This window comes from Pan troglodytes, chromosome X (assembly GCF_028858775.2).
Source record: "Pan troglodytes isolate AG18354 chromosome X, NHGRI_mPanTro3-v2.0_pri, whole genome shotgun sequence".
Lineage (NCBI taxonomy): Eukaryota > Metazoa > Chordata > Mammalia > Primates > Hominidae > Pan > Pan troglodytes.
The window spans coordinates 97,305,229-97,377,317 of record NC_072421.2 but is presented as its reverse complement, the minus strand read 5'-3'; the positions used below and the strand labels follow the sequence as shown (position 1 = coordinate 97,377,317).

At 37.3% G+C, this 72,089-nt stretch overlaps 1 pseudogene; it reads left to right on the top strand.

Moving 5' to 3' along the window:
• The first annotated feature begins 38,362 nt into the window (after positions 1-38,362).
• On the top strand, positions 38,363-40,132 carry LOC100613936 (X-ray repair cross-complementing protein 6-like; annotated as a pseudogene).
• Positions 40,133-72,089: the final 31,957 nt, after the last annotated feature.

Here is a 72,089-nt window from a genome sequence, read left to right as displayed (position 1 = left end):
ACAGATCTCTAGGGCAGGGGAAAATGCTGCTAGTCTCCTTGCTAAAACATAGCCAGAGTCACCTTTATTCCAGTTCCAACAAGTTTCTCATCTCCATCTGATACCACCTCAACCTGGAATTCATTGTCCATATTACCATCAGCATTTTGGTCAAAGCCATTCAAGAAGTCTCTAGGAAGTTCTAAACTGTTCCACATCTTCCTGTCTTCTTAGCCCTCCAAACTGTTCCAAACTTTTCCTGTTACTCAGTTTCAAAGTTGCTTCCAAATTTTTGCATATCTGTACAGCAGCACCCCACTAGCCAGTACCAATTTACTGTATTAGTCCATTCTCATGCTGTTATAAAGAACTGTTCAAGACTAGGTGATTTATAAAGGAAAGAAGTTTAATTGACTCACAATTCTGCATGTCTGGGGGAGGCCTTGGAAACTTACAATCATGGCAGAAGGGGGAGCAATTATGTCCTTCATATTATGGCAGGACGAAGTGCCAAGCACAGAGGGAAAAGCCCCTAATAAAACCATCAGATCACATAAGAACTCACTCACTATCACAAGAACAGCAGCATGGGGGTAACTGCCCCCATGATTCAATTACCTCCCTCTAGGTCTCTCCCACAACATGTGGGGATTATGGGAACTACAAGTCAAGATGAGATTTTGGTGGGTCCACAGCCAAACCATATCACCATTCAAGAGTCAAGTTTTAGAATCAGGGACCCAAAGATCCCACTTGGTTCTTTATCACCCTGTGGCTGTGCTGGTACCTAAGATACAAGACCAAGTCCCTTTTGCTTTTCTCTCTGCTTTCCTCAGTCTGAAGGAGTTTTGCCTTGTAGCTACCACAGTTGGAAATATCCCAAGTCTCACCTGAATCCAGCGAGTCTCAGAGATTCACCTAAGGGCCTCGGTGTAATACCTATATATCACTGCTGTTTATTCAGGGACAAAGCTCTCTTCAGTTAGCAGGTGATGAATGCTGCCAGGACTGGGTTCGTTCTTAAAAGGCATCAGTTTTTCTTCTGGCCCAGGATGTTTCTAGAAATTTCATCTGGGAGCTAGGGCTTGGAATGGGGACCTCACGGTTGACCAGTGCCCTATCTTGCTGTGGCTGGGCTGGGATCCTAGAGGTGAACCACATTCTTCCCCATTCTTCCCTCTCTCCTCCTGGAGCAGAAGGAAGGGGTGTCTTTTGGAGCTGTGATTTGTGCAGCCTGGGCTTAGGGGAGGGGTGATGCCAGCGCTCCCTTGAATACCCTAGCTGGTGTCTCATTATGTCATGTGCTCCCATATTCCACTATCTCTGCACCTACTTGAGTACTAGGAATCACCTAAGACTTGCAGTCCTTATGGTTTAGACTGCCTTTATATTTTACTTTTAGGCACATAGTGCCATAGCCCTTGGTGGCAAGGTTGGCAGGCACCCAAGTTCAGATGACTGGGATCAGTAATTCCCCTCAGGCGAGGGCTGGTTTAAGTGTTTACTCCATGGGTGAGCATCAGCTGAATTTGGTCCAGTTTATTTTTCTGCTCTAACAGGACAGTGCTGAATTCATTGCATCACAATTGCTGTGCTCTCCCTCCCCCAGCACCCGGGTATGCTCTCTGCACCATGCTGCCACTGCTGCCAGGTACAGGGGAGAGATGGCGTTGGTGATTCATAACTGTTGTTTTTTATTTTTATCTGTTCAGTGCCACATCTTCCAATGAGAATAATATCAGTACAAATTTTTAAAGATTAGGAAAAGAAACGGATAAATTCCTGGACACATACGCCCTCCCAAGATTGAACCAGGAAGAAATTGAATTTCTGAACACACCAATAACGAGTTGTGAAATTGAGGCAGTAATAAATAGCCCATCAACCAAAAAAATCCCAGGACCAGATGGATTCACAACTGAATTCTACCAGCTGTATAAAGAACAGCTGGTACCATTCCTACTGAAACAATTCCAAAAAATCGAGGAGGAGGATTCCTCCCTAACTCATTCTATGAAGCCAGCATCAGCCTGATACCAAAACCTGGCAGAGATACAACAAACAACAACAACAACAACAACAACAACAACAACAACAACAAAACTTCAGGCTAATACCTTGATGAAGATCGATGCAAAAATCCTCAACATAATACTGGCAAACTAAATCCAGCAGCACGTCAAAAAGCTTACCCACCACAATCAAGAGGGCCTAGTCCCCAAGATGCAAGGTTGGTTCAACATATGCATATCAGGAAATATGATTCATCATAGAAACAGAAATAAAGAAAAAAAAAACACATTATTATCTGAATAGATGCAGAAAAAGCTTTCAAAAAATTCAACATCCCTCCATGTTAAAAACTCTCAATAAACTGGGTACTGAAGGAACATACCTCAAAATAATAAGAGCCATACGTGACAAACCCACAGCCAACATCATACCGAATGGGGAAAAGCTGGAAGCATTTTTCCTGAAAACCAACACAAGACAAGAATGCCCTCTGTTACCACTCCTATTCAACATAATATTGAAAGTTCTGGCCAGGGCAATCAGGCAAGAGAAAAAAAAAAAGACATTTAAATAAGAGAGGAAGGACATTTAAATAAGAGAGGAAGTCAAGCTTTGTTTTTTTCTGGATGACATGAATATACAATATATATATACACATATGTATTAGCCACAAACTTCTTAAGCTGATAAACAACTTCAGCAAAATCTCAGGATACAAAATCAATGTTCAAAAATTGTTAACATTCCTACATACCAACAATACTCAAACCAAGGACCAAATCATGAACAAACTCCCATCACAATTGCCAGAAAAAAGAAAAAAATACCTAGGAAGATGGCTAATAATGAAGGTGAAAGATCTCTACAATGAGATCTACAAACCACTGCTCAAAGAAATCAGAGATAATACAAACAAATGGAAAAACATTTCATGCTCATGGATAGGAAGAATCAACATTGTTAGAATGGCCATAGTGCCCAAAGGAATTTATAGATTCAATGCTATTCCCAACAAACTACTATTGGCATTCTTCACAGAACTACAGAAAACTATTTTGAAATTCATATGCAACCAAAAAAGAGCCTGAATAGCCAAAGTTATTTTATTAACTTCCGAAACATGACCACAATCCCCAAGATATTTAGAATTACTGCTCAAGGTATTGTGTCAATGTCTTCTTGCTTCTTGTATGAGGAATGTTCTTCATGTTACTGATTTGATTTTATCCTGTGTCTATTCTGTTCATATTGCATCTATTTGCTACCTATAATACGAATTTTAAAATTTCTATTATAATTTGCACTTCCCTGTATTATTTTACTATTTTAGTCAAATTTCTTTGCCTTTCTACTTTAATGTTGATCTATTCTCTTCTTAAATCTCTCTAAGAAACTCTATTTTATTGTCTACCACTGAGGATAATAAGCATATATATTCTAAAACATTCATGCACTTCTTATCACAAAAATAATATTTCGAGATCTATGTTTTCTTCTGAGTTATTATGGTAAAGTTTCCTTTCTCTCTTGCTTCCAGATCTTTTCAGAAGCACCATATCAGTTTTTAAAAATTCAAGCTTGGTTCAGTAGATGTGAATCTAAGCATGATGTTTATTAGAAGATATGATAAATGTGGTTTCTCTAATTTCCTTTACTGTCTATTTAGGGGCTGGCATCTTTCTCATTTCACAGCTAGACAAGAAATTCAGTTCATTCAGGCCATAGATCAATTTGCAATTTATTTATTTATTTGGATCATATTCAAATAAATTTGGATAGTATCTAGTTACAGCTCTCATTTTTTTTTACTAAACTTGAGAATAAGATGTCATTTTAAATTGAACAGTGTTTGCAAATCTTCATCCACAATACAAAGTCTCCCAGTGTTCTTCCAATCTTCTTCCTTGTTTACAATATTCTCCTTGTAATCACATTCCAGTATGCACTTACGTTAATCCATTTCTCCTGTACTTCCCCAAACAACATTCCTGTATATGCGGGTTCTGAATGAAAGTAGAAACTAACTGGGGCATGGCACAAGTGAACTCTAGCTCTGATTAGCTTAAAATATACTTTCCATACAACTGGAAAATAACTACCTGCATTTCTGGTCAGTTTAGTACTTCTGCCCCAGAGTTAGGTGAAATAATAAAGGTGAGTCAAATTTCTCTCTTTCTCTCTCTCTGTGTGTGTGTGTGTGTGTGTGAGATCTCCAATGGTCTGTTTCAGGTGGTTGAGAGTAAGGTATTGTTTACTTTTAGCTCATTCCCATTAATAACATAGTTAATTGAAACTATGTCTAGACTGTGACCAAGGCTCTTGTATTTCTCTTTATCATTTGGTTTTCTTCCATTTGTGTTAATAATGTTTTGATGGTGTAACTAGGCATAATTACCTTATTGCTATGCAAACATAAAACTTTTCCTGAAATGTCTCTGATTATCATTCCATTTATGTTATTTAATTTGTATCTGTCATTTTGTTTTGAATGTATATATGTTAAGCCTCAAGTCTTTAAGTTGGAGATCAATTTAGCCATTAATGCTGTACTGCAGTTTGTAAAATCTCTTAATTTTTTATCTTCTTAAATCTTGTCATTAATTTCTTGAGATATTTCAGATTATTTATGTTTCCATGTGAAATAACACGTTACAATTAGTTCTCCGTTTTTCTGGAATTCCCACAACCTTGTTTTTGACAACTTTCAGAATGACTTATTTGTGTATACATCATTAGCTGATTTATTGGTCCATGAGGACTACTCCAACCCACTCCAAAACATAAAAACAGAAATAAAACCTACAAAACAACCATAAAATAATAACGACAAAATGCCAAATTGGGTGATACTAAAAATGTGATAAAAGCAACTTAGAGAGCATCTGCCTCTTGCCAAATAATAGACCTTATTTGATCATCATAGGCAATGTATAAGGTAGGCACTATTATTGAGTGCTTTACAGCCAAAGGGAGGTGTAACAATATTAAGTACCCTTCCTTAGTTTATGCAGCAAGTAAATGACAGAACTATGATTCAAACTCAGATTGTGTGGTTCTTGAATCTACACTCTTAACCACTACAGTACACAGAGTCTCATTACATTTTATTTCTTCTCACTTTTCTGAGACTAAAAGTCTTAAATTTATAAAACAGCTACATAGAATATTATTGTATATAAGTTTTCCTTAGATATTTCGTACACATAGATATGTGACGTGATATATGTAGTTGCTGCTGTGTGGTGGCATGGGGCAGGGCTGACATTGACTTGGATTTAAATAAATATGTAGTTCATTTTTGGAGTCCTATGGTATTTATATGAAATAGACCAATTAAAATGATATCAGACATTGTGCTAGGCGTTGGAGATTCACTTGTTTACCAAAAATGTATATTCCCTGATATTATGAAGCTTTTAGTCTTATAAAGTAGACATTGAGCAAACTGTTTTAAATATTTTATAAAGTGAGTTCAAGGGCACAAAGTTATTATAAGTACTGGGTCTATACTTGTAAGTACTGGGTCTAAAGAAACCATATAAAAAGGAAGACTACCTATCTGAGGGCTCAGGAAGATTTTCATCATGAAATGATGTCACTCATGAAAAGTGAGCAAGAGTTAATCAGGAGAATGTTGTGGAAGTTCCAAGTAAAGAGAACAGAATGTTCACAGTTCATGTGGCTGGAAAAAGCATGATATATTCCAAAAACCATACAAAGATCACTATGGCCTGAGTGGAGAAAGCAAGATACAGAGAGGCCTAAAATACACTTCCAAAGATAGGAATTGTAATGTTTTGGGTCTTGCATGCCATGTTAAAAAATTTGACTTTATCCAGAGGGCAATGAGAAACCTAGGCTGTAGGGAGAGAAATGGGGAAATGATGCGTTAACATTTGTCTTTCGGAAAAACGGTCCTATGAGATACTACAACTGTCACTAGTGAGAAGGAAGAAAGAGAAGTACCACAGGAACTGTTTGGGTCCTAGAAATAAAACAAAGGTTATACAACCATGGTTCAATTTTAGAGAACACAGAGAAAAATTTTTATGCCATCCGAAACTATTCTAGTAAAATTGTAATTCTGCCCATGGATTTCAGGTAACATGCCGGTATCATGTGTAAATAATAAGCTACCGATATCCTTCTAGGAATGTAAGTAAACAGATATCATGTTACTGTCCATAGTGAAGATATAACTATAGCATTGCCAAGTGAATAGTGAGGAGAAAATATGCTATAACTTTATGTAATCACTTACACATCATTTATTTGGATGCAGTGGAGTTAAAAGTCAAAATTAAAATGTTGGTTACTAGGAGTTGACTGCACCCAGAACACACGTAGATCTTGTTAGCCTTCCACGTTTTTATTCCTGTACTCACCAAGCCAGAAGGTCAGTGGCCTAAAATCAGTTTTCTGTGTCAGCAATCCAGTCACATCTTGAGCAGTGAAACCTTAAATCTTCAAATGCTGCCTTCTACAGGTTCTCGAGGGACTTCATTACTTAGAATGATGCAATCATTCAGTCAAGCCCTTAGGGCCTGAGAGTGACGGGGAAAAAATACCCAACTAACCTACTGAGTCCTTCAGCTGCCATTCTTAGACTGGCACCATGAAATATTCCAGTAGAATAACTGTCCTACTACCACAGAAACTTTACCACATTAACATTGTGAACTCAGCTGATATGAGGGCTAAAGGAAGTGGCTGTGCTTAATGTGTGGCAGCCAAAACTTTTAGATTCCCTCCTGAGAGTCCTTGATAATAGTAATAATTATAATGAAACTAACAACTATACATATAAATTCCTTCTGAGAAAAACTATAGATTTGTGTAAAATTATTCCTAGACATTTAACCATGTATGAGATAGAAATGTCTGACTATAATGATTTCTTATAGACATGATTGTAACTTTCAGCTAAGCAGTTAAGACTATATATTTCCCCAATGGCTTTTCTACCTACTGTATATTGAAATGTACATTAAAAGTCAATCTTAGTTTGTCAACATCAGCAAAGAGGAATTGGCTGTATTAAAAACCTGGTATCTTTCAGAGTTTATACTATGTTGAGTATAAGTCTCATTAAAATATGCATTGCCAATAACCTGATTGGGTACAGGCAGATACACATATTAAATACTAAGTACAGGAGGTCTGAAGTTGCCTGAGCAGTGCTTACATTTTTAAAAAAATTTTCTTTGTATTTTTAGTACTTAGCATAGAGTCAGACAAATAGAAGACATTCAACAAGTTTTGATGGACAGTACATGCATAATTGAACAAATAAATAAATGGACAAATAAAGAAAGGATTGAACTGCCTGAAATGATTTTCTGCATTCTCAAATGTCATTTTTAAACAAAATATAAGGAAAGATGTTGGAAGTTCAGTCCAGCTGGGCTGAGTCTAATAGATATGTTTTTCCTTTTTTTCTGTTTGGTATCTTCTAATGTAAGAGATAATGGATGCAGCATAAATTGATATGGAGGCTGGGAATTTGTTTGGGCTGACAGAGAACAGGGAAGGAGGGCCTTAGTAATATTTTTATGCCTTTTGACATTATGTGACCACAGCAATATTTGAATCAATTCTAATTTTAAGTAAATCAGCCAGAGCATGTTTTGGGGAATTAGAAAGCAGCACAAGTTCTCTCCCCTCCAATAAATCTACTTAGCGATGTGGGATGATCTCAGTGTCACTTCTATAAACTTGTTTTTATTATAAGTGAGGCTTTCCAAACTCATTTTTAGACAGGGATTCCCTTTTGGATTAGAAGAAAATTTTTAGCAGTCACCTCTGAAGCCTTTAACGTTACTTGATCTAGTACATCTATCTGACATCAACAAGGATAATAGAAAAAGCTTAAAAGATTCGCAGGTTATTATGGAACACATTCTTAAAGTGTGACTTCTAAGGCAAAACTTATTATATGGATTGCATTGCCTTTTACCATATTTTACACACATGGAAGGCATTAATAAATATTTGTGATTTAAAATGTTGGTGTTTTCTGTTCATCATATGGTAAGATAGTACTTATGAAAGACACAGAGTTTTAGGCTTTAGAAGATAATTGAATTGTGGCTACCTCAAAGTGAGTATGGTTCAAAGCATCCACACATTTGCTATCTAGGAAATAGATGGGCTCTCTTCTCCCAATTTTGTCAGTTGATCCATGGATTAACCTTGTAGGGTCCACAAATAATATATCTTGGTGACTGTTAACCACATAGGACTTGAAGATGATCACAAATCTAGTCAGAGAACTCCCTGAGGAAACAGATTACATTTTTTGAGATTTCATGTATTCAATCAGATGCAAAGTAGAGGCCATGGATTGGGATCTGCAACCCTCATTTCCCACAGAATATTTTTAATTCATGAACTTATAAATTCAGGGACCATGAGCAGTATCTGAGGCCCTTTGATCTGAGGCTGGAGCCAGAGCAGCTGGGATGTGGTAAGCAGTGTCCCAAGGCTGCACAGGACAGTTAGACCCTGGGCCTGGCCCATGAAACCTTATTTCCCTCCTAGGCCTCTGGTCCTGTAATGGGAGGGGCTGTCTCAACAGTCTCTAAAATGCCTTGAGGTCTTTCCCATTGTCTTGGATATTAGTACTTGGCTCCCTTTTAGTTACGCAAATATATCTAGCAAGTGGTTGCTGGGGAGCTTGCTTTAATTCCTCTTCAAAAAAGTCTTTCTCTTATTCTGCCACATGGCCAGACTGCAAATTCTCCAAACTTTTATACTCTGCTTCCCTTTTAAATATAAGTTCAAAGTTTAAGTCATTCCTTTGCTCTGGCATCTGAGCATAGATTCTTAAAAGCAGGCAAGCCATATCTTGAACACTTTGCTGCTTAGAAATTTTTTCTGCCAGATACCCTAAATTATTACTATGGAGTTCAAACTTCCACAGATCCCTAGGGCATGAACAGAATGCAGCTATAACACATGTGAGCTTTGCTCCAATTCCCAGTAAGTTCCTCATTTCCATCTGAGAGCTTGGCAGCCTGGACTTCACTGTCGATATCACTATCAGCATTTTGGTCACTACCATTGAACCAGTCTCTAAGAAGTTCTGAACTTAACTTCATCTTCCTGTGTTCTTCTGAGTCCACCAACCTCTGCACATTACCCAGTTCCAAAGTTGCCTTCACATCATCAGGTACCTTTACTGCAATTCCCTACTCCTCAGTACCAATTTTCTATATTAGGTTGTTCTTGCACTGCTGTAAAGGTGTATTAGTCCATTTTCACACTGCGATAAAGACATACACAAGACTGGGAAGAAAAAGAGGTTTAACTGGACTTATAGTTCCACATGGCTGGGGAGGCCTCAGTGTCAGGCCTCTGAGCCCAAGCCTGCATGTATACATCCAGATGGCCTGAAGTAACTGAAGAATCACAAAAGAAGGGAAAATGGCCAGTTCCTGCCTTAACTGATGACATTACCTTGTGAAATTCCTTCTCCTGGCTCAGAAGCTTCCCGACTGAGCACCTTGTGACCCTCGCCCCTGCCTGCCAGAGAAAAACCTCCTTTGACTGTAATTTTCCACTACCTACCCAAATCCTATAAAATGGCCCCACCCCTATCTCCCTGCACTGACTCTCTTTTCAGACTCAGCCCGCCTGCACCCAGGTGATTAAAAAGCTTTATTGCTCACACAAAGCCTGTTTGGTGGTCTCTTCACACAGACGTGCGTGACACTCAGAATCATGGTGGGGGGCGAAAGGCACTTCTTACATGGCAGTGGCAAGAGAAAAATGAGGAAAAAGCAAAAGCAGAAGCCCCTGATAAACCCATGAGATCTTGTGAGACTTAATTCACTATCACAAGAATAGCACAGGAAAGACCAGCCCCCATGATGCAATTATGTCCCCTTGGGTCCCTCATCCAACATGTGGTAATTTTCGGAGATACAATTCAAGTTGAGATTTGGGTGGGGACACAGCCAAACCATATCAAAAGGAATACCTGTGACTGGGTAATTTATAAAGAAAAGAGGATAAATTGGCTTATGGTTCTGCAGGCTTTATAGGAAACATCGTGCTGGCATTGGCTTGGAATCTGGGGAGGCGTCAGGAAGCTTACAATTATGGTGGAAGGCAAGTGGGGAGCAAGCATATCACATGGCCAGAACAGAAGCAAGAGAGTGAAGAGGGAGGTGCCACACACTTTTAAATGACCAGTTGTTGTATAAACTCAGAGCAAGAGCTCACTTATCATCAAGAGGATGGCCCAAGCCATTCATGAGATATCCACCCCCATGATCAAAATACCTCTTGCTAGGCTCCATCTCCAACTCTGGGGATTACATTTCAACATGAGATTTGGGCAGGGACAAATATTCAAACTATATCACCCAGCTGATTTTTAAAATTATTTTTTTGTAGAGATGGTGTCTCACTATGTTGCCCAGGCTTGTCTTGACCTCCATATGTATGAGGCTCAAGTGATCCTCTCACCTTGGTGTCCCAATGTCCTGGCATTACAGGCATGTGCCACCGCATCTGGCAGCCCTACATCCTAAGTGATGCTACAGGATGTTGTTTTCAATGTTTTTATGTCTGGTCCATGCTGAAGGTAGATAATGGTGAGAAGAATCTTATGTGCATGGATATGTATTTGTGTGTAGGTGTATGTAAAGCAAACCATTGCATAAAACTATTTTGAACCTGAAAAGTATTATTATAAACATTGAAAATACAGAAATCCAAAGGAGAAAACTTGTACAAGCACACAGAGATTTTTGTTGTCATCGTAGCATGCAGAACTTCTATCTATTTAGAAATAGTTGTTTTCAAAAAAATCCTTTAGAAATATGAATTCTGGACAGCTGCTCTATAGCAATGATGGTGCTAAATTAAAATGACAGTCTGAACACCCATTCACAAGACCCAGACCAAAATAGCATTGCAATGCAGAAACAGGAATGACTAAATGTTAGGAAAGACAAATTTTCACATTTTGAGGAAAAAAAAATTCATTATTTAGGAGCTGGTTTCTCTTTCCAGACTATGCCTCCTGAATCTTGTCTCTGAGGAGCATCTACAGAATCTGTGAAAGGTATATTGGGGCTTATTTTTGGTAGAGTGATAGAAAATTCAAAGGAATGTAAGGAATATGAATAAGGAAAAGCTGGATTGGAATACATATTGAAATATATGAACCTGAGTATAGGATACTCATAGATATCAGCTGAACGAAGGCAAAAGGAAAAGGATAGATGTAATACAAAAATGGCTGGATACTACAAGTCACCAGGCCAGATGAAGAAAATGCATAGCACATACATAATGAGGATGAGAAAACTAGCAGCAAGACATATTAGAGCCGTAAGGGGGTGCAAGAATTGTCTGCATCTAATGGAAGCTGTCTTCACTAAAATTAGAATGTGGCAAGATATGCCAGAGTTTTCAAAAATGAAAATCTGAACTCTTCAGTTTTCATTAGTCTACCCAGAAGTGGGCATGATCACACACCCACCCAGGAATATTTATATGTTGAGGCAAATGGAACAACACACTCAACTATGAATTTCAATAAAATACATTTAGTAGTCACAACAAGCTGAAGTGGAAGGGCTAACTCAGAGGTGCAATGAGAATGCAAGCAAAGGTAGTGAATTGGAGGTGCCTTCTGACTTCTTTTGTTATTAAGGAGTGAAGCTGGTGTGGGAGACTCCTAATGCTCAGATAGAGGTTGTGCTATCTAAAATTCCTCCTATCATGCAGAGGCTGAGTGAGTCTTCTTATCTAGGTTGTTGGGGAGGCAAGACAGAGGAGTGGGGATCTAAAAGTCCTCAGTGGCCAAACGTAAAAAATAGAGCAAGTCTTTGGCCCACTTTTTAGTAAGGTTTTTTATTTTTGATTGTTGAATTGTTTAAGTTCCTTATAGGCCCTGAATATTAGATCTTTATTAGTTGCATAGTTTGTGAATATTTTCTCCAAGTCTCTAGGTTTTGTTTGCTGTTGACAGTTTCCTTTACTGTGCAGAATCTCTTTAATTTAATTAAGTCCTGTTTGTCAATTTTTGTTTTCATTGCAATTGCTTTTGAGGACTTATTATAAATTATTTCCCAATACTGATGTTCAGAATGATGTTTCTTAGGTTTTTTTCTAGGATTCTTATAGTTTGAGGTCTTATATTTAAATCTTTATTCCATCTTGAGTTAATTTTTGTATATGGTGAAAAGTAGGGGTCCAGTTTCTTTCTTTTGCATATGGCTAGCCAGTTATCTCAGTACCATTTATTTATAGGGAGTTCTTTCCTCATTGCTTATTTGTGTCAACTTTGTCAAAGATCAGATGGCTGTAGGCATGAGGCTTTATTTCTGAGTTTTCTGTCCTGTTCCATTGGTCTACATTTTCATTTTTGTACCAATATCACGCTGTTTTGGTTACTGTAGCCTTATAGTATAGTTTGAAGTCAGGTAATGTGATGCCTCTGGCTTTGTTCTTTTTGTTTAGGATGGCTTTGACTCTTAAGGCACTTTTCTGGTTCCATATGAATTTTAGAATAGCTTTTTCTAGTTCTTTAAAAAGTGACATTGGTAGTTGGGTAGAAATAGTGCTGAAACTGTAGATTGCTTTGGGCAGTAGGGCCCTTTTAATTTAATTTAACATTGATTCTTCCAATTCATAAGCATGGAATGTTTTGCATTTTTGTTTGGGTCATATATTATTTCTTTCAGCAGAGCTTTATAGTTCTTCTTGTAGAGATCTTTCACTTCTCAAAAGAAGACAGATAAGAGGCCATCAAATGTGTGAAATAAAATGCTCCACATCACTAATCATCAGAGAAATGTAAATCAAAAGCATAATAAGATACCATCTCACCCCAGTCAGAATGGCTATTATTAAAAAGTCAAAAAACAACAGATGCTGGCCAGGCTGCAGAGAAAAGGGAATGCTTATACACTGTTTGTGGGAATGTAAATTAGTTCAAACACTGTGTAAAGCTGTGTAATAGTTTGGAGATATCTCAAAGAATGTAATACAGACCTACAATTTGACACAGCAGTCTCATTACTGGTTATTTATCCAAAAGAAAACAAATCATTCTACTAAAAAGACGCTTGCACTCGTATGTTCACTGCAGCACTATTCACAATAGCAAAGACATATAATTAACCTAAGTGCTAATCAGTGGTGTATCAGATAAAGAAAATGTGACACATATACACCATGGAATACTACACAGCAATACAAAGGAATGAAATCATGTCCTTTGCAGCAACATGGGTGGAGCTGGAGGACATTATCCTAAGCAAATTAACACAGAAACAGAAAACCAAAAAACTCATATGCTCACTCATAAGTAACAGTTAAACATTAAGAACTCATGAACATAAAGACAGCAACAATAGGTACTAGGAACTATTAGAGGGAGAAGGAAGGGAAGGCGAAAACAATTGAAATACTAACTCTTGGGTATTATACTCACTACCTCGGTGATGGAATCATTGATAGGCCAAATCTCATCATCACACAATGTACTCACGTGGCACACCTGCACCTGTACTCCTGAATCTAAAATAAAAATTGAAATTGTTAAAAAATAGAAAAATAAAAGTCACTCTGAAAATTTTTAAAACAAGAAATCTCAAATTTTCTTTTAAGTGTTTTGAGTATAACCTAAATATTAAAACAGACGAATGTGTGTACAAGTTAATGCATTTTAATATTGCTTTAATGAAGTAAAACTTACATGTAATAAAATGCATCACTTTTGAAAAATGTGTACATCCAAGTAATTACTCTGTTCAAAATATAAAATATATTCATCACCTGAGAAAGCTCCCTCTTGTTCTTTCCAATTAATTATTTTCACCTAAGCAACTGCTATTTTAATTTCTATCACCATCTATGGTTTTGCTTGTTCCTGAACTTAATATGAATATAAGCAAACATTGAATACTCTTTTGTGTCCAAATCCTATTGCTTTACATAATGCTTTTGAGATTAACCTGATATTGTTGCATATATGAAGAGTTTGCTACTTTTTACTGGGGAATAGTATTCCTTGTATGATATACCATTTTTTAAATTGTCTTACTGATGGACATTTGGGTTGTTTCCAGTTTTTTGCTATTATGGATAAAGCAACTATAAAAGTATATTCTTGTTAAAAGTAGAGCACGCCTTTTTATTACAGCCCCAGAATACATGTTTATAAATGATTTGAGAGCAATTGACCTTTGTGCCCTTTGATTTTTAGATAAAACTCAGGAGTCTTGGATTGGTTAGCTGGGAGATGTTCAAAATGAAAGTAACCAGAATAAGAAAACTTGAAATTATACTATTTAGGGTTAAATAAGTTGGATCTTTATTGTAGGAAGAGAAGATTTAGTGGCTGCATGATACCTCTTTTCAAATATTTAGTGGGATATTCTTTGGAAGAGGGAGTAAACTTCTTCTGTCACCCTAGAGAATAGTCTTTGGACCAATGAGTCGAAGGGTAAATTTAGACTTACAAGAAAAGTCAGTAATAATAATTATAATTGAGATGAAATTGACTTCCTATGATGGTAAAGTGTTCTTCATCCCAAAGCATATTCAAGCTGAGGCGGGCTGACCACTTGTTAGGAATGTTTTAGAATCCAATCATTGTTTGAATGGATAGTTGAGCAAAGTGAAGTCTAGGGTCTCTACTAAGATAATTCTCTAACCCTGTGTGTGTATTATTCTCTTTTTCCTGGTAAGTCTCCTCTCATGGATCCAATGACATTGCAGTTAATACTTTAATGGCATCAATGGATAAATAAGAGCCATATAGTGCAATCCCCTATTTCTTCTACTGCTGAGGAAGTTGCCACTGTCAGCTGTGTAACCAAATCAACTAGATTGGTGTTTTGCGCTATGAGCCACGGATGGAGGAGGAGCAGAAAAAGTATCAAACTAAGCTGTAGTGCTCATTTATACCCCTTTGTAAATGAATTATTAGAATAATTTTTACATGAGAACCGATTTTAATGGAAGAAATTGGCAAGCACAGGAGAAAAGTAAGTGCCCAAACGTAGGAGAAAAGAAGACAAAAAAGAGTCCGGGCACGGTGGCTCACGCCTGTAATTCCAGCACTTTGGGAGGCCGAGGCGGGCTGATCACCTGAGGTCGGGAGTTTGAGACCAGCCTGACCAACATGGAAAAACGCCATCTCTACTAAAAAAAAAAATACAAAATTAGCCGGGCATGGTGGTGCATTCCTGTAATTCCAGCTACTAAGAAGGCTGAGGCAGGAGAATTGCTTGAACCCGGGAGGTGGAGGTTGTGGTGGGCCGAGATCATGCCATTGCACTCCAGCCTGGGCAACAAGGGCAAAACTCCGTCTCAAAAAAAAAAAAAAAAAAAAAAAAAAAAAAAAAAAAAAAAAAAAAAGAAAAGAAAACGCTGGCAATTTGAGAGGCGAACTATACTTACCAATTTGTCAGAATGTCTGTGGATAAGCAGCTGTCATATGCTTGGTTCCTCATCAGAAGACTGAATCTTCTACAATTTCCAGCTTCTTAATCATTTTTACTCTGATATTTGACACTTCCCTTTGCTTTTCATTCCATTCACTATTAATACATCGTGTGCATCACTGACAATTAAGCTTCTGAGATCCAGCTCTGATTTGGTACAACCCTGCCACAACAAATCCCTCAAAGGCTCCTAATTATCTACTGAACTGAATTAAAAACTCATCATTTTGTGTGCAAGACTATTTATGGTTTTGCTTCCATTGCTCATTCTAATGTTATATCTCATGGCTTACCTTCATCTCTATGCCCCTCATTCCAGTTGAACTACAGGTTGCTTACTATAAACTTGATGCACTTTACTAACTCTATACATTTGTTCCTGCTGTTCTACCCATTTTTGTTTCTGTGTATAAAATTTGTACCCATATTCTATAAAAGCTATCCAAAATACTACTTTGCCACCTCTGCCTTCGAGGTGACAATATTTACTCCTTTATCTGATCAATTAGGATAGTATTTTTGCATCTCTTTTACATTAGTTATGTTTTTTCCTTTGTGATTTGCCTTTTAGTATTAAGTTGAACTTTATGAAATCATTAACATTCAACCATTTTGACTCACATAAGGAGCATTTATGTGGTTCAATCTAAGTAATATATGACTTATCTCTCCTAATAGACTATAAGCTCCTTGAATCTCCCAAAGTGCCTACCAAATGCCTCCTATAATCTTCTTCTCCAGCATAATACTGTTTGTTGAAATGAATGACTAAATTATGTTCAAATTGAGTCTCAATATTTAACAATTCTTTGGTTGAGTCATTTATGTAGGAGTTTTTTATCCTTAAGATTTGTAACTAAAGAGCCTCCCATAAAAAGGCTCTGGATAAACCTTGGCTGAATCAGAAAAGACAATTCTATTCATCACTTAGTAGAGTTATATAATCATTAAAGGTAAATTCAACTTTAGGATTTTATGATTTTAATTGCAAAATGCTCTTGGTGCATAATTTGCTGTCTCATGAGTATATTTCAACTGGATTTTATATCCCATACAACATTCTTATTCTTTCAGGACTTGTGACATAGAGCTTTCTCCAAGGGGCAAGATTCACCTCAATTCTAAGCACAAACTGGCAATTTCTTTATATTTATTCCCTTTATATTTGCTATAGTGATCAGCATCCATTTCCTGATGCACCCCTCCATCTTAGTTGTATTTGTTTTTCAAGTACTTATGCCAGTGTGTCTATCCACAAAGACTTCAAATTTATTTTTAACTCTTCTCTGTACTTTTAATACCTAACACAGTGCCTGGCACATCATAGGCCCTCAGTTAATTAATGCTTGCTAAGAGGAGGAAGAAAAAAAGTAAGTGAACATAGTGAAACCCCATCTCTACAAAAAAATACAAAAAATGGCTGGGTGTGGTGGCATGCACCTTTAGTCCCAGCTACTTTCGGGTCTGGGTTGGGAGAATTGCTTGAGCCTGGGAGACAGAGGTTGCAGTAAACCGAGTTTGCACCACTGTACTCCAGCCTGGGTGACAGAACGTGACTCTGTGTCAAAAACAAACAAACAAACAAATACAAAAACACGATTAAGAAGAAAAACAATCTCTTTGGAGAAAAAATTGTATTTGTGTCAATTAATCTTTTTTCAGGTTAAAGGAAATTCCTTAAAAAGGGCACACCCCAGCCACTGGAGTGACAATCCCAACAATGTAGATTAAACACACAGGCTCAGGCTTTTAAGTCAGCACCTCCAGTTTGCTTGAAATGGAACTCTGCAAGCAGAAAAGATGCACAGCATGTGTATAGGATATGAAACTGTCCTACTGAGATTTTATGGCTCAGTGACATTACTTATCTTACATTATAAGATTAGAAAAGATCTTATAGGCTGCAAAACAAGAGTCTTCTATTTTCCTCTTTATGAAATTATGAATTGCTACTTTTTAAAGTGTCTCCACTACTTATAGCTAATATTATTCTCATTTTTTTTCAGCCTGGGTAAGATAGACATGATACATCTATCAATAAAGAAACTCAAAGAAGATATGGAAGCAATGGATATTAGTCCTTTATACCAGGAGTTGCAATCTTTCCTTTTAATCAGGAAGACTCCGACTTCATAGATCAGACCCAATTCTTCAGCTTTTCTCATCCACACTGTGTTGGAATCTGTATTGTATCTTATCCAGGTAAGTTCATGTCACACTGGCCTTCAGGCATTAGTGTATCCCAGAAATAGGAATATAAACCAGAAGTGGAGAGGCATAACAGAGTCTAGAGCCAGAACAAAGAGATGTTGACAGTATTGGAACATAAGAAAAATAAAATAATAGAGTTTGAGATGAGGTTAAAAGTCAATACTAGTCAGGGACCCAAAAGCAAGAAAAACAAGCCAGATATTATATTCAAGAAATAGGTTAAAACACTGTAAATAATCTGTGGAACATTCATAAAGTACCAAAAATAGAAATTGACATAAAATTTGCCTCTAAAGTAAGTTTTACTATAGCCTATAACAACGACCAGTTTACCTATGGTGAACAAGGCCAAAAAGGCTTAACTGTGCAGTGACTTGTCACACGTGAAAGAGATTTGGTTTGTTTCACAAATACATAAGTCCATTGTGTTATTCATTTACCCTCCTGACATTCACCTTAAATCCAGGCCTTCATAGATTCATTGGTCTATGTATACTTTCTTTTGGTTTCTAAGATGAAGAATAAATGTGGCTGAAAATCAGAGCTAGTTACTCCCTCCCCTTCCTCAAATCAAGACTACCCAGGAGATTATAGGACCTATCTACCATATGCCAGGAGTGACATAAAGTAACTTATTAAGAGCTGTCTATCCCAGAAAAGTAACAGAAATGTGTCCTTCATCCACGTTAACTTTCAGAAGGGTGATAATAGCCTAGGCTCCATCTCATAGCTTGAGGTAAGAAAGGAAACATAATTTTTTGAGTTCCCATCATGTGGTAGGCACTGTGTCAAGCCTATTCGAATGCATTATCTCATTCAATCTTCACAAACAGCAAGTCAAACTCTGTATTAATATGAATTAAATGTATTGTTTCATAATTGCTTTCATAGTGCTCATAGTCTCTAAGTCACTTTGCGATGGGCAATATTTACAAATCTTTAAAAAACAAGATTTAGATTAGCCTTTGGAACATGAAATGATGCCTGCAAACACAACATTGTTGCATTCCTTTAATGTTCTCATAAAAGCTGTTAAGCATAACAGAAGTTTGGGATAATTATTGTAGTAGGCTGTATCCAATAATGTTAGAGGATTTCACAAATTCGGTTACTGCCAGTATATGTTTGTAGTTATTTTTTTGCATTGCAGTCATTTACTTGGAGCTAAACATTTTTATCGTGATATACTGTAGATAGAGACCAGAACTTTAGAGAGATGTATAGATTTGTCTGTAGGTATGTATAAACACACATACTAACCAACACTTAAGCATAATATTCCCTTTCCAGAACAAATCAATGATAACATTTTTGCCCAATCCTGCCCACCCCAACATATACACTAAAGAAAAACACCAGATGTGCAATCACATCAAATCTCCATCTCAGTTTAGATTTTACAAAGTACATGACGTACTGCAATTTCTCATTCTTGGTACATTGCAATTTCTGATACATATTACCTGAGCATTAATAGATACTTGTAATATGTTCTGAAGTACTGGAATAAAAGCCATGAGCCATTTCTACTCTTATTCCTTTTGTTTTGTCATAATTGTTTATCTAATTATGTTGAAATGGGTGCCAAAGATAATGGTTTGTGGAAAGTATTGAAGAAGAAAAGTTTCAGATAAATGTTAAATTGTTCTTTTTTTCTTAAATTGACTGCATGTCAAGGTTGCCTTTGGGGTATATTTTGCTTGCGCATGTTTATCCTGAAAACCACATGACTATGTAAATTGAAGGAAGAGTATAGCCCTTGAAGAGTTGAGGTAGGATCCTCAACTTAGTGCTTATGCTATCGAATTTTCCATTAGTCTCAGAATTTACCCCATGATTGGTGATTGGTTTAGTTTTCAGAATCTCTCTCTAGTATTCTGTTAGCAAAGATCTCTGCAGCACTTTAGCCAATGAGTGTCTCAGACTGATGTTCTTCGAACCACAGCTTTCTCCTAGGAAGGGAGGTGATGCCACATAATGGCTGAGAGTGCAAGCTCTGAACAAACTTGGACTTAATCCATTTCTAGACCGTTTACCAGCTGTGTGACCCTGGGAAATTTAAGCTGTTTGTGATTCAGTTTCCTTATCTGTATAATATGATGAAAAATACTAAATGTCTCATAGAGTTGTGACTATTAAATGAAAGAATCCATAAAAATTATTTGGCACAATGCATGGCACTCATTGTATATGGAAGTGAGTAAGATCACTCACCCAAGGAAAAGTGTGTATATTATTTCTTTAAGAATATGTCTTTCTTTAATAGACGCAGTTTTGTGGGGAGCAAGAGAGATCTTTGAGGGCAGGGATTCGGTCTGGGTCAAGAGAATAGGCTAACTAGAAGGGATTGCATTAAAGTCCTATTTTAATATCCTTATCAAAGGTATTGTATTCTCTTAGATATGTTATCAAGTAAATAGGTTAGGGTAGAATTAATTTGCCTTCATTTCTACCCCTTTGGTTCTTCATATGGCATTATGTATTCTATGAGTGTTCAGCAAATGTTATGATGACAGAAAAATGGAAATTTGAAGAAGAGTGCTTGGGTGTACTGCAAGAAATAACTCATAATACATGGCCAATACTTGAATCCCAGAGGTTATGACTTTGAAGCCATCATAAATGTATTATATTAAAATAACTTTTCTCTGAAGGAGAAAATGTTGCTTTGCTCTGAAAAGGAGCACATATTTCAACCTCTGCATGACAGTAAGCACTAGTTAAAAAAATGGAAGTTATGTGATCTCTATTGGTCAACTGGATTGAGAATCACAGAGTTATTTGTTACCACTGTCTGGTAATTTGTACTTTTAGGGAGAAGACGCATTGAACACTGAAAACAAGTTTACAATTCTTTTAGCACAAATGTCTTTTGATCTTTCTTCCCCCTGTTGGAATATATCCCACAAGGACTATTAGTTCCAAAAGAAAAGCTATTTGTGAATAACAACAGATTAAAAGCAAAAATAAAAATTATAGCTACATTCTTAAAAAGGCCCTCCTATAGCTCAGTTTTAGATTTTCAAAGTGAAATTTTCCAGAAAATGAAAGAATAACTGACAGCTCTGTATCTGTAACGTTGTCAACTCTAGGGATATTTATGCATATATTAAATTTTAAAAAACTTTGAATATCTTGTGTAGTTTGCATCATGAGAACTACTTCAGCTGTAAGCCCTTGTAATATTGATTTTGCTATGCTATTAATCTATATTAATAGAGAAACTATGAGTGATACCTGTATCTTCAAATATGATTAGTATGTCTATTATTTTCATCAACTTAATGTTGAAGTTCTTTCACATATTCAGTATTACTACAAGTTAATAATATTTCAACTTGATGTCTGATCCTGGGAAAGTAACCTGTCATTGTTCAGTGACCCTGCTGACCATAAGAGAATCTCTTTCAATTAAAGAAATAGACTGTCTCTTCCATTGACCTAGTCTAAAGGTAGGCCTTTGAAAGTACATTCACTCATTTATTAATCTAATACATATTTATTTATCACCAGCCATGTTTAAATCACACTTTTCAGTAAATAACTCTAATTCAAGTCAGAATGTGCTAACTGCTATAAATGGTACAAATGGAATGCTATTAGAGTGAAGAAAGAGTAGTGATTACATTAGGAAAGGCTTCAATGAGAGTAGATTTAGAACTTCCTCCTAAATTTCTATACAATAAAATGTATTATTATTGGAATAAATAATTATTTTAGTTTGAATTAATTAAAAGTAACATCCTCTGGGAGAGGGAATAGACAGTCAAAATGAAATCATGCAAAGGTTTGACTAAGGAATGTGAACTTTGTTAAATTAGTAATGAAGAACTACTGAATATTTCTGAGTATAATAATGTCATAATAAGTCCTGAACTTTAGTAGTATTTCTTAGACAACAATGAATTTCAATGAGGAGAATTGGAGATGGAGAATTGTTGGAATAAAAATGTAGACCAAGATTTTAGCAATGGAAATGAAAAGATGCAGAAAAGACAATTAATATTTAGAGGAATATGAGGGGTAAAAGAGGTTGCGGTTAACAAAAAAAGGCTCTATTTCTCTTATAACTGATCAAAACTTATCTCCCCTTTCGCTAGTGTCTTGGACTATCTGGTAAACCCTCTTTTTAACACTGCAGTACAATATCCAATGTTACCCTGTGAATGTAGGGAAGACGAAGTTTCTAAACTGTTTGGCTATTAATTTTAAAAGAGAAACAAATGACTACCACCTGGGAAAGCCAAGCTTTCTTTGTGATATTCTGATGATCTTGCTCAATGATGCATTTTTTTTTCTCTTGTAGCTTGTTGGATAAAATGGTTTATTATTTTATTTCTATGTAACAAATGAGTAGAAACATTTTAGGTGCTACAATCTTTATTACTTTCTAGAGGACTCTTAGCGAAAGAGATTATATAAAAGAACCAACCAACAAGAAATAGTAGAAAATGCCACTTTGTTTCCCTCAGTAAAGGCCAAAATGGCAGAAATTAATAATCAGATCAAATGGCATGACTTCAAATTATGTGCCTCCTAAATAAAATTTTATATCCTTCTTCCCCCAACAGCAGGTCACAACCTCTTCATTTCCTTTCACATAATTAAAAAGCCCTCAACATGCAGCCAGGTGTCCCTTTTGTTCAGCAGTTCCTTAAAGTACAGTCGCTTAACTACAGGGACTGAGAAATGCATTGTTAGGCCATTTCATCATTGTGAGAACCTCACAGAATGTACTTACACAATTCTGGATGGTATAGCCCACTAAACTCCTAGGCTATATGGTATATAGCCTATTGTTCCTATGCTACAAACATTTATGGCATATTTCCGTACTGAGTACTGTAGGCAATTGTAACACAATGGTCAATATTTGCATATCTAAACATATCTAAACCTAGAAAAGTTACAGTAAAAATACAGTATAAAAAATAAAGAATGATACACCTTTATAGGACACTTATCATGAATGAAGCTTGCAGGACTGGAAATTGTTCCAGGTGAGTCAGTGTGTGAGTGCGGAATGAATATGAAGGCCTAGGACATTACACTGCTGTAGACTTTATAAATGTTGTATACCTATGCTACACTAAATTTATAACAGTCTTTCTTCAATAATAAATTAAACTTAGCTTACTGTAATGTTTTTGTTTTACATATTTTTAATTTTTTAAAATTTGTTGGCTTTTGTAACAACACTTAGCTTAAAACGCAAACGCATTGCACAGCTGTACAAAAATATTTTCTTTATATCCTTAGTTTTAAGCATTTTTCTATTTTTAATTCTTAATTTCTTTTCACTTTTTCAACTTTTTTTTTTTGTTAAAATCTAAGACACAAAGACACATACATTAGCCTAGGCCTACATATGGTCAGGATCGTCAATATCACTGTCTTTCACCTCCACACCTTATCCCACTGGAAGGTCTTCAGGGCATGGAGTTTTCATGTCCTATGATAACAATGTCTTCTTCTGGAATACTTCCTGAAGGTCCTGCCTGAAGCTGTTTTACAGTTAATTTTCTTTTATAAGTAGAACAGGTACACTCTAATATAATGGTAAAAAGTATAGAATAGCAAACTCATAAACCAGTAACATAGTTGTTTATCATCATTAAGTACTATGTACTGTACATAATTGTATGTGCTATACTTTTATATGACTGGCAGCACAGTAGGTTTGTTTTTACCAGCATTACCACAAACATGAGTTGTATAACATGAGCATTACCTTGCAGTACCATGTTACAATGGCTACAATGTCAGTAGGTAATAGGAATTTTTCAACCCCATTATAATCTTATGGGATCACCTACATATATGTGGCCCATTATTAACTGAAATGTCATTGTGTGGCATGAGGCTGTACTGGGATTTGCTGAGGGATGTTAATTCTACTTTTGGACATAATCAAATCATCCCTCTTACTCTCTAACTCATCGCTTAATAAGAGTGTCAATATATATGCTTGAAAAGCCAGTGCACAGTTGAGGACTTTCTAGTCCAGAATGATGCACCAGGAGTACATGAAATTCTGGGGTTTTCTGGAGGTTTTAAATATTTTTAGTTATGAAGGCCAAGCTCTGTCAGTAATAGGAGCATGGACTCACTACAACCCAGCAGTTATACTGTATTTCCTACTGCTGAAGTACTAAACGACAAATTAAAAGGCTTGCTTAGTGTTGTCTCTAAGTTGCATTTTCCCTTGTGCATATTCAGCAGCACCAGGAGACTAATATCTATTTCACACTCCAGTTCAGAGCAGCCTAGCACATCCTACTCCCTCCACCTGTGAAATGTGTTGCTTTGGTTGGTGCTTTGTGATTTTGTACCATGGATTACTTATGCCAATATTGGGTGTTGCCTCTAGTTCCTACCAAAGTTCCCTTAAACCCATTGCTCTTTTTTTTTTTTTAAGCATAATTACCTTGACTTCTAGTGAAAGGGCTATAATTCACATAGCTAATAAAGTTGTTAAGCTACAGTATAATATTTATCCATCTTCATTAAAGAGAGAGAAAAATAATAGGGTTGTTTAATGGGCAAGCTCATTGCAGTCACTTTCCCAAGAAAAATGCATTTATTTACGTTTGCCTCAGTGATTTAGACATGGAAAAACAGTAGAGAAAGTAGAGAGACAAAAAAGAGTAAGATGTGAATCAAGAAGTGAAGGGATTTTTCAGTTACATTCCCAGCCCATGGAGATTGGGTGGTGATGGGCAATATTGTCAAAGGAAAAGTGATATGAGACAAAACTGACATAAGAATTAGACCTAAACATTCAAAATGACCAGATGGGACTCCAGTATGGGAACAGCAATTATTGTTTTTAGCTCCCCATCATCTAAACTAATTCCTGAGGCAATTGTTTAATTGGTAGTGTCCAGTTACCAATTTTTTTTTTTTCACAGAGTCTCACTTTGTCACCCAGGCTGAAGTGCAGTGCTGTGAACTTGGCTCACTGCAACCTCTGCCCCCCAGGTTCAAGCAGTTCTCCTTCCTCAGCCTACAGAGTAGCTGGGATTACAGGCGTGCACCATCACATCTGGCTAATTTTTGTATTTTTAGTAGAGATGGGGTTTTGTCATGTTGCCCAGGCTGGTCTCGAACTCCTGGCCTCAAGTGATCTGCCTGCCTCGGCCTCCCAAAGTGTAGGGGGATTACAGGCATGAGCCACCGTGCCCATCCCCAAATTGTTGATATCAGTAGCAAGCTGTGGTATCTGTGCTCAGTGATAGCAGCAGTGGTATCTTCATGGAATCAGTTGTGCACCATGATTTTTGGTGGTATTCCTGGATAGGCAGTCTCCAAACCTAGCACTCCATTTTGTTCTTAGATTAATCAGAGTTGGCATATGTTTTTCTGAAAGGGAGAAGGGACTACAAAAGAGTCTTCTATGTGGTCTGCCTCATGTAATTCAGGCTTAGAAGGAAGGACTTCTCCAATTAATGGAGAGATTGTTCTTCATTAGTTACTCACACTTTCACACAATTCCATCATCCAAAACAATATTTCTTTTGCTATCAAGTTATGTTCCCTATTTTGTACCCTAGCAATGAGTGGGGGAGTAGGAAGTCTCTAAAAAAACTGATAAAAAGAAACACATAAAATGTTGTTTAATCCATCTGATACTCAACAAAGTGAACAAAAATAAGCAATTGGGAAAGGACTCCTTATTTAATAAATGGTGTTGGGATAGTGGGCTAGCCATATGCAGAAGGATGAAGCTGGACCCCTACCTTTCACCATATACAAAAATGAAATCAAGATGGATTAAATATTAAATGTAAACCTCAAACTATAAGAACCCTGGAAAGAAACCTAGGAAACATCATTCTGGATTTTGGCCTTGGAAACTAATTTATTACTAAGTCCTCAAAAGCAATTGCAACAAATGCAAAAATTGGCAAGTGGCACCTAATTAAATAAAGGACTTTTGCACAGCAAAAGAAACTATCAAAGGAGTAAACAGACGACCTACAGAATTGGAGAAAATATTTGCAAACTATGCATCCAACAAATGCCTAATAGCCAGAATCTTTAAAGAATTTAATTCAACAAGCAAAAACAAATAACCCCATTAAAAATGAGCAAAAGACAGGAACAGACACTTCTGAAAATAAGACAAACAAGCGGCCAAGAAACATGAAAAATATGCTTCATGTCACTGCTCATTAAAGAAACGTAAATCAAAACCACAATAAGATACTGTCTCATACCAGTTAGAATGGCAATTATTAAAATGTCAAAAAGCAACAGATGCTAACCAGGCTGTGAATAAAAGGGACTGTTTATACACTATTGGTGGGAATGTAAATTAATTCATCCACTGCGGAAAGCAGTTTGGCAATTTCTCCAAGAACGCAAGACAGAACTACCATTAGACCCAGCAATCCTATTATTGGGTATGCATCCAAAAGAAAACAAATAGTTCTACCAAAAAGAAATATGTACTCTTCTCTTCATCACAGTGCTATTCACAATAGAAAAGACATAGAATCAACCTCGGTGCTGATCAATGGTGGGCTAGATAGAGAAAATGTGGTACATATATACCATGGATTACTGCATAGCCATAAAAATGAATGACATTATTATGTCCTTTGTAGCAACATGGTTGGGGCTAGAGGTCATTATCATAAACAAATTAACATAGAAACAGAAAAGCAAGTACTGCATGTTCTCACTTATGAGTAAGAGCTAAACATCTGGTATTCAGGGACATAAAGATGGCAACAATAGATACTGGGGAGTGCTAGAGGGCAGAAGGAGGAATGGGGGCAAGGATTGAAAAACTAACTTTTGGGTACTATGCTCAATACCTGAGTGACGTGATCATTCATACCCTAAACTTCAGCATCATGCAATATATCCAGGTAACAAACATGCACATGTACCTCCTAAATCTAAAATAAAATTTGAAAAAATTGTTGTTCATTTATCCTCAGCCCGAAGTTAGGAAACATTGATCTGGAATAATACTAATGAATTGTAATAATAATTATATTATGAATAACAGCAATAGGTACAAAACAGCTAATAATTTATTGTGTACTTCCAGCTATTGGAACAGTCAGTGTCTTTTACTTGCTTGTCCCATTTAACAACAACTTTAAGAGGCAGGTTCTGTTATCATTTCTATTTATAGATGAGGAAACTGCAGGTTCGAAAAGTTAAGGAACTGACTCAGAGTTACTAAGTGGAGAAGCTAGAGTTAGACAGTAGATCTGTTTGATTTGAAAATCCAAGCTTCTGACAACTCTACCATCTTCAAATAAGAAGGATAGTAATGTGTTTTGTTATGTGTATGTGTCTTACAATACATGTTTATGAAGAAATATTAGGTAGAGCTAAAAGAATAAGGGGAAGTAGAAATGAAACTGGTAGTTTTATGTGCCAGTCACCTGTTGCTTTATATCTTTATCTCATTTTATCTTTTCAACATACCAGAGAAGTATAATATACACTATTTTTTAGAAAACTGGGGTTCAGAGAATTAAAGTAACTTGCCTAAGGACACAGAGCCCATAGGTAATTAAGCCAGAACATACATTCTTGTATGTCTGAATAAAATAGAAAATGGTGGTTATTACTAGTCTTCATAAATGTTTTATCTCTCGTGTCTACCTTGAGAAATTGCTTAGGTTATAAAGAAATCCAGCCTTGTTAATGCATAAACTTGCTTGGTATTTTTTGAACCAAAAATGGAATTTATTTAGTTATTAATTTTTACTTTTCATTAAATACCAGGATTTTCTGGGGTAGGTAGAATGTCAAATATGATAGCAATTTTGCCTTATTACAAAATAAAAAATAAGTAATACAGAGTTTAGGGTATTCTTTTGATTATACTGCATTTTTTTACTTTTATTTTAAGTTCAGGGTTGCATGAGCAGGTTTGTTACATAGGTAAACTTGTCTCATGGGGGTTTGTTGTACAGATTACTTCATCACCAAGGTATTAAGCATGGTACCCATTAGTTATTTTTTGTGATCCTCTCCTTCCTCTCACCCTTCACCCTCCAATAGGCCCTTGTGGGTGTTGTTCCCCTCTATGTGTCAATGTATTCTCATAATTTAGCTTCCATTTATAAGGGAGAACATGCAGTATTTGGTTTTCTGTACCTGTGTTAGTTTGCTATGGATAATGACCTCCGGCTCCATCCATGTCCTTGCAAAGAACATGATCTTATTATTTTTATTGCTGCATAGTATCCCAAGGTGTATATGTACCACAGTTTCTTTAAAAGGTCTATCATTGATGGGCATTTATGTTGATTCCATGTTTTTACTATTGTGAATGGGATTGTAATGAACATATGCAGGCATGTGTCTTTAAAATAGAATAATTTATATTCCTTTAGGTATATACCCAGTAATGGGATTGCTGGGTCTAATGGTATTTCTGTCTTTAGGTGTTTGAGGAATCACCGCACTGTCTTCCACAATGCTTGAATTAATTTACACTTCCACCAACAGGATATAAGCATTCCTTTTTCTCCACAATCTTGCCAGTATCTGTTATTTTTTGACTTTTTACTAATAGCTATTCTGAGTGGTGTGAGATGATATCTCAGTGTAGTTTTGTTTTGCATTTCTGTAATGATCAGTGATATTGAGCTTTCCTTCATGTGATTGTTGGCTGAATGTATGTCCTCTTTTGAAATGTGTCTCTTCCCATAATTTGCCCACTTTTCAATGGAGTTGCTTTTTTCTCGTAAATTTGTTTAAGCTTCCTATAGATTCTGGATATTAGACCATTGTCAGATGCATAGTTTGCAAAATTTTTCTCCCATCCTGTAGATTGTTTGTTTACTCTGTTGATAGTTTATTTTGCTGTGCACAAGCTCTTTAGTTTAATGAGATCCCATTTGTCAATTTTTGCTTTTGTTGCAATTGCTTTTGGTGTCATGAAATCTTTGCCCATGCCTATGTCCTAAATGGTACTGCCTGGGTTGTCTTCCAGGGTTTTTATAGTTTGGGGTTTTACATTTAAGTCCTTAATCTATCTTGAGTTAATTTTTATATATGGTGTAAGGAAGGGGTCCAGTTTTAATCTTCTGCATATGACATTAGGAGTTATTCCAGCACTATTTATTGAATAGGGAATTGTTTCCCCATTGTTGTTTTTGTCAGATTTGTCAAAGATCAGATAATTGTAGGTGTGTGGTCTTATTTCTGGGTTCCCTATTCTATTCCATTGCTCTATGTGTCTGTTTTTGTACCTGTACCATGTTGTTTCATTTACTGTAGCCTTGTAGCATGGTTTGAAGTCTGGTAGTGTGATGTCTCCAGCATTGTTCTGTTTGCTTAGGACTGCCTTGGCTATTCGAGCTCTTTTTTGGTTCCATGTGAATGTTAAAATAGTTTTCTCTATTTCTGGGAAGAATGTCAATGGTAGTTTAATAGGAATAGCATCAAATCTGTAAATTGCTTTGGGCATTATTGCCATTTTCATGATATTGATTCTTCCTATCCATGAGCATGGAATGTTTTTCCATTTGTTTGTGTCCTGTCTTATTTCCTTGAGCAGTAGTTTGTAGTTCTCCTTGAAGAGGTACTTCATGCCCCTTGTAAGTTGTATTCCTAGGTATTTTATTATTTTTATGGCAATTGTAAATTGGAGTACATTCCTGATTTGGCTCTTGGGTTAACTGTTGTTGGTGTATAGGAATACTAGAGATATTTGCACATTGATTTTGTATCCTGAGACTTCACTGAGGTTGTTTATAAGCTTAAGAAGCTTTTGGGCTGAGGCTATGAGGTTTTGTATATAGAGAATTATGTCATCTGCAGACAGGGATAGTTTGACTTCCTTTCTTGGTATTTGGATGCCTTTTCTTTCTCTTACTTGGCTGCCCTGGCAATAACTTTCAATACTATATTGAATAGGAGTGGTGAGAGAGCATCATTTTCTTGTGCAGGTTTGAAAGGGGAATGCTTCCAGCTTTTGCCTATTTGGCATGATATTGGCTGTGGATTTGTCACATATGTCTCTTATTATTTTGAGGTATGTTCATTCAATACCTAGTTTATTGATAGTTTTTAACACAAAGGAGCGTTGAATTTTATCAAAAGCCTTTTCTGCACCTATTGAGAAAATTTTGTGGGTTTTATATTTAGTTCTGTTTAAGTGATGAATCCCATTTCTTGATTTGCATATTTTGAACCAAACTTGCATCCCAGGGATAAAGCCTACTTGATCTTATTGCATAAACCCCCCCTTTTTTTTCCCAGATGGAGTTTCACTCTTGCCGCCCAGGCTGGAGAGCAGTGGCACAATCTTGGCTCACTGCAACCTTCACCTCCTGGGTTCAAGGGATTCTCCTGCCTCAGCCTCCAGAGTAACTGGAATTACAGGTGCCCGCCACCACGTATTTTTTGTATTTTTAGTACAGACGGGGTTTTGCCATGTTGGGCAGGCTGGTCTCGAACTCCTGACCTCAGGTGACCTGCTCACCTTGGCCTCTCAAAGTGCCAGGATTACAGGTGTGAGCCACCTCACCCGGCCTGCATAAAGTTTTTGATATACTGCTGGGTTCAGTTTGCCAGTATTTTGTTGAGGATTTTTGCATCAATGTTCGTCAAGGATATTGGCCTGAAGTTTTCTTTTTTTGTTTTATCTCTGTCAGGTTTTGGTATCAGGATGATGCTGGCCTCATAGAATAAATTAAGGAGGAATCCATCCTTTTCAATTTTTTAGAATAGTTTCAGTAGGAATGGTACAAGCTATTCTTTGTACATCTGTTAGAATTAAGCTGTTAATCTGCGTGGTCGTGCGCTTTTTTTGTTTGGTAGGCTATTTATGACTGCCTCAATTTCAGAGCTCATTATTGATCTGTTCCGGGATTTAATTTATTCCTGGTTCAGCCTTGGGAGTGTGTATGTGTCCAGTAATTTCTTCATTTCTTGTAGATTTTCTAGTTTTTGTGCATAGAGGTGTTCATAATATTCCCTGATGGTTGCTTATATTTCTGTGGGGTCAGTGGTAATATCCCCCTTTTCGTTTCTGATTATGTTTATTTGAATCCCCTCTCTCTTTTCTTCTTTATTAGTCTAGTTAGCTGTCTATTTTATTAGTTTTTTTCCAAAAAAGAAAAAAAACAGCTCTTCGATTCATTTATCTTTTGAATGATCTTTCATGTCTCTATTTCCTTCAGTTCAGCTCCGATTTTGGTTATTTCTTGTCTTCTGGTAGCTTTGGAATTTGTTTGCCCTTGGTTCTCTAGTTCTTTTAGTTGTGATGTTAGCTTGTTAACTTGAGATCTTTCTTTCTTTTTGATGTGACCATTTAATGCTGAAATTTCTCTCAATACTGCTTTAGCTGTGTCTTCTTTCTTTATCTGTTCTCAATAGTTTCAAATAATTTCTTGATTTCTGCCTTAAATTCATCATTTACCCAGAAGTCATTCATGAACAGATTATTCAATTTCCATGTAATAGTATCATTTTGAGTGAATTTCTTAGTCTTGATTTCTTTTTTCAAATTTATTCTTCATTATTATTATTTATTTTTTCCACAGGTTATTGGGGTACATGTGGTGTTTGGTTGCATGAGTAAGTTCTTTAGTCGTGATTTGTGAGATTTTGGTGTACCCATCACCCGAATAGTATACAGTGTACCCTATTTGTAGTCTTTTATTCCTCTCCTCCCCCCACCCCCCATCCTTCCCCCCAAGTCCCCAAAGTCCATTTTATCATTCTTATGCATCTGCATTCTCATAGCTTAGCTCCCACATATCAGTGAGAACATAAAATGTTTGGTTCTCAATTCCTGAGTTACTTCACTTGTAATAATAGTCTCCAATCTCATCCAGGTCACTGCAAATGCCATTAATTCATTCCTTTTTATGGCTGAGTAGCATTCCATCGTATATATATATATATAATATATATGTATATATATGTATATAATGTATATATCTACGTATATGTGTGTGTGTGTGTGTGTGTGTGTGTGTGTGTATACGTATATATATATATATATATATAACAGTTTCTTTATCCACTCATTGATTGATGGCCATTTGGGTTGGTTCCACTATTTTGCAATTGGGAATTGTGCTGCTATAAACATGCGTGTGCAAGTATCTTTTTCATATAATGACTTCTTTTTCTCTGGGTAGATACTCAGTAGTGGGATTGCTGGATCAAATAGTAGTTCTAATTTCAGTTGTTTAAGGAATCTCCACACTGTTTTTCATAGTCGTTTGTACTAGTTTACATTCCTACAAGCAGTGTAGAAGTGTTCCCTGATCACCACATGCACACCAACATCTACTGTTTTTTAATTTTTTTGATTATGGCCATTCTTGCAGGAGTAAATGATATCGCACTGTGGTTTTGATTTGCATTTCCCCGATCATTAGTGGTGCTGAGCATTTTTTCATATACTTGTTGGCAATCTACAAATGCAACACAATCCCCATCAAAATACCATCATCATTATTCACAGAATTAGAAAAAACAATTCTAAAATTCATATGGAACCAAAAAAGAGCATGCACAGCCAAAGCAAGACTAAGTAAAAAGAACAAATCTGGAGGCATCACACTACCTGATTTCAAAGTAAGCTATAAGGCCATAGTCACCAAAACAGCATGGTACTGGTATAAAAATAGGCACATAGACCAATGGAACAGTATAGAGAAAACAGAAATAAACCCAAATACCTACAGCCAACTGATCTTCGACAAAGCAAACAAAAAAAAATAAAGTGGGGAAGCAATCCCCTTTTCAACAAATGGTGCTGGGATAATTGGCTAACCATATGTAGAAGAATGAAACTGGATCCTCATCTCTCACCTTATACAAAAATCAACTCAAGATGGATTAAAGACTTAAATCTAAGACCTGAAACTATAAAAATGCTAGAAGATAACATTGGAAAAACCCTTCTAGATACTGGCTTAGGCAAGGATTTCATGACCAAGGACTCAAAAGCAAATGCACTAAAAACAAAGATAAATAGCTGGGACTTAAATGAACTAAAGAGTGTTTGCCTGGCAAAAGGAACAATCAGCAGAGTAAACAGACAACCCACAGAGTGGGAGAAAATCTTCACAATCTATACATCTGACAAAGGACTAATATCCAGAATCTACAATGAACTCAAACAAATCAGCAAGAATAAAACAATCCATCAAAATTGGGCTAAGGATATGAATAGACAGTTCTCAAAAGAAGAAATACAAATGGCCAACAAACATATGAAAAAATGCTTAGTCTTGATTTCTAATTTGATTGTGCTGTGGTCCATGAGACTGTTTGTTATGACTTCAGTACTTATGCATTTGCTGAAGAGTGTTTTACTTCTGATAATTTCATCAATTTTAGAGTATGTTCCATTTGACGATGAGATAAAAGTATGTTCTGTTGTTTTTGGGTGGAGAGTTCTTTAGATATCTGTCAGGTCCATTTGATCCAGTGCTGAGTTCAGGTCCTGAATATCTTTGTTAATTTTCTGTCTCCATGATCTGTCTAATATTGTCAGTGAAGAGTTAAAATTTCTCACTCCTATAGCATTGGAGTCTGTCTCTTTAAAGGTCTCTAAGAACTTGCTTTATGAATCTGAGTGCTCCTGCGTTGGGTGCATATATATTTAGAATAGTTAGATCTTCTTGTTGAATTGAACCCTTTAAAATTACGTAGTACCTTTTTTCTCTTTTTAAATCTTTGTTGGTTTAAAGTCTGTTTTGTGAGAAACTAGGATTGCAACCCCTTCTTTTTTCTGTTTTTTATTTGCTTGGTAGATTTTTCTCTGTTCCTTTATTTTGAGCCTGTTTGAGTCATTGCATGTGAGGTGAATCTTTCGAAGACAGCATACCGACGGGTTGTGGTTCTTTATTGAGCTCGCCACACTGTGTCTTTTAATTGGGGCATTTAGCCCATTTACATTTAAAGTTAGTATTGATATGCGTGGATTTGATCTTATCATCATGATGTTAGCTGGTTATTTTGCAGACTGGTTAATGTCGTTGCTTTATAATGTCACTGTTCTGTGTACTTAAGTGTTTTTATAGTGGCTGGTAATGGTCCTTACCATGTTTGGTACTTCCTTCAGGAGCTCTTGTAAGGCAGGTCTGGTGGTAATAAATTCTCTCAGAATTTGCTTGTCTGAAAAGGGTTTTACTTCTCCTTTGCTTATGACACTTAGTTTGGCCAAATATAAAATTCTGTGTTGGAATTTCTTTCCCTTAAGAATGTTGAATATTGGTGCCAATCTTCTGGCTTGTAAGGTTTTAGCTGAGAGATCTATTGTTAGTCTGATGGGCTTCCATTTTTAGGTGATCAGACCTTTCTCTCTAGCTGCCTTTAAAATTTTTTCTTTCATTTTGATGTTGGCAAATCTGATGGTTTTGTGTCTTGGGGATGATCTTCTAGTGGAATATATTACTGGGGTTCTCTGCATTTTCTGAATTTGTATGTTGACCACTCTAGCTAGGTTGGGGAATTTTGTATGGGTGATATCCTGAAATATGTTTTCCAGATTGGTTCCATTCTCTCCATCTCTTTCAGGTATACCAGTTAGTCATAGATTCAGTCTCTTTACCTAATTTCATATTTCTCTGAGGTTGTGTTCATTCCTTTTCATTCTTTTTTTCTCTATTCTCATCTGGATGTCTTGTTTCAGAAGGCCAGTATTCAAGCTCTGAGATTCTTTCCTCCACTTTATCTATTCTGCTATTAATACTTGTGATTGCATTATGAAATTACTGTAGCGTGTTTTTTAGCTCTATCAGGTCAGTTATGTCGTTCTCTATACTGGCTCTTTTGTCTATCAGCTTCTGCAATGTTTTCTCATGATTTTTAGCTTCCTTGCATCGGGTTACAATGTACTCCAGTAACTCAGTGAACTTTGTTCCAATTCGTATTCTGACTTCCACTTTTGTCCTTTCAGCCGTCTCAGCATAAGCCCAGTCCGAACCCTTCCTGGAGAGATGATGAGGTCATTTGGAGGAAAGAAGGTACTCTGGCTTTTTGAGTTTTCAGTGTTCTTATGCTGATTCTTTTTCATCTTTGTGGGCTTATCTACCCTCAATCTTTGTGATTGCTGAACTTTGGAATTTTTTTTTCCTTTTATTCTATTTGATGACCTTGAGAGTTTGATTGTGGTATAAGGTGGATTCAGCCAACTTACTTCATTTCTGGAAGATTTTAGTGGGCCGACATTCAGCTCCCAACACCTGGACTTTGTGCTCTAACTCTGGGGGACTTGTATTGGGCCCTGACTTTTTTCTCTGGCTCCTCAAGTTTTGGAGTCTACTGCACAGAGGGGACTGAGATGTGGCAGCAGCAGTAGAGTGCCAGCAGATGCAGGGGTGTCTGCCTCCCTGCGGGCATTAATCACAGTGGCAGAGTCAAGGCAGTTGGCAGAAAATGGGGCAGGAGGGGGTTTCCTGCTGGTGACTGTGTGCACTGTTGCAATGGAGGTGGTGTTGGCTTGAAGTACGGTGCTGTCCAGCAAAGGTCTTGGTGCCTTCTCTGTGCCCTGCAAGCAGGAGTGATGATTCAGGATGTGGGAGGATTCCCTGTTCTCTGCGCAGCATTAGTGCAAGGGCAGGGTGCTGTCAGGGGTAGGTTCTGCTGGCTCTGTGTCCAACAAGGCTCCGTCTGCAATGCTGGTTGTTGGGGGTTAGGGGGGCATACTGCACTCCTGCGTGCTGGTGGGGCAAATAAAATAAATCTTGTTCATGCAGACACGTGCCAGCAAAGTGATGTGGGGGGTTGCTGTGGGCTTGGGGAAGCTGCAGTTTGGAGAGGTACTATGCAGACTGGTGTGTGGCCATAGGGGCTGCCTCACTGGAGCTCTCCACCAGTCAGGCATGAACCACTGGTACAGAAGCTATGAGGTGGACCCCCAGGCACATAAGACTGCCCTGTAAGCAGACATGGCCAGGCTGGGGCCTTGGGAGAGGCCAGCAGACCAAAGAGTGCTCAGGTTGGGCCAGCTCCATCTGATGTGCATGACCACCCTGCGGACATCATGTCTGACAGTTCCCTTAGAGCTAAAGTCTGTTATGGAAGCAAGTTGAACCTAGAGGGATAGCCATGCTCTACTACAGATGCTCCTGCACCAAACCCTCTCGGCTCTGCATCAGCTGGCTTGCTGCCTTTACCACTTTGCTCCTCTCCTGGGGACTCCACCTGAGAGAGATGTGGGTCAGCAATTGCTCAGAGCAATCAGCCCAGGATGGAGAGTCTGTACTGTGGGCCCAAAGCCAGGGGTTTTCTGCCTGGTGATGAGCAGTAGGGGATGTTTGGGACTCATGGGAGATGGACTAGCCTCCTGTCCTTGGGGCAATTGCAGCTTGTTGGAGATGTGGATAAGATACTTAGGGTCTTTGCTTCTTCATTAGTCTGAGGGTAGTAAGGACAGTTCCACTGCAGAGACAGTGGCAGAGAGGCTGTCAGTTGCCCCTGGAGGCTCTGTCCAGGGAGTTGCCAAGTTGCTATTAGCTTCATATCTCTGGTGGGGGGTGGCTAGAGGCCCAGGCCTGGAGGACCTGCCCAGTGAGGAGGTATGAGAGGACCCCCATGTAAGAGTCTGGCCACTTTTCCGTAGAGCTGTGGTGATATACTGGGGGTCCACTCCATTCCCTAGTCTCCTGGGATTTTCCAGTACCTGGAGGTATCACCAGTGAAGACTGCAAAATGGCAAAATGGCAGCCTGATCCTCCCTGTGGGTGCTCTGTCCCAGGAAGGCACAGATGTTGCTGGCCTGAACACACCTGTAAGAGGTGGCAGAGGACCCCAGTTGGGAGGTCTCACCTGGTCAGGAGGAACAGAGTTTGGGAGCTGCTTAAAAAATTAGTCTGGCCACATTTTTGCAGAGCAGCTGTGCTGTGCTTGGGGTCCACTTCAGCTCCTGAGACACTCCAAAGCTCAAAGGCTGGAACAGCTAAGTCACCAAAACAGAAATGATGGTGGCCCGACCCTCTCTCTGGTAGCTCCATCCCAAGGAGGTCTAAAACCTCTGTCAGCCAAAGACCACCGGTGGGGGTCGCTGAAGACCCCTGTTGGGAGAGTCCACTCGGTGAGGAGAAATGGGATCAGAGACCTGCTTAAAAAGCAGTCTGGCCACATTTCTGTAGGGCAGCTGTGCTATTCTGGCGTACTGCTTCCACCCTCAGTTGGCTTGGGCTCTCCAAAGCCTGAAAGCTAGAACAACTAAGTCATCCAAACAGCTCACAGGGAGCTCTCTGACTCTCCCTCTGAGTGCTCTGTCCCAGAGAGTTTTCAAATCTCTGCTGACTGGAGAACACTGAGGGGGGTGGCTAAAGGCCCCGGTTGGGAGGCTCCACCCAGTGATGAGGAATGGAATCAGGGACACACTTAAAGAAGCAGTCTGGCCACATTTCAGTAGAGCAGTTGTGCTGTGCTGGAGGATTCTTTCCATCTCTGGTCAGCTTAGACTCACCAAAGCCCGAAGGCCATAACAGCTAAGTCATCCAAACAGCAAAGACCCGGGCCTACCACTCACCCTGGGAGCTCCATCCCATGGAGGCACAATACTGCCATCTGTAGCTGACTGGAATTCCAGGCGAGTGGGTCTTATCTGGTGAGGTGCCATGGAAGTGGTGCCCATAGACCATTGCTGCTTGACCTTCTGGATTCAGCCTCTTTCCTAGGGATATGTATGGGAGTCTAACCTCCCACTTTGCCCTTTTCCAGAGTTGCAGTTACTTTTGCTGGGAAGCCTGGAAAGCAAGAGCATCTAAAATTTCCAGATCTCTGTGCATGCCTGAGCGGCTCTTCTGCCAAAACTCCACGTAGCTCTGGGTGGCAGACTAAAGGCCCTGGTGGAGTGGGTTCACAAAGAGATCTCTTGATCTGAGGGTTGCAAAGATCCGTGGGAGAAGCATGCATTCTTGGGGACACACATTCACTCACCACTTCCCTGGGAGCGGAGGTTCCTTTGGCTCCCTGCCACTCCCAGGTGGGCCATCATCCTGTGGTGCTTTTCTCTATTCTCCATGGGTAAAGTTGTTTATTTGATTAATCCCCATGCATGTCCCTGGATGATTCCGTTGAAGGTGCTATATTTACTCACCCCTTCCACTCTTCTCTGTGAGAGCCACACACACTAGCTGCTTTTAGTCGGCCATCTTAGCCACCTCTCTTGTTAATTGTTTTCTGGTTGTTTTGTAGATCCTTTGTTCCTTTCTTCCTCTCTTGCTGTCTTTGTTTGTGATTAGGTGATTTTCTCTAGTGGTATGCTTTGATTTCTTGTCTTTTATTTATAAATTTTATTTTAATCTTCATACTAAATTTTTTAATAATTTATACACCACCTTTACAGTATTAGACTGTTCTGAATTTGACCTTGTGCTGACTTTTACCAGTGAGTTTTACACTTTCACGTTTTAGTGTTGCTATTTAGCATTTTCTTAAAATTAAGCTTGAAGAATTCTCTTTAGCATTTGTTGAAAAACAGGTCTGGTGGTGATGACATCCTTCAGCTTTTGTTTGGGAAAGTATTTATTTCTCCTTTATTACTGAAGAACAGCTTTTCCAGAGAAAGTATTCTTGTTGGCAGGGTTTTTTCTTCATCATTTTGAATATATCATCTCACTCTCTCTTGTTCTGCAAGGTTTCTGCTATAAAATCCATTGTGGGTTACCTCCCTGTGCCAAAGTGAGCAGTAGCCAACACATCAGGGTGTGAGTCTTATTATAAAACCGAGGGTGATGAAGAAGCAGAAGAAGAAGAGGACCTTGAAGCAAGTGAATACTAGAAATATTCAGGAAGTGATAGTTTAATTTTTTTTGGTTGATGCCTCCAGGGCTATGTTTGAATCTCAGAGTGAAGGTGAGTTGACTCCTTTTGACATGAGCATCCAGTGTATCCAAAGTGTGTGCATGAGTAAGATCATAAGCAGTGATCGAGATCTTTATGATACTGAGAAAGACAAAAATTCAGTGAATTTTAAAAATATTTACGTCTTACAGGAGTTGGAAAATCCAGGTGCAAAACAAATTCTAAAGCTTGACCAGTTTAAGGGGCAGCAGGGACAAAAATGTTTCGAAGACCTGATGGGCCATGGTTCTGACTACTCATTCAGTGAAGTTCTGTGGGTCTGTGCCAAACTGTTTAGTGATATCCAGTTCAAGATGAGTCATAGAAAATCATGCTGCTCACCAATGAAGACAACCCTCATGGCAATGACAGTGTTAAGGCCTGCCAGGCCAGGACCAAAGCCGGTGATCTACGAGATATAGGCATCTTCCTTGACTTGATGCCCCTGAAGAAACCTGTGGGCTTTGACATATCCTTGTTCTACAGAGATATCATCAGCATGGCAAAGGATGAGGACCTCATCCTTTGAGGAATCCAGTTCACTTTGAGGAATCCAGCAATCTAGAAGACCTGTTGCAGAAGGTTCGTGCCAAGGAGACCAGGAAATGAGCACTCAGCAGGTTAAAGCTGAAGCTCAACAAAGACATAGTGATCTCTGTGGGCATTTACAATCTCGTCCAGAAGGCTCTCAAGCCTCCTTCAATAAAACTCTATCGGAAAACAAATGAACCAGTGAAAACCAAGTCCCGGAAATTTAATATTAATACCGGCAGTTTGCTTCTGCCTAGCGATACCAAGAGGTCTCAGATCTATGGGAGTCATCAGATTATACTGGAGAAAGAGGAAACAGAAGAGCTAAAATGGTTTGATGAACCAGCTTTGATGCTCATGGTTTTCAAGCCCTTGGTAATGCTGAAGGAGCACCATTACCTGAGGCCCTCCTTGTTCACGTACCCTGAGGAGTCGCTGGTGAATGGGAGTTCAACCCTGTTCAGTGCTCTGCTCATTAAGTGTCTGGAGAAGGTGGTCATAGCATTGTGCAGATACACACCCCGCAGGAACATCCCCCCTTATTTTGTGGCTTTGGTGTCCCAGGAAGAGGAGTTGGATGACCAGAAAATTCAGGTGACTACTCCAGGTTTCCAGCTGGTCTTTTTACCCTTTGCTGATGATAAAAGGAAGGTGCCCTTTACTGAAAAAGTCATGGCAACTCCAGAGCAGGTGGACAACATGAAGGCTATCATTCAGAAGCTCTGCTTCACATACAGAAGTGACAGCTTTGAGAACCCCGTGCTGCAGCAGCACTTCGGGAACCTGGAGCCCTTGATCTTGTATTTGATGGAGGAACAAGCAGTGGACCTTATATTACCCAAGGTTGAAGAAATGAATAAAAGACTGGGCTCCAGGGTGAATGAGTTTAAGGAACTTGTCTACTCACCAGATTATAATCCTGAAGGGAAAATTACCAAGAGAAAAAGCAATAATGAAGGTTCCAGAAGCAAAAGGCCCAAGCGGAGTATTCAGAAGAGGAGCTGAAGACCCACATCAGCAAGGGCACATTGGGAAAGTTCACTGTGCCAATGATGAAAGAGGCCTGCCTGGAGTACTGGCTGAAGAAGCAGGAGCTGCTAGAAGCCCTCACCAAGCACTTCCAGGACTGACCAGAGACCGCGCCTCTGGCTGCCCTTCCACACTGTGGCCAGGCTGCCTGGCCTTGTTCTCAGCCAGTTAAAACATGTTTCTCCTGAGCTAGGAAGAGTCTGCCCAACAGAAGTCGAGGGACTTTACGTTTATGAGGCTTTCTGTTGTCATGGTGATGGTGTAGCCCTCCCACTTTGCTGTTCCTTACTCTATCGTCTGAATAAAGAGCCCCAACTTTGTACTATTAAAAAAATAAAATAAAATAATGAAAACAACATTGCTAGCTTTATTAGAATTTCCTCATACATATGTTTCTTGTGCTGTTTCTAGAATCCTTTCTTTGTCTTTGATATTCGATAGTTTGATTCTGTTTTTTTCTTGGTGTTTTCTTGTTTGGTTTGAATATAATTGGAAACTTGACCTTCTCGTACCTGGATATTTACATCTTTCTACAGATTTGGAAAGTTTTCTACTATTACTTCTTTAAATACATTTTCTGGCCCGTTGTCTCTCTCTTCTTTTTATTTTAGTCCTATAATCTGAACATTTGCTCTTGATGTTGTATTATAAGTCTCATAAGCTTTCCTCATTTGTTTTTATCCTTTTTTTCTCCTCTGATTATGTATCTTCAATAACCTGTGTTCAGGTTCACAGATTTTTTTCTTTTGCTTGAACAGTTCTGCTGTTGACACTCTATCACACTTTTCATTTTGTTCTTTTTATTTCTGGCTTCAGAATTTGTTGGATTTTTAAAATAATTTCAATCTCTCTGTTGAATTGTAATTTTGATCATTTATTGTTTTCCTGTTTTGTTGAATTGTTCCTCTGTATTTTCTTGAAGTTCACTGAGCTTCCTTAAAACAATTATTTTGATCTTGTTTTCAGGCAGTTTATACATCTTCATTTCATTAGGGTTGGTTATTGGCACTTTATTTTGTTCATTTGGTAATATAGTTTCCCTGACTTTTTCTGATCCCTGTGGTCCTGCACTGGTATCTGAACATTTAAAAAATTTGGAACATTTTCAGTCTTTACAGATGGACATCATCTGGGTAAGTCATTCACCAATCAGTGCATCCAGAGATTCTGGGAAGGCTGTATGGTAGGGTCTGTGGATGGGCTGACTGTTGAAGTACTTGGACTGTCTGGGCTGATACCCGAGTCAGCAGGTGGGCAGTTATTGTGCCTGAATCCACAGGATTGGACCTGGAGCCTGAATTCTCTGGGTTGGTCCAGTTGATTGAGTCCATGGTGGGTGATCCTGGAGCCTGGGTCCAGGAGGGCATGCCTGAAACCTGGGTTCAGTGAGATGGGTCTGAAGTTGGAGTTTACAGGGATAGGCCTTGGTCCTGGGCCCATAGGGGGCTTGTCTGTAACCTGGATCAGCATGTGGTTGAGACTTCTGCCTGATTCTGAGGGAGCTGGCCTGAAGCCTGAGTCTACAGGGGCTGGTCTTTTGCTGGGGCAAGCCTCGAGCTTGAGTCCATGGCAGCAGGCCTGGGCCCTGGGTCCATGGGGTGGTCTGGAGCCTAGTTTTGCAGTGGTGGCCTGGAGTCAATCTGTGGAGGCTGGCTTGGCACAAAGGTCGACTTGGAATGAGCCTGGATCCTGGATTCACTGGAGCCTGGGACCACTAGGACTAGCTGAGGGTCTGGGGCCTGCCTGGTGCTTGGGAAGTCATGGGGCCTGGGTTTGTGGGGGCTTGTCTGGATCCTGGCATCATTGGTGGTGATCCAGTTCCCAGAATCATGAGGACTGGCCTGGATCCTGAAGCTGTGGAGATTGGCCTGGGACCTTGTTATGTGAGATCTGGCCTGGAGGCTGTGTGTGGTTGCTGGCCTAGAACCTCAGCCCACAGGGAGAGTGCTAGAACCCGGACCTATGGGGACTACCCTAGAGACTTGGTATGACTGTGGTGGCCTGGAGGTTAGATCTGCAAGGGCTGACCTGGATCCTTGGGATGCTGGGGCCAAACTGGAACCTGAGTCCACAGGGGTGGTTTTGGAGCTTGGTTTTTGAAGGCTGGCCTAGCACTGCAATTTATTGGAATGAGCTTGCACCTTGGGTCGGCTGAAGCATGGGGACACAGGAGATGGCCTGAAGAGTGGTGTTGCAGGGACTGGCTTGGCTCTAGGCAAGCCTAGAGCCTCTGTCTGCAGGTGTTGGCCTGATGTCTGAGGTCAGGGGTGCTTACGTGGTGCTGGGGTGGGTCTGAAGCTCAAAGCTGTGTATTCAAACCTGACTCTGGGCTGGTCTGGAGCCTGTGGCTGCAGGGTGGGCCTAGAGCCTGCATACAAAGGAACTGACCCGGAGGCTAAATTCACAGGTGCCAGCCTGATATCTAGGGCTGTGGGGGCCTTCCATGATGCTGGGATAGATATAAACTCTGAAATCACAGGGGCTGGCTGAGTGCTGGGGCTGGTCTGAAGCCGGGGGCTGCTAAGGTTGGCCTGGTAGTGGGGCAGGCCTAGAAGTTCAGCTCATGGATACTGGACTAGAGTCTGGGGCCATGAGGTCCTGGCACTGGGTTTTACTGTGGTGAGTCTTGTGTTAGAATCTGAGGCAAAGTCCAATGCTCACTTCCTTCTTTCAAGAGGAGGGTGTCTCTAGCCATGATGTGCTGCCTGGGGTTGGGGAAGAGGTTATAATGATAATGAAAACTGTTGTTCCTATTATCTTGAATATGTTTTTCTTATTTCTTTGCTGTTCCCAGATGCTGTAATCTCTCACCTGGTTTCCTTAGCTCTTCGGAAGTTATTTTTGCATATGTGTGGTTGTTTACACTGATGGTTTTGTGGGGAGACAAGAGATCGAATGTCCTTTTCGGCCATCTTGCCAACATCTGCTTCCAGATTCATTTCTAAACTTTAGAATTAACAAATGCAATATTCTTTTTTTCTCAGAGTCAAGGAATGAATCATAAAAGACTATTTACACCGTCTCTCTTGTGCATGCTCTCATTCTTCGCTCTGCTTGACTCCCTGGCTAAAGTGGAAGATATTATAATCCCATCTTTTTGCTTGATGTGTGCTCTATTTTCACATCTGATGTTGGTTGATGTAATTGGAGAAGAAGAGCTGTGTGATGATTTAAAGTGTTGATGACTTGATTGAACCATTCTTAAGTAAGGGAAAAAAAAAGAGAAAAACAGACACAGGGCACTCCTGAAGAAAATAATCATTATAAAGGCTTGCAAATTTGGGAATTTTAGTTTTGTGGTTCAACTCACAAGTTTGGCCATCTCACCCTCAAGAATGAGAGCTAACATCTCTTAACCACCCACAAGTTAATGCTGAGAATTCTCTCATGTAATTCCTGAATAGCTTTCAAATCTGTTGGGTTTTGAAAGGTATAATTAAAACTTATTATGCTCCTTTTCTTTGTCTACCAGCTGTCAGAAGAAAGAAAACAAGATTTTTTTTTTATTTAACCAGTGAAAGTATTTGCTAGATTTAAAGATAGTTTTTTCCTTTATATATTAAGAAAAATGTTCATAGCTCTTTAAATAAAGGGATGATTGATTTACAGCTAGATAAAATTTTAAACGTTTAAGCTGAGAAAAGTCAATGAGAAGATTTTCAATGATATCATTTTCTAAAAATGGCTTTTTATGAATTAGCAAAGCTTGAAATTGGGGTGAAAACCTGTGAGGTAGTTCTCACCCCTTTGCCATCAGGCCTAATATATACCTATGTTAGCATATCATTATTACCACTTCATGTCCTTTTTACTTCTCCACATTGTAAAACTCTTCTTTTGGAATTTTTGATTGTTTTTCCCACTGATTGTGAGAAGTTAGAGGTTTTGAAATGATTCAGTCTTACTGATTGATATTTTATTTTTAAATTTCTCCTACCAAAATGACAGGTTTAGTTTCCCTTTAGAAAATGACTGTCTTATAAACATTATACATTTAAAATGTTGCTTAATTAACCAACATTTATTGAGTATCAGATAATTTTAAAAGTTTCTTACTTGGGCGGGGATGAGTCATGGATAACTTCTGCTAGGGCAATGCAGAAGGGAAATGTGGGGTTGGAGACCCCACACAGAGTCCCTACTGGGGCACTACCTAGTGGAGCTGTGAGAAGAGGCCACCATCCTCCAGACGCTAGAATGATAGATCCACCAACAGCTTGCACTGTGCACCTGGAAATGTCGCAGACAATGTCAACCCATGAAAGCAGCCAGGAGGGAGGTTGTACCCAACAATGCCACAGGGGCGGAGCTGCCCAAAACCATGGGAACCCACCTCTTGCATCAGTGTGACCTGGATGTGAGACATGGAGTCAAAAGAGATCATTTTGGAGCTTTAAGATTTGACTGCCGCACTGGATTTTGGACTTGCGTGGGGCCTGTAACCCCTTTGTTTTGACCAATTTCTCCAATTTGGAATGGCTGTATTTACCCAATGCCTGTACCACGTTGTATTTAGGAAGTAACTAACTTGCTTTTGATTTTGCAGGCTCATAGGCAGAAGGGAATTGCCTTGTGTCAGAGGAAACTTTGGACTGTGAACTTTTGAGTTAATGCTGAAATAAGAATTTGGCGGACTGTTGGGAAGACATGATTGTTTTGAAATGTGAAGGCATGAGATTTGGCAGGGGAGCAGGGGCGAAATGATATGGTTTGGTTGTGTCCTCAACCAAATCTCATGTTTAATTTCCATGTGTTGTGGGAGGAACACCATGGGAGGTAACTCAATCACAGGAGCAGGTCTTTCCCATGCTGTTCTTGTGAGAGTGAATATGTCTCACAAGATCTGATGGTTTTAAAAAGGGGAGTTTCCCTGCACAAGTTCTCTTCTCATGTCTGCCACCATGTGAGACATGCCTTTCACCTTCTGCCATGATTGTGAGGACTCCCCAGCCATGTGGAACTGTAAGTAAGTCCATAAACCACTTTCTTTTGTAAATTTCCTGGTCTCAGATATGTCTTTATCAGCAGCATGAAAACAGACTGATACAGGCTTGATGCCCACCAATGCCATATATTAATGCATGCTCTAATATTTACTCTTCTTATTACCCTACCTTTTCCCCTTTTCCCCTTGCCCTTGCTATCCTGAAGTTGTATATTCCAATACTATTAGTAGCATAGAACTATTGCCTCAGACTTTACTTTCTGGGAACCCAGGCTACGAAAGGGTATTCAAACAAAAACAATCAGACCTAATTTTTCTAAAAGTGCAGCAATCTTACACAGACTTCTAATTTTCCTGTAAATTAGATGAACATCTGTGGTGGTAATCAAGGTTGTTCATAACTATTCCAGACCTTATCATTCTCAGCACATGGTAGGATTGCACTTTTCAGTCCCCTTGAAGTTAAGCATGGCCATGTGACTGTTTGTAGCTAATGAAATGTGAGCAGAACCAACATGTATCTTTTCAAGGCAAACACTTTAATAGCCAGTAAGTAATCTTCACATTTCCTTCCCTCTGTTACACTGATGAAACAGAGTCTCTGTCGGGGTGGGTTCCTGAATGACTCCAAAAAGCAGAGCCTCCTTCTGACCTGTGTTGTACACGAAGCATGAGCAAAAAATAAAACCTTTATTGTCTGTCTTAGGCCACAGAGCTTTGAGGTTTATTATTCCCCTCACTGTTCTTGTTTACTGATGATATAGTATCTTCCTTTCCCAAACTAGAGGAGACCATACATCAGATATAGAAATTTGATACTTTATTTTCTATGGCTCTATCTGTTTAAAAACACTGCTATTGTGATTCATGGTGAATTCTTTTCACCAGCTTTGGAAATTACTAGAATAAGCTACTCAAACCATTTCCATGGATGTCTCAAACAAAGAATACTGGAATATTGCTGGCATCAATGAATATTTTCTCAATCACTCTGAAATAGGCTTCTAAATTACTCTGTATTCCTCGACAAATTATTGACATTAAAGCCTCCATTAAAAGTAAAACCCAAAATTAGATTGTTTTGGGGCATGTCTTGATTTTCAATGCAAGAAAACTTACATGATAAAAGCACATGTAATAAAAAACAATTTCTTCAGGAGATGAAACTGTCAGGTAGATCTCATGATTGCATTCAGATGAGTGAAAGTCATTTATACTGACAATGAAATGAATAAAAAGCTGCCTTCAGTGGGGGAATTGGTCCCAATTAAAGTCTTATAGAAGGCTCAAAAAATTTGCAATAAGATTTAATATCGTAATTGAGCAAAACACTTGTCTTACCTCATATTCATTGGTGCTGGTATTTATTTTTGACCCACATATAATTAATCAGATTAGGACTTTTTCTCTTTTGGCTTCCTCTGTCCTCCTTTGTCACCACTATTTAGCCTCCGAGTAGTTCAAAAGTACCCTACCACCTTCTTAAAGTAATAACAAACACTTTCATAGTACTTACTACGTTCCAGACAGTATTTTAACCACACTTGAATACTCACAATAACCCTGTGAATTAGATATTAACATTATCTCCATCCCTATTTTATAGTCATAGAAACTGAGGCTCAGAAATTTTGAGTCTCTGGTATAAAGTAGTCACATAGTTACTGTTTTAGTCCATTTAGTATTGCTTTCAAGGATTACCTGAGGCTGGGTAATTTATAAAGAAAATAGCTTTATTTGGCTCATGTTGTGTAGGTTGTACAAGAAGCATGGTGCCAGCATCTGCTTGGCTTCTGTTGAGGGACTCAGGCTGCTTCTACTCATGGCAGAAGACAAAGTGGGGTCAACTGTGCAGAGATCACACGGTGAGATAGGAAGCAAGAGAAAGAGAGTGGAGGTGCCAGGCTCTTCTTAACAACCAGCTCTCATGGGAACTAACAGAGCAAGAACTCGCTCATTACTTTGAGGACGATGTCAAGCCATTCATGAGGAATCCACCCATATGACCCAAACAGCTCCAATTAGGCCTCATTTCCATCAATGAGGATTAAATTTCAATGCGAGATATCGGGGGGTGGATGAATATCCAAACTATAGCATTTATTAAGTGAATAAGCCAGATCTGAAACTCAGACAATGTGTTCTGTAACCATACTTATCGTCCTCTAAGGGTTTTAATGTAAAAGCCAGAAGTAGCACAGCATGTTATCAAAGTGAGAAATCAATTTATTCCTGGGAATGCAAACTAAAAACCTTAATGGCCACGCATATAGTGTGCCTGTGGAAAGTCTGGTACAGGTAGTAGGGACCAATGAGACCTGTGGTGAACGCTAGACTAAATGTCCTGCCTAAGTTTAGTCAAAAGAAATGTAATTTTTAACCTCAGCTTTGTCTTCCCAATTCCATCTAATGAATGCCCATATTGTTGTCTTCAAGTGTACTCAGTCTACTTAGAGAGGAGAATCGAAGGCCGCAATTCTGCAATCTTCTGGTTCTATTTCTTTAGGGTGACCTAATGATAGAAACTAGAGTTAGAATCTGTCAATAGTAGTTTACCCCAGAATAAATTTTAAACCCATCTGCTCAGTGTGTTTGTGTGTGCATGTGCACATGCATGCACGATTTTACAGATCAGAAGCAAGTTATTTTTCCTTTGTATCTGTGTATGTGTGTTTCTGATTGTTCTTGCCTCTAATGAAAGTTAACAATTGGAGTTACAGTAATTGCATTTTTTATAGTTGAATGGAATTTTAATTAACGATTCTTAGTCACTCACAGGTGGCTGCTAGAACATTGATTAGCATTTTTTGTCTTTCCCTTTTGTCTCTCTGTAAAGTTTTCTCCAATTCATTTGGGAAACAGGAACATACATTATTCATTCTTAAGTGTACTAATTTGATCAACCTTTTTAGATAATCCTGGGTCAACTGAAATTTGACTTATGGGGCAACTGCCTATAGAAAGTCACACAAAGGTTATCTGCATTGCAATTTTCCCCATTGTTATGTCAATGGGCCAAAACCCCATTGGAAAAGGTCAATCCCTAGAGGTGAGGAGGATGGTAAGTACCTGTGCTCATTTATTCCAAAATATAGTGCCAATCCATGTAGCTTAGGAACTGGACAGGCTTATTTCTCATAGGTCAAAACATGTCATCACTTAGTAATAGCTTTTGGTTGCTACTGATCTGGCTTGGACTTGAACAAATGACTCAGTTTAATGACTCTCTCTCATATCATCTATTTGTGTGTCTTTTGCCTTCTATAGAAAAACAACTCAGCACACTTCCGTTCAATTTTATGTTGTATTTATTTACTAACATACTCCTTATATAAAAATCTCCCAAGTAAGAGTTGCTGAACATTTTTTATATTGCATTTTGAATAAGAGGCCTTTTTTGTTTTGTTTTGTTTTGTTTTGCTCAAGTCATTCAATAGTTTAACACAGCCTGGAAAACACAACTAAGATTGGTTTTTATTTTTGGTTTTGTTTTCAGACAGGATCTCACTCTGTCACCCAGGCTGGAGTGCAGTGGTGCAATCATATCTCACTGCAATCTTGACCTCCTAGGCTCAAACAATCCTCCTACCTCAGCCTCCCAAGTAGCTAGGACTACAGTAGCACATCATCATGCCTGGCTAATTTTTAAAATTTTTTTGTAGAGATAGGGTCTCACTATGTTGTCCAGGCTTGTCTTGAACTCCTGGCCTTATGTGATCGATCCTCCCCCTCAGCCTCCCAAAATGCTGAAAGTACAGGTGTGAGTTACTGTGCCCAGCCTAGAGCTGATTTTAATTGTGACACCCTACGTTTCATAACAAAAGCTAATCCTGTAACAAATAGATTAGAAAACATTAAAAATATTTTGTATGAATGTTTTCTCTTTGGAGCACCTCAAGGCATGAATGTAAATCTTGCAGAATAACAGCAAGAACAGTGCATCGGTTCTTGACATGTCTTCCCTCACAGGGGGGTGGTGTGTTATGGACTGTCAAATGCAATTATCCAGAACAATGTAATCATTGGCAGTTGGATTATTTGATACTTTCTGGAGCAAATTTTATTTTTTCTTACCATTTGAACCCTAGTTTACAGATCCTAGGGAGCCAATAGTATAAACCTATCAATCATCCATGGAGACAAACAAGAAACTTCTACTTTCAGATTAGTTTTTACTATAATTCAATTGTTACCTTAGGTAATTTTCAACTTATTATTTAATTTTAGTTAAAAAATACTGAGTTCAATACACCTATTCATAGATTTTGTTTTCTGTTATCTCAAGGACAATTAAGAAGTGTTAGCAAGAATAGGAAATCATGAAAATCACTTGTACAGATGAAGTAACTGTGATAAACAAAAGTCTCAGACACTCTCCAGCATCACTTGGTAACTGAGTGACACCATGAAAGCTAACTGAGTTCCAACTTCTCAGTTTCTAGCACTATCCCCTGTCTACTTACTCCCTCTGTTACAACTACTATATTTCAACAATATTTTGAGTACCTGGATAATGAAAGATTTCTTTTTAATGATTAAATTTAGTTTTCTAATGGCCATGGCTTCCTTTTTAAAGGACTAAAGCAATAATTAGAATAAGAATCAGCTGTTCAAGAAGACTTGCAAATATATTAAAGAACTGTTCCACTGTAAATGACTTTAAGAACAAAAATTGACGCACCAATGTAAGAGGGATATGAAAAAATGAAGAAGATTAAGAGAATATAAATTGAAATATGAATGTGTTTGAAAAAGTAAACATGAAAAAACATTAAAGGAGTTGGACTTATTTAATCAGAGGTTCAAAAGTTATGAGATATGGTTTATGAAGTTTGCAAGAACAAAACAGTTCATTTTAAAAATGATGATGATACAATGAGCTTTGTTTTCCTGAATACTTGAAAGACAGGGAAATTTAGAATTAAGGGAGAAAATTACTAGATTATATTAATAAGATTTACTGACATCCCATAGTGTGGTATGCAGAGTTCTAAGATAGCTCCCCCAATTTTTTCCCTCTGGTGTTTGTGAACTGTGTAATTTCCTCCCCTTGAATGTACGTGAAACCTGTGAATAAGTGTACGTGAAACCTGTGATAAGACAGAATTTTCTTTATTATGTTACATTACATGGCAAAAGGGATTTTGCATAAGTAATTAAGGTCTCAATTTAGTTGACCTTATGATATAAAAATGATTCAAATGAGCTTGACTTCAGCATATGAGCCCTTTAAATCTGGGCTTAGGAGTCAGACTGAGGAAGTCAGAGGTTTGAAGCATGAAAAATATTTGGTGCACTGTTGATGGCTTGAAGAAGGAAGGGGCCATGTGGCAAGGAATGTGGGTGACCTCTAGGAGCTGAAAGTGGCCCTGATTGATAGCCAATAAGGAAACAAAGGTCTTAATCCTACACACACAAGGAACAAAACTGCCAATAAGAAGAATGAGATTGGTAGAAGAGTTTTCCTCACGGTCTCCAAATAAGAACTCAGCCTGGTCAACACATTGATTTCAGCCTGTGGTATCCTGAACCAAGCACCTGATCATATCCTGCTGGATTTTTGATCTATAGAAACTGTGAAATAATAAGTTAATGCTGTTTTAAGTTGCTAATTTTGTGAGAATCTATTATGCAGAAATAGAAAATGCATACACAGAGTATGTAGTGGTGAAATTACTTAGAATACACATAAAAAAGCATACCATATAATCTACTTGGAGTGAAAAAAGGCAAACATCTACCAAATTAGTTGAAATAAAATGGCTACAATTGTTTTACTATGGGAAATCATAGCATTTCCCTTTGGTGACATTTATGAGGTGGATGAATAGACATCCATCTGTTTGCATCAGTTGGGGCAAAGCTTGTCTGAGAGTTAGAGCTGGAATTAGGACCTTTCAACAATATCACTCTAAAAATTAGTTTGCAGAATTTATATTGAACACAAATAAAATCTCTAGGATTATATTTTTCTTCTTGAGTAAAATTTGTCTCTGCTAGTTGTTCTCCATTTGACCTTCAGATTCATTCTTCACTAATCTCAGTTACACTCTGTGCCTTGGGAGGCTGACCCCAAGTAACTGTCCTTTCAGATCACTTACTCTCCAGTTTCTATAGGCTTCAGTCAATGGGGGTCAACAAGAGACTGGAAAATGGAGGTAGGGTGAAGCTGAGGCAGGGAGGGAGAAGGGAAGAAATGCCTCTACTTCACTTTACTTTCACCTTCCAACCCCTTGTAATTGAAACTATTTTCCTCTGACCTAAGAGTGCTACTAATGTCCTACCATTATTAGAGTTGGAGTGCCCCAGTATTTGTTGTTTGTTCCCTTAATCCTGCCCACACCCTTATAAGTAATACCCTCATTAAAGTATGTTTATTTAAACCATCTGAATGAATTCTGTCACTACCAGAATCCTGAATGGAACACCATCCAGGCCAGTTATCAGCTGACTGATTTTTGTCTTTTCAAAAATTGTACTTGGCTGTTCTTTGAAGGCTGATAAGTTCAAATACATCAAGATGCTGAGTTTTGGTTTTCAGTGCTGCATCATCAGGCGGCAGCAGCAAAGATGGTTGGAGATTGATGTTTCTAGATTTGAGTTGGCAAGGCTACTCTTCAAAAAGACTGCTTAATTATTTTTGAAACTATAAGCTGGGAATGCCTATTCCCAGCTCTGACTCTTTTTTCTATGTAGAAAGTTTTACTAGTCATATCATTCCTGACTTTTCTTTTCCTCTAACTCATTCCTCTGCTGGACACATTTAATTGGTAAATTTGAAACCAATAAATTGAGCAAGGTTTATTCAGCTTCTGCTTTTCCCTAGGTAGTTGGCCTTCCTGCAAAGTGGATGCATTCTCATCTGCTCCCACGTGGGGACACTTCTCCCAGTCCTCTTCTGATAAGATTGGGTGGGAAGGGCAAAGTAATTTTGAAGTTAAACACTAAGAAGCTGTTTAATTTTTAAACTAAGCTATATTTTATAAAATAGCTTTTACAGGAAATTAAGGTGCTGAAGAAGTATGCTATTTATTTGGACTACTCATGAACCCCAGTAGTTCCTTTGTCTGATCACTGGCACCAGATAAAGCTTCCTAGCCCAAATGGTCTTCTATATTTTTATTTTTTTCCTTTAAGTCCCCTTCAAAATGATCAGATATGTCTATTTGACGAGCTGTATGTGTAGATAATAGCAAGAGAGGACTTCTTACATGCTTTTAAAACAATGATTTTTCTATAAAGTATGTCTTTTATAAATAACAAAGATGTGAAATTTAGTTAATAAATCTAAAGCAATGACCCATTAAATCAAGGAGTAAAGAAATACAAAGATAATTAAGTAGCTTTCATTCTAAATTACAAAAAGCACATTTTAAACAAATCACAATTAGGTTTTCAAATGACAATAAGCAGCAATTTCACAACAGGAAGTTAGAGGCCTGGCAGGTAGCAGAAAAAATGGAGAAAAAGTATTGAGGAAGGGGATCCTTCTTTATTACAATTTTCACAGCTACTGGACTGGTAATTGCTTTAATTTATTTAGCATTTAATTTTGGAGAAACTTCTGTGACAGGTATGTTATCTTTATTTTTACATTTTAAATACTGGGAATAATTTTCTTGCTTACTTCCAACAATCCTGTCTTTTATAATAATCAGATTTTATGGAGTCATCGCTTGCTTCTTGTAGGCTTGTGACATTTTCCTGCCCTTTTATAGACGTTCTGATTTTTGACACTCTGAACACTTTTGACCTAGTTAGTTATAACTTTCTCTGGTGCCTCATTTTCTGCAATGTTCCCTTTAAACTTTTGACCCTGTTTGGGGATGGTAGTGCTTATATTAAGTACAGAATTTGATAATCACAGTGTAGCATTCAGATATTTTTGTTACTACTCATCCCATCAGTCTATTGCTTGGGGCTTTTTTTCCTCTAATGTGGATCATCATTGGAAGTCTGTGCCATATTGTATCTCATTTTGAACTGCAGAACTGAGAATGTATCATTATGTACTGAAATTCTTGGACTCTTCTCCTGAAACCTATTCCATTTCATCTCACAACTGCATTTATTATACAGTAATGTAATTACATACATCATTCTTATGGGGATTTGAAATGTTCACTTCAAGTGTCTGGAAGCAGTAGAGACATTTTCATCAAGGTTTTAAAAATAGTTAAAGCTATCAGCATCTAAACATTGTATACCAACTTAGGACATAGATTCTATGCTTAAATAAGAGTAATACTTCACAGGAAGGACAAACAAAAACTGAACTTTTGTGATACTGCCTGTAGCAGAGGGTTTGCATGGCTTACTGCAATTTTTATTATACAGCACTGCTTACATCCTTAGAGATTTGTAGCATTTGGAAGCGCTTTTATCCTGACTTCCTGTCTAATAATCTAAAGAACATCTGACAATTGCGGAGAGCTTTGCATCCCAAAGGGCTTTACAAACTACACATGTGCAGGAATTAACTTACCTCAACACTGAAAGGCATCTTGCTCTGGTGAATGAGTCTAGGGAATCTTTCATGACCACAACTAGCCAGACCTTTGAGTTCATGACTCATTCTAGAGGCAAAGGCAATGCATACTTCAATTTTGCAACCGTTTGACTCTGCACTGTGCATAAAAGAAAAAGATCACGTACTCAAACTGGATAACAGCACCTAGAAGATATTCTTGGAAATATATCAGCTTTCTCTTTGTATAGGAGGTTTGTGCAGACCTTAGGGTGGATATGGCTATGATGTCATGCACCTTCTCTGAAGCAGTTGCTTCACTAGATCATATTTCTATATAACCTTTTCCTTCTTCTGAAATACAGTCCTATTTTTAGAATCAGGTGGCATGCCAGTCACCATAAATCCCATCCCAGCTTTATTACCAACTATCTTTTAAATTTTGGCCCCTACGCCCACCCCACTCCTTTGTATTTTAAAGCAGTTGTAAGTAGGGAAATCTTAAAATTAGGGGAGATATTAGTAGTGGTTACAGTTACTATTTATTGAGCACTCTATTAGTTAAAATAACACTAACTGCTATAACAAATAAATTTAAGAGTTCCAATGGCTTCACACAATAGAATTTGTTGCTCTTGTAAAGTTCAATAGGTGAAGGAATTAGAGAATGCTTGATCTAGTAATTTTAAAACCCAGGTTATTGGGAGCTCTTCCACCTTCACCTAGTGGCAGTGACTTCCACTTAGCAGCTACGGAAAGAATGAAGGATTTCGCAAGAGGTCTTTATAGGCCAGACCTGGAATTGGCATACATTATATCTACCTACATTACAATAGCCATGACTTCATAAAATTATCATCCTTCACTGTAATTTGAGGCTGAGAAATATAGACTAGATGTCTGCCTAGGAGGATAGGGAAATGGATTTGGTGAACAGAGATCCCAGCTCTGCCATACTTAGTATGTACCAGGTATGTGTTAAATACTAATTTTACTTACATTATGTTTATTCCCACAGAAGCTCTACAGGAATGCTTTTATTATACTCATTTAATAGATACAAGAAAACTGTGGCTCAAACTGGTGATACAACTGCTCCAGAATAATTTAGCTTGTAAGAAGCAGAGCTTGAATTTGTACCGAGATCTGATGCCAAAGTTTATCTAAATAATCAGGTTCAAGTTACCTGCAAATAGTTAAGAACATGTGCTTAAATATATTATCTTCTTCAACACTCCTTCCCTATAATGGAAGCTTTATAACTTTCTTTGATAACCTATACCAACGTCTCGTCATTTGATGGTTAAAATGTTCTTCCTTATGTGTTATATAAAGCACATTTGGTACTACTTATTTTAGAATATGTGGAAAAACTTAAGGAAGAAAATATAAACCTCTCACAATACTACTACCCAGCAACAATCTGTTGATATACAGTGGTATTTCTCGTTATTTAAATACATTTTGTTGTACAGGATTAAATCCTACTATACATATTGCATTTCAACACACTTCTTTTGTAAACTAAAGAGCCTACCATGAATAAGTCTCCATTTCATAAGATACTCTTCCAAAATATCACTTTTTACTAATAATGACTGCAAAATATTCCACTCTTAGCCTGTGCCATAATTTATTCTACCAATAACTTCTGCATATTTCAGTTGTGTACAACTTTTTGAAAATTTTTAAAGATGCTGATATAAAGATACTAAATGATATCATGCATATTTTGCCTCATTTTAAAGATGAGGGTGACATCTGGTCTTTTTGGTCTTATATAATTTCTCCAAGATCAGCACATTATTTGCATATGGATCTCAGGTATGGTGAGATGTGAGATAGTTTTGATAAAAGTCTTTTGGGAACCTTAGAGAAAATTAGGCTATTAATCAAGTTTCTTTTAGTATGAAGAGGCATAGAGAGCTGAGTTAGTTGTGAGAAGTTCTGTGAAAAATACAGAATGAAAGATGCCTTTTTACAAAAAAAAAAACAATTTAATGTCATGTAGCTTTATAAAGTGGATCAATATCACTGACTTGCCATGGGTAGAAGAAGCTAATTGATTTTGCTGCCACCTGTGAGCACAGGTAAGCAGCAGGCCTCATACTGCTTACTGGCTGCCTTGACAGGGTATGTGTTTGTTTAGCATTAGCAAACTCAAGAAAAATTATCTTAGTCTCACATTGCTTTATTACTCCTAATGGCTTTTTTCAACAAACAATTCAGCCCTGTGGAAAAGACTGGATGACTAATGTTGTCTGTCAGTACAGACTCTGGCAGAATGCTGTTTTCAACATCAAGGGAAACAGTTGCTGAGCTGTCCATGGAATGCATGACGCCACAGAATGCTTGTCACTATGGGGTTGACACCATTTGAGTTAGAGACAGACCATACTCCCAACACATTTAAAATATGACCAAACCTACACACACACGCACGCACACGAATGCACACACACATACACTGTTTACTCCATGAACAGAGATTACATCCTTACAAGTGTAATCTCTGAGGTAATGGAAATATTTTCTAATCCAGTAAAGTATCAGAATATTCTCACATACTGTTGTCAGGGAGGGCATGTAAATTAGAACAAACTTTTAGAAGGCAATTGAGAAGTATTTATTAACATTTAAAATATACTATGCAATAACTCAGAAGTTTTACCTATAAGATTCTATTCTTAGACAAAAATTATAGCAAAACAGATAAGTAAAAATATTTATGTACAAAGGAAGCTACTGGAATATTGTTTGTAATAGCAAAACAAAATAAAACAAAAAAACCCCAAAACTATAAGAACTTAAATGTCCCTTAATAGAAGAATGATACAGCTATTCAGTGGAATACCATGTACCATGCCCTTAGAGTGAAATAGAGCTATATGTGCTGATCTGGATCTATGTATGTAGATCTTGCTGTCTACATCTTATTGTTAAGTGGGAAATGAAAATTATAATATGATCCTATTTTTGTAAATAAAACAAATATTCTTACATATCTATAGCTAAACATGTCTATGTTTATATTAATGCCAATATAAATATATTTTATGCCTATAAAATCATAGAGAAAAAACAAGAAGGACAAAAATCAAACTGGTAGCAAGGCTTTCCTTTAGGGGGTAGGAATGAAAGAACTTGAGCTGTGGGAGTCTGGGTTTTACCACACATACACATACAAACTTAGTATATACATACATATAATACCTACCTACATACATACATTATTCATAAGCCAGAGTATTTGATGAGAGTAATCAGCCCTTCTGGGTGAATAGAAACTAATTTTTTTCCTCAAATAGTAAAAAAAATTCTGATAGTTGTACAACTAAAAGGGATTAGATATGAGCTCAGTAAAGTACTAAATATTAGAGATCGCCTATTTGAATCACTAACTGGAATTTCCTTTTGAATGACAGTGACTATAGAGAATCACAGATTCAAACATTTTGCCCAATACTTAGTTGCTGTGAACGAAGCTCATCACTACTGCAGGAAACATCAAAAATATCATGTGCAAAATATATACAATTTTTACTTATCAATTAAAAAATAAAACACGAAAGTACAAAACAAAATACCACATGCAGAAAAACTACTTTCTGGGACCAAGTGATTATGTCTTGGGTGGCCCATCCTACATACTACAAAAGTTTAATACAATTGTCCTGCTTTCTTGAAACATCATGGAGATAGGTTGTCTTATTTTCATTGCTAGCATAGACAGATGGAGTAATAGAGACTTGACTTACAGATAAACTATAAGTACACATATGGTCATGTATTTATTGGAGAATCTCAATATGGATCTTTGAGTCCTCATAAGAGTGGTATTTGGGAAGGAGTTTCCCTAGGGAGATGTCATCTTTCATTTAGATGTACAAAGTGATTAGATATAATTGAGCTACTATTAATAATACCACTGACAGTTAAACTTGATTGAGGGCATTTTATGCACTGAAAACACTATCTGAAATAACTTATCACAGCTGTATGAAATAGTTGCTATAATTATTCCTAACTCATAGACGTGAAAATAGAGCTTAGAGAAGTTAGGTAACTTGTCAAAAACCACATGGTAAATTAGCAGTTAAGTAGGATTTCAAACCCAGGTCTGTCGAACTCCAAATCCCATGCCTTTAATTACTGAGTTCCTTATATTGCTTCAATAGTAGGTACATTATTTGATGGCTATGATGGATTAAATATCCTTTCACAAGTTGACAGAGGGATCTAAGAGCAATTTACAGCATTGTTTTTATATATTTTGATTAACACTTTGGGAAAATAAGTGATGAATACTCTAGAAATTGCTGCCTTTATGTTTGTATAGTTATCATTTCTATTATAAAGAGATGTTCCAGGAGGATTTACATAGTGTTTTGGCTCTCATTAACTTAACTTTTAGTCAGCTACATTTAGAAACCATTTAAAAGCCAATAAATGGGTAGCTTTATTGAAATAAACTAACAATCAAGTTTGGAAATAAAAATCTTGGTTATAATTCCAGGACTGCCATTTACTCAGTTGGACAAGTCACTTAACTTCATTGAGCCTAAGTTTACCTGTCACAGTTAATACGGTTGGCCTGGCTGGTGACATTTGTCCTTTCCCTTTTTTGCCAGTTTCTAACCCTCGATATACTTAGAACCTTCATTTTGTCTCCAGATTCCCATTCCATCCCTCTATACCTTGCCTTGTGCCTTGGAAGTCTGATCTTTATGATTACATTAAAGGACTTGTCTGCCTTCTGGCTTCATTTTAGATTAGGACAATGGGGAAGACTGGAAGAAGTTCTATCAGATGAAGGGAAGACAGTGAGGTTAGGTTAGTTATTCTTCATCCTCCTTTTCTGTGTGGTCACCATGGACTAGCTGCATCTTGTCAAGAGGCCTCATAGCCACTTCATCTCAATGTTGTTGTCATCATCCACTTCTCTGGCCTATTTAGACCTAAAAGTGGCTCTCTTCACCTCTTACTAGCTCCAAGATTTTGCCTTATACTTTCTTGTGGTATTCCCCATACACTGCTCATATCTTTGGAACTACTGCCTCTTTCAAACTCTCCTCAGAATATCCAGTTCATGTGATCTGACTGGTTTTATGCCCAGATTCTGATTGATGCACATGTACATCTATCTGTAAGTTGTGTGCTCAGTTAAAGAAGATGCTTTTTCCAGAGAAAAGTTAATTGTTTTTAGATTAAGTGTAAATGAGTAACAGATATTTACTTTTTATTGATTCATAATATTTGTACATATTTATGGGATACATATGATATTTTGATACATGTGTAGAATGTCATGATCAAATCCGGGTATTTAGGATAGCTAACACCTCAAACATTTATCAGTTCTTTGTGTTGGGAACATTTCATATTTTCTAGCTATTTTGAAATATATAATATCTTGTTGCTAGCTATAGTCACCCTTCTATGCTAGTGAACAGTGGAACTTACTCCTTCTGTCTAAATGCATGTTTGTATCCATTAACCAACCTCCCTTTATCCCTCACTTACATACACACCCTTCCTAGTCTCTACTAACTATCATTCTTTTGATAGTATCTCCAGGCAAATGTTTAAGGCCCAAATTATTACTTTACCTGGAGCTTTTCTTCTTTCCACTGTATCACTTTTATTCCCTGGAAAACCCCTACTCTTCCAATATAATAGAAGAAGCTTATTGCTTAACTGAACACAATGTGGCAAAACGGCTCCGTGAAAGCTTGGGCCTTCACATTTTTTCATGAAGAATTCGAATCTCTCTTAATCAAAAGTGTATCACTCATCTATGTCATGACTAGATAAGCAAGGTTTATCTCTGGTCATGAATTATCATGTTACACATTGGTGCAAAGCCCTCACTCAACTTTTTTCTACAAAATGCTTTTGTAATTGATTACTATGTTTTATGTACTTGTGAGAAGCAACCTGGTAGAAAAAAATAGACAAATATTACATGTATAGTTTGTCAGAGCTTCATTTCTAGAAATGCTAAAGATAATGCCTTCCCTGTCAATTCATAAAATTTTAGGAAGCTTAATATATATCATGATATTAATGTGCTACATAAACTATTGTACTACCCAGGTGTTTGTGATGCTGTTGCTGTAGCTGCTACTGATGATGTTAAAATAAACTTCCCTATTGTGCTTATCTTTCAGATTTTGAGTTTTGGGTGGGAGATAACAACCAGTAATTATAGGCTATGTACTCTGCTATCATTTTAAATACATCATGAATTTCTTACTAACTGAAACATAGCACTAGACCAAATTTCTTTCTTTTTGCAAGACCATAAGTATTGTAAAACAAGTTATAAACCAATTCAGAAAAGAGGTAAATTGTGGTCTATCCTAATTCAAGGATAGATTATCTACTTATTGGATACATTTACTAAAAAAAGAAATCTATTTCATTTAGTCCTGATTTTCTAATTTTTCTCCAGATTTAAAAAAAAATATCTTTCCCTAGGCATGGACGGATGAAAATGTGTTCTGGGACACAGTTTTTAGACAAAATTCCAAGTAAACTGTCATTTGGGAGTTGGCCTCCAAGGCTGGGGTGGCAAAGATGGTGAAAGGACCCTTTCCCTTATGTTGACATAACACTGGAGATGCCAAAGTTACTGGGGTGATCCAGATGGTTCTGCAGCAGGGATTTTCTATTGTCATTATTTTTCCTTATTCAGTATGCCTTCTACCTCTTCATAGATATCATAGAAACAGGACAGTAGATGAGTAGTTCTAAGACAAGAGCAATTGTGAGATATCTGACAATTACAGCAGCAGCACATGTAGCTGAGTTTAATGTTTTCATTATAATAATCAAGACAAACAGGTCATTATTTTGTATAAACTTTTTTGCATTTTTAAAAATTTTACGTACATAATTCGTTTCCTTATTATTTTAATGATAGAACTTATGACAGTTGAACCTAAGGTATTTTCCATGAAAGATAGCTCTTTGAGTGTTTAAGAAATACTATGCTCCTGCAGGTATATTATGTACTAGTCCGGACTTGAGATGGATTATTGAGACAAAAATAATTTTAAAACCAATAGTATGTTGGTTGATAATCAGAAACAACACTGATTATAACAGCTAGGTAGACATTTAAGCATAATGTGATTTGTTCAAAAGAAATTAAACTGTAGGAACTTTCAATGGACTTTGTATTGTTGAAGTGCTATTTTGTATAATTGCAAAATTTTGTGTAAATGAAGAAGGGTAGTATAGGATAGCCACAAGTCGAAGTTTACATTTCCAAGATCTAGTGATACTGGGAAGAAGAGAAGAAAATGTGTGAAAGATAAGAAAATGTGCTGGGCGTGCAGGTGGCAGAAACATTCTCAAAGATTTCTGCCAGGGAGTCAGGGGAGACAAAGCTATGAAATAGTAAGATTGCATTTCTTTCAAATCTGCATATTCTGCAGCCCTTAAGCCATTACCTGCAGCTGAGGAGTTCCAATAAAAGTGATTTAAAAACTCATTCTGGCTGCCTCCAGATGCCAGCCTCCTAGGTTTGCCACCACGCATTATTTAATATGAACTTGATGGTTTCAATCCCCTTCCTGATGCCTGATTCAGCTCTTCTATAGGCAGCCCCTTCTGTCTGTAACTGACAAGATGTTGCTAATGATTGGAAATTTTAAAATATATTTCCTATTAGTTTTCACTATTTATTTCTTTCTTTTACATTTTTCCTGATTTATTTTGGATACACACACACACACACACACACATACACACCACATATATATATATATATAACAAACAAATATATATATAACAAACAAACAAATATATATATATATATATTTGTTTGTTTTCCTGAAATTAGGATGAAATCTGGCTTCTTTGGCTTCTATTTTAGCTTGATACCTGACAGAATATCCTGTCAAAAGAATTAAATATGACCTTGATACAAGAGATCTCTTGCTTTGGAAGAAGAAAATCTGTTTCACATAGTTTCTGAATTAGAATTTATGCCAGTAACAGAAGATTAGTTCTGGAGGCAGATGTGGTATTTTTTCTTCTTTAAAGTTTAAAATAGACCATTCACATGCATACAACTACAAATAATCTTACCTGGTGTTACTTATCAATCCATTATCACTGGAGGATTAATTAACTGGGAGCAGTAAGGGGGAGTATCTTGTCAAGTTGTGCTCTAATTATTGGTTTACATGTCTGCTCCTCTCACCTTGAGTTCTAGGAGGTCAGGGATGCTTCTTGTTTACTTTTGTAACCCCACACTGCCTGGTCTATCAAAGGTGTTCATTCAATAAACGCTGGGTAAATAAATGAGTGGTTCTGGTAAAATATTCTTTTTTGTAGGTTTGGTTTTATATCACACAGAGTTTTACATCTGTGTTTGACCATGTCGCTTCACACTTTGCATCAAATAGGTCCTGACCTTCGTATCATATCTTGGCTAATATTAATCTGATACCTACAAAGATGTTTCTGTCTTTGTTCTATAATCACTCACATTTCAGTCTTTGAAATGAATCACAAACAAATATTAACCAGAATTTAAAAATCTAGACTTGTTTTTCTATTGGACATTGCACACATCTATATAATAAGGAAAGCCAGGTGCACAGCTTCCTTCCAACGTGAGTTTGTTCTGCCAATGCCCTTTTTAAAAATGCCTATGCATTTGTGATGGGAGTTGAATCTGTAAAGCTCCATGATTTTAGGCAAAAAAACTTTATTTTTTTTTCATTGAGTAGTGTCTCAAAACTTTGTTATTTAAAAGTCCCTTTCTCTATGAATGTGTCCTGTCTGCTATGATCATATATTTTCCACAAATGCATCACATATGGTTTTCACTTGCTGCTTTTCTACTGCTTTGCTATTTTATTCACCCTTATATGTGGGCTGCAGTATCATCCTTTGTTTTTAGATATACTAGTTTTGAGAAATCAATGAATATACTTCCTTATGACTTTTGAAAAAGTCAACTTTTATGTTGTAAGGGCCAAGAATAAATAAAACTAAATTAAATGTAATACAGTCCCCATGATACTCTGGAGCAATATATAATGCAGCATTTTAAAAAATAAAGAGTAGTCTTTCTCTTTCCCAAAATGTTATTTTTCTTATCAAACTGAAAAAGCTGCCCTGTATTTACCTTCATTGCCTTCTCTTCTTTCCTTTAGACTTCTTTGATAAGGAGATGCTTATGAGTCTAAAAGGAAGAAAAAATTATCTACGTATCTAATTTTCTATCAGGAATATTGTAGGACCCCTGTTTTCTAATCCTATTTATTATTAGTCAACTTGAATACCTATTCGTGTACACAGAACGATTACTGTCTATAATACTTAGAAAGTAGGGCTGCATTTTGCTGAAATATTGTGCCTTGATAGGTTCCACATACCTCTTTTTAATTAATATCTTTCATTTTTAAAAGGAGGATGCAGACAAATAGCAAAGAAATAAACAAATCAGCTTTGCATGCAAGTTTATCTTTGTCCATTTAAATTATTCTGAATACAAATACCAAGTTGAAATATTTTTGATGGTTTGTTTTTCAGTGGCTCTGGTCACAACAAAAGCAAAAATGGTACAGTGAAGCCAGTCCCAAGCGCTTGAGTGTCTTCTCTCTCTTCAGTATTCCTCTTTGAGAGTTTGGCATTTCATCTATGCTAATCAGATCCATCATGCATTGGCAGGTGGTGAGTGGGTACTATAATTCCAACCTACCTAGCATATTCATAGTATTTAGTGTATTTTCTTAGATATTGTTTGGTATTATTTTAATAAGTGAATTACCAAAAGTGAGCCAATCACTTTGTAGTTCTCACCATTCTTTATTTTAAAAAAATACGCATCTTGGTTCTCCATGCTGGTCTCAGGAGATGTATTATTTACAATCCAGGCATACTATTAACAAATCATGTAATATAAACATTAGAAATTGTTTTACTTTTCAAATCCAGTGAGGAATGACATACTACAAATACTATTGTATGTTTCTAGACACTTCATAGTAGATACCCAAATCTTTTCTAAGTACTGAATTGATATTCTACGTGCTATACTATCTGCCTATATTCTAAAGTTTCATGTATGTCTATAAATACCTTAATTCTTAGCTATAATTTTGATTCCTATGAACATTTAAGATAGCAGCAGAAAAGTGTGTAAGTAAAACAAGATTGTTTCCTCCACTTAAGATGAACTATGGTAAAGATGAAAAGGTGGTTGTGTGTTGAGTGTCAGTAATGGTCTTTGAAAGCCCTTATGAACATATAAATAATGCCAACATTTTGAGATACAGGCTGATGAAGGCTGGTAAATGTCATTTGTGTTCAATTGATATGAAAGGAACAATTGAAAACATGTGAAAGGGAAATTTGGAACACATATATATATATTATATATACATACACACACACACACACACACACATATATTTGAAGTGTTAAATGTTGTCTTGTTTTCCAAGTGTATGTTTAAGCATAAAATCTCATTGATGTATATGCCAACACAAGAGTAATGCCCTTTGATTAACAAGCAGTTCTAGGAAACCACTGCAAAAAGCAGTGTGTACAAAGTGGTGTATCTCCAATTTTTAAATTATACCCAGGAATTTATGGGGTAACCAAATCTTTCATATATAGGCCACTAGGAGAAAGGATTCTGGGCCACCTGAATCGGCATGGTGGAAATTTGCTGTGTGTTTTTGGCTGTTCATCATCCAATTCTTCACTGTGTAATGTACTAATTGAACACAGTACCCACCTTTCATACAAAAAATCAAAGACTGGAGGCTCCTTTCCTTGCCTTCTGGCAGCCAGATAATGGGTATATAAGCCAGGCTCAGCTAATCAGATGCTATCAGCCCAGACTATGAATCTAAATTGCATAACACAAGGATGGAATAATGATTAGAATTGATTTGGCGCAGTTGTTACCATGTCTAGCGGTAATAATGGTAGTGCGTAGAGGAGGTGGAGGCCTAAAAATATTGGTGGCTCTGTCCTGGCCAGGTCGTTCTGGCTAAAAGGTTATTAGTTTTATTTATTTATTTGTTTGTTTGTTTTGCTTCTTATCCCTCCAAAGCTCATTTGTTCCTTCCAGTCTTAGAAGTCTGTTTTCTCAGCCAATGTAATAGTACCCATTATAACCTTCCAACAAATCCTTTTTATTTCCTAGGATAGCTACAGTTCATTACTATTACTAGCAGATAAGAATTATGACAGATACGATATATTGCTTCCCAATGTCCCTGCACTAGTGGATGTTTAACAAGCTGCAGATCATATCTTCCGGAGATTGCAGGAACCCATTGTGACTAATTTAATATCTATGAGGAAATTGGTATATTTGGCATAACAAAGGAGATATGTAAAATTTGCCAAAATGATATCATTGTTTACATTTTGTAGAATGGTTCTTTTTTTCACATAAAAGAAAGAATGTAGAAAAGTATTTGGTAATAATAGACATAGGTTGATCTAGAGGGCATGATCTTAAGAAACAGGTGGTCCTAGGTGATAATCTTGGCTCTGTTTGTTACCTGTGCCCTGGGAGAGTTGCTTAAGTTTCTTCACCTGTAAAAAATCATAAGAAGTGTTGCGGGTATTATACAAATATTATATTATAAACTACTTTGCAACAAGCACAGAAACTGACATATAATTACCATTTAATTAATTAATAATTATTATCACAGCCAAACATTTATTGAGTTTTTAGCATGAGGCAGGAACAGTAGTGCTCTATATGTTTTATAAGTGAAAATAATCTTCAAATCAAATCTAAAGTAAGTACTGTCTTTATCCCTATTTTATAGATGAGGCATAAAGAAAGTGAAGCACAGAGGGGTTACAAAACTTGCTCAAGGTCACACAGCAACAATTCCATCCTATTTTCCTGATTAAATTTGTGTCTTTTTCCTCTTCCATTTGTTCTTTTTATTTGGTACTTCTAGTTTCAAGTCTTCTGTTTCTTTTTTCCTTTTTGAATTTTAGAGTCATTGACCAACAACTTAAAAATAATTCTGTAGTAATTTGTGAGTAGAGGCTTGGACGTGATACTTCGCTTTCAGTGTCTTTTTTTCAAGGACATAAACAAGGATATCCATATCCACTCTCCTCATTGAGGCAACTGCCATACAGATCTGAAATATAATTTTCGTTTTTGGGATTCTCAAATTCTCTTTTAATGAATCATTTGTACGCTGTTTGCAAAACATAGTACCCTCAGGTTAAGAGAAAGTGAAAAAGGACTCCTTTGGAAAAGCCGTATCATTATGATCTCAATGAAGTCAAGTTGATGTACTCCAGTCTCATTCATGAGTGAGCATGAAGGCAGAAAGACCTATCATCTCTGGTCTCATATTAAACTTTGTCAGGATGAAGGATCCCAAAGGTTATTTCTCCAGATTAGATTTAAAGTATGTGGCCATGGGTACTGCTGATACACCTGAATAAACATCCCTGTGGCAAAAGTAGGCCAACAGTGCTGCCAGCCATCAGCATCTAATTCGCTCTCATTTCATAAGATGATAAAAAATTAAACGCTGTTCTAAAAGCAGAGGGATTTGGAGCTGGCTCTGTACCAGGCCCTGTAGCTATGCTCATGAATCAGTGTTGCTTCTCCTCTTGGTTGCTAGCCCATTCCGGAATCCATGCCACCTGTTGTTGCTGCTATTTTCTATTTAAGCTTCTCTTTGTAAATGGTGTGAGCAGCTCTGATTGACAAAGTTTCAGTTTTTATTTTATTTTTTAAAGAACGCTGTTAGATGAGGATCAAATGCAGCTCTTCATTTCCAGTGATGTATAGAGATCTCACTAGGACACAAAATCTGATAGAAGGAGGCTGATCATAACTCTACACCCAAATGTAGGCTGGAACTTGGGTTAGGTAAGAATGATCTGCAAGGGACACCTTGTCCTAAACCCTTAGTCATTTTTTAAGACTTCTTTGGGAAATGCTTCCAAATGTTTTTGACAAATGCACACTACTTTAACAACAGAATTGTATATAAATTGATTATATTATTTAGTTTCTAATTTATTTATCAATCTCATATTTTCACTACTTATTATGAGTTGTACTGAGTGCATGGAGATTCTGTTCAATATTTGTTTTTAAATGACAAGTCTTGTAAATAAGAGAGAAACTCTATGTAGGATATTTATGTGTATAAATCAGCTCCTTTAATTTTAACTTTAATTGGTCATCTTATGAAAAATGTGCAAATAAAATAGCAGCTTTTGCTAAGACATGAGAGTTTGTGGAGGTAATTTTTGTAGCTGAAATATTTAACTCTTTAGAGGAACACAAGCTAGAATTTCACTGTCAGCTAAAAGGGATACATATTAAATTCAGTAGTTTTCTTGAAGTATATTCGTTGTTTTCCTTTACCAGGGGCCATTTAAGATGAGCTCATGATGGCTATAAATCATTAAGTTAATGTGTTCCTGAATCAGGTATCCATTTAATATACATGCAACATTTTATTAGCTCTTTTCTCCACGTACAAATAGAAAATATTATCCCCACTGTAAGAAACAATGACATGCTTTCAACAGGAGTTCTGGAGAAAGGCATTGTTTAAAGCTCCATATCATTTCCATGTAATAATTGTGTGGAAGTAAGAGTAGGAGAATAGAGGCCACTGTTATTTTCCTCCATAAGGCTTTTGAAAAAGGAATCAACAGCCTAGTAATCTTGAAATATCTGTATGTCTCATCATCATAATTATTTTCAACATAATTTACTCCCTTTTATAGGTATTTGAATATTTCCTGCTTTAGATACACCTCCAGCCTGTGCTGCTGAATTCTACCAGATGTTAGGTTGTTAACTACAATCTAATTATTTTAGAGAAATTCTTTTGACGGCTTGTGCTTTAGGGAGATGGGACACAAAGGGCAGATGAGTATATAAAACTCTCTAGCCTTATATATCACCCAGGTATTAATGCTGCTATTTATCTACAAACACAACATACAATGCATAATCACACACACACACAAACACACACACACACACACTCTCACACGCTGGAGATAAAATTCCTCATTGAATACTTGCATTAAGAGCTACTTCAGTGCAAAAATACTACTTTAGAAAACCTCTAAATCTGTCCTTCCACCCTCTACCAGTAGTACTGGATGCATTCTGGTGTCTCCTCTGTTTTAAATATCCTTAATCCTCTCACCTACATGTCAGAGAAAGGAAAGAGAGAATATTGAGTTTCTGGCATAACATGAACTAGCTGATAGGACCATCTAGTGTCACACTGTAAATTCAAAACCACTGTGCATGGGGCACTTAAATCTCAATAATGAGAACTTACATTATTAAAGACAACGTCTTTCACCCTAAGAGCTTTTGTTGTGACTTTTGATGGATTAGGCAGCCTATCAGCAATATTTCTGAAGTCTAGTACCAACAGAGTCAAAATAAAGACATAACAAGAACAGTACCGAGACAATACAACATTGAAACCTCAAACCACTAAACATATTTTCTTTAAATTGCAATGGGGCTGTCTAAGAACCCACAGAGAGGAGTTCTGTCTTTTTTAATTTTAGTCAGTTAACATCCAAGCCACTGTATTTAGTATAGATTCTGAAACATTTATTGCTAAGCACTAGCCACTGGGATCATTTGGACCCTTGGTCCCTGTCTCCTCAAAAATAATCCTAAAAGGGAAAAGCAATTCAAAGCCAGTGAACATATACTATGAAGGACTACCACCAGATTTTACAAGTCAACATTTCTGGGGGGGCCTCAGTTTGCCTATCTTGGAAATGAAGAGATTAGGAGATTGGACGATAGCATCTTCATATCTCTTCTGTCTTTAACATTCTGTGATCCCTTGAGGGCCATGGAGTCACCTTCAAGTTTTGCATCATCTTTGCTTTATATTAAATATGAATAATGATTAAATATATGAATTTCTTGTTTTCTTCTGTCCTCAAAAGCATTTCTTGGCAAACCTGGCAGGCGATAGCTTTGCATTGTAAGCTGACTTTTGATTTGTTTTGAAATGATGCTGTGCATCTTACGCCACCTAGATGGCAGCTCCCTGGTGCTTCTCCCTCATCCTACCCTTTTAAAAATTTCCTGTGTTGCCCAAGTGCCAACTTGGAAAAGCACCTCTTTATCCTGGTGACGATGATGCTGATAAAGATAAGGAGATATGAGGAAAAGCTTCCACAGTTGCTGTCTTCCCACTTCATACAACTTGGGATAGAGGTCAAAAAGGGAGTCTTTGAAGCAGTAGGTATTGGCAGTAGAAAGGGAAGTAAGAAACTATTCCTTGAGATTGGCAGAAATGAAGCAGAGAGCAAACTCATTACTAGGTTCTGAGAAATGTATTTTTAGATATATAGAGTTGCATCTTTTATGGGGAGAGAGTGTATTCTGCATCATTGTCAGAAGGTTTAGCCTACATAATATGTTATTACCAACCTTTTAAAACTATTCTAAAACTAAATCTTAATAATATGGCTTACAAAATGTGAGATGAACTGTCCTCTGTCTTCTTCTCAAGGCTAATTTTGCACAACTCTTATTTTCTTGCCTCTTGAGAACCCCACTTCTTGCAGTCTATGATGCTGCCAGTCTGAACATTTTTTACTTCCTCCCACTGCACCATGATCAGCATTGCCTTCAGGACACTGCACATTCCCGAATCGCTCCATAACCTTTTGATCTAGCTGATTCTGATGGTTCCTTTTGTTCTCAGTGTAAATGTCAACTTTTCTCCAAAGGTATTCCCAACTGTTCTATTAAACCTGGCTATCATTATAAGGTAGATACACCTTGTTTACATTCCAATATCACCCAGTCTTTCTGCTATAGCAATTGTACTCTACTTATTAGGTTAAGATGTATGAACATCTAGTCTCATGGCTTTAAATAATTTTCTTGTACCAATGATTCCCAAATTCATATCACCTATTCTGACCTCTCCCTTAAATTCCAGATTCATATTATTTAATTACCTATTCAGCATCTCCTTTTGGGGATTTTGATAGCTCAAAATTAGCATATCCAAAATTGAATTTAGGATAGTTTTTTTTCATTTCCTTCAAACCTACTTTCCTCTCTTTCTTCCTTATATCAACTAATGACAAGCCAATTTCTTCCATTTTCTCAGAAACCTTGGGATCATCCTTGATTTCTCTCTTTATCTTAGACTTATCATCAAAAAACTTTTGGCTCTGCTTTCAAATATATCCAGACACTGACTACTTTTCCTCTGCTTCATTGTTACTTCATGGCTCCAATCACCATCTTCTCTTCCTGGGGCTATTGCAACAACCTTTGAACTCATTTCCCTGAGTTCACCCTTTGCCCACTTCAGAAAATCTTCAATGCAGCACCCGCAATGATAAGGTTAAAACCTAATACAGATTATGTCACTGCTCTGTTCTTCCAATTAGTATTCAGAGTGAAACTCAATGCCCTAAAAATGGCCAATAAGGCTCTATGTCTTTTCTCTTATTTCATATTCTAATAAATGCTCCCCTTTTCACTGCCACTTCAGAAACACTGACTAAAATGCTGACTTACATGTTGTTTTTTAGGTATTCCAGGCACTTTGTCTCTTTAGGGCCTTTGCACTTGCTGTTTCACCTGCCCCAAATAGTCTACCTCCAATAGCTGTATGGCTCATATGTTAACATGCTTTAAGTCTCTGTGCTAAGTATTCCTACTGAGAGCAAGAAATATATCTTTTCTAATCACAGTTATATTTTCAGGTCCAAGGATATAGCAGTGGTGATGTTTTATTTGAATGGCTGAATAAGCAACCTTAATGTGTCCTAGAATCTCTTTCGGATCATTATGGCCATTATTGGTGGCATGCAGTTAGGTGAATATCTGTTCTCCCTGCAGTGGAAGTAGATACGTTCCTAACAAACTAGGTTAAAATTCTAAAAAAGTTAACTTCTACAGAAACATTGACATATGTGGTGGTTAGATTTGAAAGAACCATTTCTATTTAACTTTATATAACTTCAGGTACAAAAGGAAATGAATAAGTTTTTATTTTAAGATTGCCTGAAAATTTTATATGTTCACCATGGATAAACATTGTTTCTAGTGAGAATTTATTCCTAAAACTCAACAAGCACAATGTTTTGAAATACAACCCCTTCATAAGGTGGGGACTGATTATATTTAAAGGAGAAAAATTGGAATTTCAGGTACTAGCATTACCCAACTCCTAATCTTTGAGGGAAAATGTATTTGCATGCCCTTGGAAAAGATAGCACATTTATTTTGGACAGTGCATTTCTTTCTTCTAGTTATCCTTTGATATATCTTGCATTTCTAAAATATTAAATGTAAAGCAAAATGTCTCTAAATGAAATTGCATTTTTTATTAGGAACAATGTATCTTATACAAAAGACGAAGAAGAATTAAGAAAATAGAATTTGGCCCCATGACTACAAGCAAAGAAAAAAAATATTAAAAGTCATATATTTAGTGGAAAGCCAATACAGTTATGCATCTCTTAATGACAGGAATCTGTTCTGACAGATGCATCCTTAGGTAATTTCATCATGGTGCAAACATTATAGAGTGTACTTACATAAAACTAGATGGTTTATGTAGGCAATTGTAACACAATGGTCAGTATTTGGGTATCTTAACCTAGAAAAGGTGCAGTAAAAATACAGTATAAAAGATAAAGGACAGTACACCTGTATAGGACACTTACCACAGATGGAGCTTGCAGGACGGCAAGTTGCCCTGGGTGAGTCAGAGAGTAAGTGATACGTGAATGTAAAGACCTAGGACATTATTGTACACTACTATGGACTGTATAATTAGGCTGTCCCAAATATATATAAATCTTTTTCTTTCTTCAATAATAAATTAAATTTAGTTTTCTGTAACTTTATTACTTGATAAACTTTTGACTCTAATAATAACACTTAGCTTAAAGCACAAACATATTGTTCAGCTGTACAAAATATTTTTTCTTGATATTCTTATTCTACAAGCTTTTTTCTATTTTTTCTATTTTTTTTTTTTTTTAACTTTTTAAACTTCTTAAATTAAAAATGAAGTCACAAACACACACATTAGCCTAGGCTTACAGAGGGTCAAGATCATCAAAATGTCACTAGGGCAATAGAAACTTTTCAGCTTCATTATAATCTTATGGGACCATTGTCATATACGTGGTCCATTGTTGGCTAAACCATCATTATGTGGCACACGACTATAGCTCTAAAATGATATTTAAAACAAGTAACAATATGGATCTGATGAAAAAAGAGAATTTTTTAAATACTTTTATGTTTGACAGTAATTTTAGGTTTACGGGAGAGAAATTTCCGGCTTAATTAAATTAATCCTATTGAAAATTGCTCAATTTTTATTAATTCACTGCCTGAGTTAACTACATCAAGAAAACCAGAGCTCTTTTAGGTGTTTGAACTATGTTTCCAGGACTTTGTGGGTTCTACTGACTTTGTGTAGTGAACAAGTTGGTATGGGATGAAGGGAAGGGGAGATAACAAAACAACAAAAGCAAAAGATTATTTTAAAACACTGTTTAAGGATGCAGCAGGCTATGAATAAAAGGGGAATATATCCTTGTACACATAGGAGGAAGGGTGCTTTACATATATTGAGGCCTCAGGATG